The sequence below is a fragment of the Python bivittatus genome, unplaced genomic scaffold (assembly GCF_059951505.1).
Source record: "Python bivittatus isolate LINGU-HERP-01145 unplaced genomic scaffold, Pbiv_v1 ctg000850_np1212, whole genome shotgun sequence".
NCBI lineage: Eukaryota > Metazoa > Chordata > Lepidosauria > Squamata > Pythonidae > Python > Python bivittatus.
In genome coordinates this window covers 61485492-61557580 of record NW_028277112.1, presented here as the reverse complement: position 1 = coordinate 61557580, position 72089 = coordinate 61485492, and the positions used below count along the sequence as shown (strand labels likewise).

The window sequence follows — 72089 nt, the reverse complement described above, 5'->3', positions numbered from 1 at the left end:
CTGTTGCCATGAAAGCGATATTTCTATTTCTTTGTTGCTTTCAGGAAGCAAGAGCATCTTTATTTTGAACATTAAGATGTGGGTTCTTTCCATGACATTTCCATATATCTTGATCTGCTCTAATGGGTTCAGATAAAACAGACATTGGCAACCTGATGGCTTCCAGATTTTTTGGATTACAATTTCCATAGGTCCCAGTCCAAATGGCCATTAGTCAATGTGTAAGGGAATTACAGTCCAAAGCATCTAGGGCACCGAGTTGCTTAACCATGCATTGTGGCTTGCATCCACTGTGTATTAATACCTACATGCAGAAGAGTAAATGTAGTACAGAACCACAGTTACACAGGGGTTCAGTCCTCCTAGAAACTTTCCATAGTCATATCTATGCTTGTTATTCTACATTGCACCATAGATTGCCGATTCCTTGTGATCTCCCTCTTAAGGGTTCTGGAATGTTGAAACAGCCAAGGATACCACAACAGGTGACTTTCCCAAGGACTTAATATTTAGCTGAGAGCTGGATTGATGGCTAATTTAGTGGACAAACATAGCATTCATCCAGTTACAGTTTCTGACTATGCGCTGATAACAATATCATTGAGGGAAAACAGTTCAGGTAGCCGGTAGTGGTATTATAATCCTTCATTGTTAGATGACCCTCGGTTTGTCAATCAATCAAAATATATAAAGAGAGGTGAGTATATTTTTTCAAATAATAGAGAACTGACAGAAATGAAGATAAGGAATTTATTTGTGTCAAGGCAAGAGCTTGTCCATTTTTGAGGGAAAAAAATAGGGATTCACACTGTAAAAAATTAGAAAAGGAAGCAGAAGTTTTGAACACAAAAGCTAGGAATCATATTCTGGAAGGTTTTAATACTTCTAAATCAATTAAATTAGAACTTGATCAATTATATACTTTGAAAACTAATTCTTCATTAATGATACATTAGGACAGAGATTAAAAATGGTTTCTTGTTCATAGCAATTGAAACAAAATAAGATAGCAATTACAATAAGAAATCATTTGGGGATAATTCATAGTGATTAGACAGAAATTCTCTTTCTAGAACTTTAAAAACTTTATATTACAATTATTCATAAATATACATATGTATATGTATATATTGGTGTATGTATGTATGTATGTGTGTGTGTGTGTGTATGTATATGTATGTGTGTGTATGTATATATATATATATATATATATATATATATATATATATATCAAAAATGTAGAAATATCTAATGATTCAGATTTAAAATAAATCTTTCTGATATCTTGGCTTCCCAATCAATGGCTTTAGCTGTACCATTAACCATATAGAAAATATTTTTATACCCACTGGACTTTCCTTCTGGGTTCCACGTGAAAGAAATCTGTTTCTGGACCTACCGATCATGCTTCTCCATTAACTGGACCATACCTGAGATGTCTTCAAATCTGAACTTGCGGGATGCTACCCAGGATGCTGCCTTAGGCCACTGAAGGAAACTGGAAAGGTTTGTCATATGTAAGCATATAATATTGAGCCTGACCTCTGAAACACCGTTGGCTGGACCTGGGAAAAAAGAAAAAACTTTCTTGGAGGTCCCACCAAGCAACAGAGTTTATTCTCATCTCAGGATCCATCATCCTCTTTATTTTAAGACTTGCTTGCTTTCTTTCTCTATAAGCGTGTCATTGGCGTAACAGTTCTGAAGCCGTTAAATGCCTATTGCCCAATGACCTTCCAGAACTCTTGTCTGAGATTAAGTCATTCCTTTTGTACTCTTGCCTGTCTCTTCTCCTTTTCTGCCTTTTCTCTGGGTACTATTCCATTTTCCTCTGTCCTTCTTCAAGGCTCCCTTCTCTTACATCTAGCTGTTTACTGCAAATGGATTCACACAGCCCCACTCTTTCCCCTCACTACATGCTTCAGTTAGTTTCCCAGCTGAATTCTGGACCAACAGCTGATACTAGGTGCCAACAGTTTGCATCCCCTGTAAGTGCTACATCTAGCAGCCATTCCATCTTGTTTTCATTGTGATAAAACCCTCCGTGGCTTTGTAAATTCCAGTGCCAGCCAACAGCCTCCCAGATATTCTTGGAAGGAAGAGGCAATACAAATTAAAGGGAAAGGAAAAAACCACAGGGGTCTCAAAATGTTACTGAAAAATGTGGGAAATGCCATTAAAGCAATAAACTGCCAGTGTGTTTTGTTGAAAATATTTCACAAGAACATCATTGTTGACTTTATTTGTTTGATTTTGTGAGTCTGTGTGTGTATGAGAAATTTCAATGTTTATTTTAATTGTATTGAGGAGGAGGAGGAGGAGGAGGAGGAGGAGGAGGAGGAGGAGGAGGAGGAGGAGACTTTTATCGATACACGCATATATCATCTCTCACCCCTATGGGTGGTATGTGTCTTGGGTCTTCTACCAGAGGCCTGGGAGTCTGAGGGTTCCACAGTACCTTAGCTGTTCCTAGCACTGTGCTCTTCTGGACACAGAGCTCTGATGTTGTTCCTGGGATCTGCTGGAGCCACTCTTCCAGGACTCCAAGACTCCAAGACTCACAGCTCCAAGTGCTCGTACCATCACTGGGACCTCTTTGGCCTTGACTTTCCACATACACGCGCACACACACACACGCACACACCATCTGGTTATTCTTGGTGTTCTTACCTCAGTACAAAGTGCATGCTCTTTCACTAAAATAAACTAAAATAGTGTAATCTTTAGTATGAGGTGGAGAAATTCACCAGATTTTTGTTCTTAACCAACCTTATTTAAGCTGCTGAAAGAGAATTTGTTTTAGAAATTCTGTCAAAGAAGAGAGTTTTAGAGACACTCTAATGGGTGTGGTGTACTGTATGTTCTTGCATTGACTTAATAATGAGAGGTACAAGGGGATTGTTCAAAAGGTGAATGTCCATTACATAGTCATCTTTCCAGTGGCCCATGGTAGGGTACCCTTTGGGGTTTAGTTAAATGCCAGAAGAAGACTTCATGAGTGAAATCTTCATGATTTGGTTTGGTTTTTGTTTTTTTCAATAATAGTGCTACTAAAAGGGAGCCTACCCTTGAGAAAGCATTTGAGAACCTCTCCTTCCCTTAGGAAATGTTCAAGAAATCAACAAGCTAATTTCTCTGCCCATAGATTAGGTGGAGAATTCTTAAAGGCCTTCTGGGCCCTCCTCTATTAACTGCCACTTCAGGTGGCAGCTTAGCTGCAGATAGAATACTGGGAGTGCTTCTTGAAACAGGGTGCTCCTAGGAATGACATGACATAATGATCATTCTTCTAATTCTACCTGACTCTTGATTATAGATTTAATTCTAAAACAGGAGTCCTTTTATCTCACCTTCCTGCAATGCCAGGATATGCTGGGTTGAACATTTTCATCCCACCAGTGACATAATATACTAGTATTCACTGCTATAAGATGGACAGCCATATAAACTGCCCAAATAAATAAATTCCCCAATGTGAGTATCCTCCAGAAGTACAATATAATCTTCATCTAAGTTCCTTTATAGCCAAGAAAACAAACCAATGGATCATTGAACAAATCAACCCAGAATTTTCACTTGATGCACAAATGACCAGGCTCAAATTATCTTACTTTGGACACATCATGTGAAGACCCAGTTCTCTGGAAAAGGCTCTAATGCTGGGAAAGGTGGAAGGCAAGAGAAGAAGAGGACAACCAAGAGCAAGGTAGATGGACTCAGTTACAGTGGTGATAAGTGCACCATTGGGAGACTTGAAAGAACAGGTTAGGGATAGATCGTCATGGAGAAAATCTATCTATCTGGTTGCTAGGAGTAAAAAATGATTTGATGGCACATAATCAATCAATCAAGTCAAGTTCCTCTAGCTAGTATGGCCATTGCTGAGAATGCAAGCAATTGTAATCAACCTATTTGGGGGGCACTATGTTTGCAAAAGGCTGTAATATGGTATCTAACAATACATTCACCTAATATATGCAGGCTCATTGCTATTCCTAGCTTAGTGTCTTAAGCAGCCATGAACTGGGATGCTTAAAGCCACAACAGTGCATATTTGGGTAGGGTACACAGTACTGGTACAAAACTGAAGAGTAGAGATTCAAAAATATTGAGCTTTGAGCCAATATGCATGTTTCCACTGCCCTTCTTAGTCTTTTTAGCATCTTTACGGTATTCAAGAAAAAGTGGGGTGAACTGTTGGCTATTATTAAAGGAGTTATGGATGTCTCCATATTTTTCAGTGCCTTCACTGGGCACCACAAAGCAAGTTGCCCACTCTGGTTGCATTGCTATTTGAAAGTACATGAAAATACAGAAAGAGAATGGTGACTCTTGCATCCCAGTGTTTTCAGATTCTGGTGGAACACATCTTCCCTGTGTTCCCCAGGGATTCTTTATCCCCCCTAGACATCTAGAGGAGAAGGGGTTTTTCTCCTTCCATGTTTTGCAATATGCAGAAAAGAAAAGGGGTCTTCCACATCATGCTGGTTATTTAGCCGCTGCATTTCTTCAAGCCCTTCAAAATAGTTATGGGAAGAGTTCACTTCTGGAATTATGAGTGAATAGCTAATAGGGAAATTGGTTTCATGTGAGCCACATTACACTGATAGATTTAGCACATATTTGTACTGATGTGCAGAACTCCTTTAATAATGGATGCTCAAGTCCTCCTGCTTCTACTGTGTTGTGTTTTCCATATCGACCATCCACCCTTGTCCTCTGATATCAACTGGTCAGAAAACAGGTCTTAACTTCTTTGTTGCCACCACATCCTAACAACTCCGCTTATCCTTCTGAAATGACTGGAAGGACTGGTGTAACTTGGAGAACAAAGGAATAATGGTATTTACACATATGTTCTTGATTCTTTTGGAATTGACTTCTAAAGCCAAAATCTCATTTTGATTTTCTGCATGATGCATTTCTTCATCTTTCGTGTAAATATATGGTGTATGTCAAGTGATTGGATAACAAAATCTAAGGAAAGCACTCAAACTGTTGATGTGAGAGTAGATGGATGGGAAAGGCTTTCATGAAGATCACATTTTGATAAGAATGTAGAGCTTTTGTTCAAATGTGTACATTTACTATTAGGAAAAATGTGCAAATGCCACATAATAGATTCTTCATAAAGTTTGAAATCTCCCTCTAGCTGAACTCAATGCCTGCTGATAAAAAAAGATTTTTCATTGGCACCAATGTAGAAATGGTTTGCCATTACTTTTATGCAGTTTGCTTTTTAATTTCCTAAGCTAATCTATAACCCTGGAATTTTCTATTGGTCTCCCATCCAAATATTACCCAAGTTGGACTCTACTTAGGTTTGCTGAGATCACCCAGGTTTGGCTAGGTGGCTTGGTTTGTTTTGATTCACGAACTGATGAGAGAAACTTGAGATGTGTTAAACTACCCAGGAGAAACTGAAAGTTGAATACAAATACTTTAAATACAAATTTAAATAGATTATCAATTTAATGTGGATAAGTCATTTTTTCAGTTTTTACTCAATAGGAGATAGTTTTGTATTCAGTTCTCACAATATTCCACTTTCACAGCAAATTATTATATTTTAGGGAAAGCAAAAGTGTTTGTATCATCATCATCACCATCATCATCATCATCACTTCATTTGTTTCTCAGTCTGCTTGGAAAAAAAAAAAGAAAGTTTACTTAGACTTAGAGAGAGTTGGACCGCATCCTATATGTAGACAGAGATAAGTCTGGTTGTTCCTTTCTTTGTTTCTTAACTATGAAATCCATATATTAAGGCTTACATTACAATGTTCATCTATTTCCCATCTCAGAAGTTGGGAACTTTGTTACCAGTTTCTACCAGATGGGATTCTAAGAACTACACAAATAGACACTGTGGCTATGTGTTACTATGTGTATTCTACATGATAGAGCACATCAAGGATCATAACCATAGCCCAGGACTCAGAAACATGTATTGCTACAGTAGCAAACAAGACCTGGGATCTTCAAGATGGTTTTTGGACCATCTTAAGAGCAACTTCTGCCCAAGGTGTTTTTGGGCCAAACAAAGGAAGGACCTGAAGGAAGCACTGTGTTGCCATCTAAAGAAAGATCCTTTTTCACATCCACAGTGGCTCCCACACAGATCCTATCCTCCTCCTTACACAAATCCGTGAGGCAGTAGGATATTTCACCAAGCCCCATCAGAAAGCATGCTTCAGGAATAAAACATAGTTCCTTTAATTAAGAATTGATTCCCCCAGGGACTTGAGAATTAGAACACACTCCTTTCTTGCTAGTTTGTTCCATCCTTCAGTTCCCCTAAAATAGTGGTAGAAACTGGCTTCCTTCCATTCTGGTCCTGCTAGTTCAACATTGTTCCTGTTTCCCACAGTGAAATGATCAAAGTGTTGATTTTGGATTGCCATTCCATGCTCAACAATTCCGCTTCCCTGCCTGTTCTTAAATTCAACAACATATGCTTGGTTAGAATAATTGGTACTTCCTTTTCCCATTTCAAAATGACCAGTAATTCCAGAAGTAAAAAGGAGAATTATGCAAATTATATTTGTGTATCATGGCATGCTTTCCTTCCCCAGTCCAGAATACTACAACTAGTTAGGGGATAAAGTGAGCACTTGCAGCAAATATATCTTCAGAGGCCAAAAGGAACCAGGAGAAACTGAATTTTCAACAGAAATTTGGCACAATGCCTCTCTCTAGATCAAAGGAATGCTCCAGACCATGACCCATATCTACTGTTTTCTTTATGATAAGAGAAATACATGACTATTATGATGCATGGCTTGGATTTCATATCAGATGCTGGAGCAAAATGAGGAATGGCTGTTGTTCTTATGTCTTCCCCTGTGAGCTTTGCAGAGGCATTTGGCTGGACACGATTGGAAATAGCATGTGAGATGCTGAGAGAGCCCTGATCCTAGATTCTGAGGATGCAGCAGTTTTGGAGCTTTGTAATGTCAGTTGCTGCGTCCCAGTTATAAAACTAGACATTAAGGACAGAGTTTATCTGTCCAGAGGAGGCATGGCTTGGGACATGTCAGGAGGTCACTTTCTTGGATAAGACTGGGAGTCTCAGCCTTTCAAGTAAGAAAATGAGTAGAGCAATTCAAAATGGATGGATTAAAAAAAATCCATTGTGGCAAAGCTACCAGTTCTAAAACCATGCTATGCATATACCCGCCAGACAGGAGATAGGGGCTGTCTGAATAGAACATAAGTCTGCTAGCTTCAGGACTAATATACTTCCTTCCTGCCATATTCTGGGTGCATGTCAGAGACATGCACCTAGTACACCCTCAACATTCCTCCTTTTGGGTTCTGCCCCACCACATCCTCATCCATTTTCTCATTATTACTATGATACATCCACCTTCTTTTTATCATTACTAGTGTTGAAGTCCAGGTAGTTCTCATTTAGTGACCACAATTAGGACCAGCAACCCAGTCATTAAGCAAAGCTGTTGCTAAGTGAAACCACGACTGTGCTTTCAATCTTGCTTCAGCTCATCTTTGCTTTACAGACCTGCAAAGGCCATAAATGCGAGGATTGGTGGCCAAGTTACTTTTTCATCAGTGTTGTAACTGCGAATGGTCGCTAAACAAGGCATTCGTTAAACAAGAACTATTTGTACAGACGACAGAGCAGCAAACCAGAGGAGGATTCCATGGCTGCAACCTACAACCCTTCTTTCCAAGAAGAGTCAGCAGTCTGCTCTATTGTATGGTTACTGGCTCCACTTCCAAAGAATCATAATTTTGCTATCAAATGAACGCCCTAGATAAAAAATGTATGTATGTTACTTGAACCTACATGTATTGTGGATAAGGTGCAGGATGGAGGTTATTTGAATAAGAAAATATGAAAGAAACAGCTTCAGATTAGTTTGGAAACAGCTTTTGCATAGTCTTCTCTCATTCCATCATTTTTTTTAAAAAAGGAAGCCACAAGAATCAGTAATGTGGTTAAATAAATGTTTATTTCATGCTGCCTAAATAACTGAATGCAATACACTGAGCCATCTAATCAGAATTGGAGAGACACCCTCCAGAGCAGTGTACCTGCTTATAAGTCTTGAATGGAGTCTAAAGCCAAAGGTTTCATAAATGATTTGTATTAAAAAATACCAGGCAAGGACGTAAAGCACATAAAAGCTAAGGAGCTTAAACAGGCAACTGATCACTTAAGCAGACAGGAAACCAAAAGTAGTTTTTAACATTGATCATCTGGCGCTTCCAAAGCTTTCTCAAAGGTGAAATGTTAAAAAACTGCAGCAAAGCTTATGGCATCCCTGCGACAAGCTGCATTAATCGATTCATGCACTGAATGTCTTGGTGCTCACTGGATAAAAGATCCTTTCAAGCCCAAGAAATAATACCTGAAGAGTATACAAGCGGCATATTTTCCTCAAGGACTCTCAGGGCTCTTGGAAATGCCAGCTGTTTTGACTGAGTTGTGGCTGGCCAGCCTCATTTCCTCCAGTTGAGTAAAAGGAGTCAGGAAACATGGTAGGATCCAAAGGCATGGCAGTGTCAGCAGCCTCCAAAGGAATGAAGCTATCATGAGTTGCTGGAGGCAATGCAGTGGCTTGGGGTGCACTTGGCTGCCCTTTACTCTGAGCAGCAGGGTTTAACAGATTGTTATTGACATTGGGCAAGGCAACCCCTAGGTTGCCATCTACAGGGATTACATTGTTCCCTCTCCCTGAAGGGTTGGACCCTAGATTAGCTCCTCCTTGAACTTCAGGCTGTTCTGTGATGCCCAGCTGATCATCTTCAACTGTGTAATCTCCTGGTTGGCCTCTATTCAGTGGCATATTTCCAAATCTAGCATCCATGGGAAAGAGATGGGGGCCTGCTGCTCGATAGGCTGGTGCACCAAATCCCCCACCCTAGGGGAAAAAAAAGAACAAGAATTACAATACATGAATGACCATGATCTCTCTGAAGAACCAAATGACAATCATATGGGGAAAAGATGGCAATGTGAGTGCAAAGTGTTGGCTTTGTGCTTAGCATGCTATCCTAAATACAAACTTGGGGAATGAACATCTAAACTGTTTTTATACAGTGGGAAGTGTCCCAGAAAGTAAATATTGTGTTGGCACTGATGCCTTTAGAGGACAAATGACACATGACATAGCTAGGCTGAGATGGAATTTGAAATTGGACCATCAATCAGCTAAGGGTTGGTTTTGGGGGAAAACTGAGTAGTAGTAGCAGCAGCAGCAGGAGAAGAGTAGTAGATCATTGAGAATTTTGAGAATAAAAAAGAATTGTAGAGGTGGCAGAAGAGCAAAAAAGAAGAGCAGAAATCACTATCAGAATCAGGATGTGGCTTGGGGCTCAGCCAAGTCCCACCAAATCAGTTCCTGAGAAACAGTTGCATGAATGAAAGTAGCCCTGCTGTTTCTGTGAATAAGCAAACAAATACATTTATTTGTTATTATTTTTTAAAAATTCTGTCTCTGTGCTGTTCTTATTCCCACACTGGGTAACGTGCTATCAGGTTCAGTAAACTTTGGGTGTCTTTTTATCAGGTAAAAAAATATAGCAGCCAATATAATTAAAAAAAAAAATAACAAAGAGAGGGGAGAGGTCAAGCTCTTGGATGCTTACTTATGGAGTGCTCCAGTTTTATTTTATTCTTTTTTAAATATCATTAATAGTTTTATTTTATTGTTATTTTAATATCTATAAACTGCCTAAAGCCCATGAGGATTGAGGGGGTAGATAAATTGCACAAATAAATTAAAAAATTCAGGGTCTTTTTCATCTTGGCTGTGTTCATACCAGTTTTATTTATTATCGCTTCATTTGTAGGTGAATTGCAAATATTCCAAAGATAGCAAATCACTTTCTTATTCAACTCCAAAGCTTCTGGATGTTAATATCTTCCCTCCTCCCTCCCTCCCTTCCTTCCTTCCTACACAACAAGTACTTTGGGCCCCATCAATTTCAGTAGAAGAAATGAGCATGTGCTAAATTCTGCAGAAATCAATGGAATGTAATAATGTTTATCAGTACTTGATCTTACATATGCCAAGGAAAATTTTATTTTATGCAAGCCTTCTTATCAGTGCTGTCCATGGAAATGCACAGAATATTTCACATTTGTAATAGTGCAGCCCATTTTTTCCCCTAGAGAATCTTTTAAGGTTGAAGGGCAGAGTCCTTTCATCAAGTACATGTTGCATAAAGTCCCCACCCCTTTGGTGCAAAGGACAATCTATCTTTGCTTTTCAAAACTATTCCAATTAAATATGTATCTCTGGCCATAATAGCTTTGCCTCGCTCCACTCTGCTTTATGTTCCTCTTACTAGCTCTAAAAACCCTGAAGCAGAAGCCTGATCTGCACATCCACGGGTTTCTCAGCCTTGGATTGCACAATTTGGTGTCTTTAAAGAGAAGGTCAATTTTTATCCCTTCTTATCCGATATGTGAATGAGTATGATGTTCACAACTTACCTGCATTTCTTCAGAGCTTACTATTCCTAATCCGGTAGGAGCCTATGGAACATGTAAGCAAACCACATATCAGGAATGAAACATTCCAGTCTAATACAGACAAAGTCTTAATTTTTCAGGACCTATTGTTTCGTTACATGTAATCAATCAATCAGTCAAGTTTATTGCGGTCTTGGACCAGTACAAAGATGATGCTCTGCAAAAGTATACATAGTCTAAAAATGATACCAACCTAGGATAAAATAAAATTAAAAGTTAAAATTAAATTAAATTAAAATACATTTATAAAACTAACTAAACTTTATGGGTGCAATCTAAGATGCAGCCTGTACTAGGTGAAAATAGAGTCACTAAGATTATGTTAAATATCAAATGTAAAATGTAAGTATCTAAAATTACCACTATGTTAATATACATGTAATAAAGCATGCTTATGCATTACCGACAACAACCATCCTCCTCCTAAATGCATGTTTTCTTTTCCTTTGAAATATTATGTTTTGAAAAAAGCTCATGTATTTTGGTGAATTCAATTGTTCTCCATTTTTAAGGCTGTCATTTCTAAACTGAAAATCTGAAATGTGAGGCTTCCTGTAGCCACAGTAACTCTGATAAGTAATCATCATCTCTGGCATTTGAATAGCTGCATTCAAGCTTGTTTATATATTAATATGTGTATCGTGTATAACAGCTTTTCCCAACCTGAACAACTTCTAAATGTATGGATTAACTTCCAGAATTCTAAACAATGGCTATGTTAGCCAAAGAATTATGGGAGTTTAAACCCACATGCTGTCAGGTTCAGCCGGCGCTGCACGGCTAGGAACTTGCCCAGCCGCACTTTAGTCAATTTCACCGCTCGTGCGCTAGCGCAGAAAGAGGAAGTGCGAAACCGCAAACTAATGAATGGGCCACCTGGCGCCACTTTACTAATCTGGAGCCAATGCATTGTGTTAACGCCAGAGAGCCGCGGGCATTATAGACAAAGGAAAGAGCCCCGGAATTGAGGAAGAGATCAGTGCGCGAGGGGGAGCTCCCGGCTGTGCGCGCGACAGAAGCCCCAAGGAAGGCAAGGACCACGCCATAGGCAACAACAATCAAAGAAACAAGAGAACTGGGCTGAACCTGCCATTCTAGGAAGGGGGGGATTACAGGGGGCAATCGGTAATCTAATTTGTAATATGTAACCTAGCAACGGGGCCCGCGGGGGATTGAGACAACTATAAAGGAGCAATGTAAATGTGCCAAGCCAGTCCTGGCTTTGCTTGTAACTGTTATGTTATGCACGAGTAAACCTCTTTTGTGAACCACACGTGTCACGGGAGTTTCTCTTGTCGAACGGGGCAAATCTTACACATGCATCTTGGGTCAGTGCCTATCTTGAGAAAAGCTGATCTATGACTAAGTCACTTCTTTGATTCTATCTGTTTGTCACTTTTTAGTGTGACCTACAGAAGAATGGCTAAGTCTACGCAGATAGAAGCAGATTAATGGAGTTAGATGAGAAGGAAAAGTACACAGGTAGCCCAAGTGTAACATTTTGTCTTCTTTATTTTGTCATATAATTCCTTCCATCCATATATGGGATGTGGGAAAATGATAGGTCACACTTATGAACACTTTTTCAATGGGGATAAAATCTATCCCTTAGATCTAGTTCTGGGTGACCAAATTTCAGTTATGATAGTACTGGTTCCCACTATTCCCATGTGATGTTTTATGCAGAACATACAGAGATACATTGATTTACCCCAAACATGATAAGGTTGAAGATTTTCATTAAGTGTAAATTAATGTAAAGTACTTACTCCTTGGTTTGCTACATAAGACATATATTGCAAACTGGGATAAATCTAGACAAAAAGAAAAGAAAGAATTAAACTGGTTTTAAGATACTTGTTTTGTTGTGTGTGTGTGTATATAGGTAGGTGTGTGTGTATCTATCATCTATCTATCTATCTATCTATCTATCTATCTATCTATCTATCTATCGATCTATCTATCTATCAATAGAAGACAATATATGTAGCTTAGGGTTTCAGGGTTGAACTATGGAGTCCTTGGGGCTCTCTGAGCTTGGTTAACCAAGCTCAGAGAACTCCAAGGACTCTGTATGTTTGTGTGTGTGTGTGTGTGTGCATGTGTGTGTGTGTGTGTGTATGCATGCTAGCAGTCTGAGTGCTGCATTTTAGACTAATTGGTGCTTCCGGGCTATATCCCAGGGGACCAGGGGGATTTTGCAATGGCTTCCTTATTAATATTATCCCTTCCTGTTTTGTGTGCTTTTATAGTTATTTTTGCTTGTGATTATTTTTTAATGTATTTTTTTTAATTGTTCTATGCTGCCCAGAGTGACTTTTATGTGAGATGGGCGGCTATATAAATATGACAAATAAATAAATAAATAAATAGGAAAGAAAAATGCCTTTTTAGGCCAGAACAATGTCTCATCGTGTGTCCACATCCTGGGTTTAACAGGTATCATGTAAATATGTTTTAAGAGCTTCCTATATTATAGTGTATCATTATTAAGGTTATCCCATTTTTGCAGGAATCCATAAGAACTTTGAAACTATCAGGATTGTGCTGAAATGTCTTAATAATTTAATAAACTTATAGGTAAAGTTCTTTCTAGGGAAGAACGAAATTTGAGGAAAAATTTGTCTTGTTAAATATGTTTGTGTTTCAGACAACTGAAACACTTTAAACAAAAGCTCATTTGCAAATAAGTATGTTTACATTTGTCTCCACTTTTAAGAGAATTCAGTGATGGAAATTCAACTGCATTAACAATGGAATTTTAGTTGGAGAATGAACTTACATATCGTTGCTGTGGTTGTTGGGCTGTGTTTTGCTGGGTTCCAAATAAACCAGGGTAGATCTTTGCAAAAAGAAAAAAAAAAGTGGAATGGAGTATCCAGAAAAAGATAAGGCATTATGATATACACTGCTTACAGACATAATAAATATTCTAAAGAACTTGTCATGTGGCACACTCAAGTAGCTGTTTTTGTCAAGAACTTTATTTATCACTGTTATAATTTTCATAGTCAAAATATACTTATGGCCTGGCCATAATGTTCTTGAATGAATATTCTTGTATGGCGGGTAACTGTAGTTATTAAAAGAAAACACATGAAGAGCATAAAGAATGAACTAAGCAAAGCTTTCAATCTTAATATTTCATACTTTTATAAAATAATAAAATTTAAGTTTAAATTGTCCTGGAAGAGGCTTAAATTCTAGAAGAAATATTTCTTTGTTATCTCAGAGAGAAATTCAGAAACTGATATATAAATCAACCACATTTATTTAGGAGATTAAACTTTTAAACTAGGGAATATGTTCATACTATAGATCTGAAACAGTTGCAAGAGCACATTCCAAAGGATCTACACCAGTCAATTTACTTATTAGTAAATACTGTCTTCCAATATTTACTTTGCATTTGATTGCAGATGTATCTCATTTAATGCAATGCAGTTAACATTTCTTTTAAAAAGTTTTTTTAAGGAAAAGTCTGCTGGAAAATGCACATACTAATTAAAATAACAAAATGTATTATACTAAGAAAGACTGCTTGTAAAAAGATTTATATGTGGTAAAAAATGGCAGACAAAAGTGCATACTACCAGAGAAATATGCACCAAAATACATGCACCTTTTAGATTGATTCTTCCCCCCGCCCCTCACAAACTACGTAAAATGGAAAAATTGAGAGAAACTTGAATGGACTGATTCACTCAGCCTTAGTTAATGATGTGCCTCCATAGTCTTTATAATCTCCATGCCAAAGATTTGTGCTTCTTGGTTCTCTCACTGGAGTTGCAGACAATTCCCAGTCATATTAGGAGTATGTCAATTGCTTATAAAAACTGACCTGCTGAGTTTGTCTGTCCGATGGTGATGGCTGTTGCTGAACATCTGGTTGATTTCCTTCTGAGGGAGAAAACTGGTTTGGCTGAAATGCTGGCTGTACATCGTAATTTTGTATTTGCATTTGCCTTGTAGGAATGAAATGTGTGTAATGGTAATGAGGTTGCTCTTGTATCCCAGGTTGTTGAAGCAGAGTGGTTGTTTGAGATGGCAATGGAGGAGGGTGCACCGGCATTGAGTATTCATACTATGGAGTGATAAAAGGATGAATAACCAGAAGGGAAAGGTTGAAACCATTAATGGACCATTTTCAGGCACATTGAAAGACTGCATGAACAATGAATCTGATGAATAAACTTCTGGCTTTACAAAATTCCATACTGTAATACATTCATTTGTCTCTAAGTCCAGGATTCTCATTGCCCAGGGGCATCAAAATACCCTGCCATGCTCCATGCCCCACCTAATATAATTATTTAAAGATTCCTTTAATACAAACATTAATCAGGAAGCCACCATGCTGCAGAGAAAAATGTCAATAACTAGCATCTTATCAGTTCTGAAGGATGTTTCTAGTTGACTTCAAAGCTTTTCTTAGGCATTAAAGAAGTAGGCATTGTCTGAAGGTAAGCCACTAGCCCAGGATAAAGGTTAATATAAGCTGAAGTGCTAGAAAGCATTTGGAAGAGCTGAGTTAAAGGGGTAGATTCAATACTGCTTGGCATTCTAGTAAATGAGAGTTTTGTGATTGGCCATGCCATACAGCCATTCTGTGAGACTGGACAGAGACTGATGGTCATCATCTACATGTGAAAGATAAGGAGTCAAGTTGCTGAGAATCCAGGGAATTATAGCTGCCATAGAGGACCATAACAGCTGACACTGATGAAGAATTCTGAAAGGAAAGAGAGGACCAGGCTAGGGAGAAATTTCTAGAAAGCAAAAAGAATAGTCCTGCTTTAATAATATAGTGTTTCTAGAGCTCTAACAGCTTAAATTGCTTACCTGTTGAGTTTCATGTTGAGGTCTTTGCCTTATCAAGTAGAATGATGAATGGGATGGTAGGAAATTGTGCATCCACATTGAATGAAATGGATCAGCATAGCTATAAGGTTGGGCATACTAAAAATTGTATGAGTAAATACATTTATTCTGAAGCTATAATTCAGATGCTAGTTCTCAGTGTAGTTAGAACAAGAATTAAATTCAAGCCAATATTAGGAATCAGAATTAGTTCATAAATAATAGATGTTGTAGTAGGTTTCCCACTTGATTCCTTTATAAATATATACCAAATTCCTTTCTTTGATAATAGATCCATAAATTTAATTAGAGACAAAAGGGCAGAAGAGGAGGAAGAGGCACTACATATCTATTTACTAATCATTCTGTCTTTTGGCAACACACTGTTGCCAAATGTTGTTCAATGAGGAAACAAATGAAGTCAATGTGGAAACCCTTTCAATAAATAATATATAAAGTAAGTTTGATAGATACCCTAGAAGATCACTTTTTTTTCTATCGGTTCAATTGTGTCCAATTCTCAGAGACTGCCTGGACAAATCCCTGCAGTTTTCTTGGCAGGATTTTGAGTGTGGTTTATCCTTGCCTCTTTCCCAGGGCTGAGAGAGACTGACTGGCCCAAGGTTACCTAGCTGGCTTCGTGCCTAAGGTGGGACTAGAACTCTCGGTTTCCCAGTTTCTAGCCTGGTGCCCTCAACCACTGGCTCTCAGAAGATCACTACAGGATATTTAAAACAACAACAGCATAAGACTCCCAAGTGCCTTCAGGAATATAAATAAGTGACGGGTTTTAATATTCAGTGTGATAGAATTAGGTAATGATTAAAATTGCAATTCAGTGCACCATTGCTTGACAGTAAGAGTCACTTGAGTACTTGCTCTTGAACACAGTGCATTAAACTGGGATGCACATCTAAGAAAGCAATGGGATAATTCTGTCTTATCCACACTTGATGATGATGATGGTGGTGATGATGATGATGATGATGATGATGGTCGGTTGCGCAGTCAGCCAGATGTTTAGACTGGATTTGGCATTTTTATCCATAATTATTATTATTATTTTAAATTTATTGGCTGCCCAACTCCAGTGGAGACTTTCTTGGAAGTAAGTCATATGGAACATCATAGGATTTCTTGAGAATGCGGTCTCTTACTTGTTTACTAAGAAGCATGTCTCACTGAATCCAATTAAAATAACTGTGCATAGAAATGTAGTCTTTTCATGCTGCTCTATAAGCAAAATAAATATTTGATTTGATTGTAAGCTTGGTCAAAACTGAGTTTACTCATGGGTATAAGCTAGGGATGGGAAGCCTCTTGATTTTTGGATTTTGTGAGGTTTGGTCCTGATTCCCTAATCAGTTATCGTTTCAGTACAACTGATCGATTCCAATTCTCTCTAAAAGTCAAAGGTTCCTTACTTTGGGTGTAAGCCAATAAATAGAATAATGTAAAGTCTGGAATAGCATTATTAGCTTATTCTTGTGATTACACATCTCCATATACATACTTTTTGAAAAAAGAATATTTGGCATAGCTGTGATTACCTGAGGGAGTATACCTGGTCCACCAAGCTGTCTCACACCCTGTAAAGCAATTTTTAAAATCCTCAGTGTGAATATAATTGCCCCTGTTATATCAGCCCACCCCACTTGGTCCAGCAGAAGGGGCATGTTGCAGACCCCACCAGTCAAGGAATTTCGACTGGTGGGATCTAGGAAGAGGGCCTTTTCTGCCGTGGCCCCCACTCTGTGAAACAACCTACCACCCGAGGTGCAGTGTACCCCCACTCTCATGGCCTTCAGGAAGAGCGTGAAATCCTGGCTATGCCAGATGGCCTGGGGGCTGGATGGGGACTTGCACCAGTGGAAGTGGCTCATGGGGTCATTGATTTTACTCCCCCGTCATCTTGAATGTTTTATAGCTTGACTTTTTAATCAATTAATTAATTAATTTTAATTAATTAATGTGGGTATTTATTTTTTAATTGTTTGTGGGTTTTACTTTAATTGTGAGCTGCCCAGAGTCACCCTTTGGGGGAGATGGGCAGCATACAAATTTAATAAATACATAGATAAATTTTCTATTCTGCAATATTTGCACATCTTTTCATGGAGCTCACAAATAGATGAAAACAATAGCCTCCACTCACTGTCTGCCTAAAGCAGTGTGTATGCAGAATTGTACTACCTCTGAAACAGAGGGGCCTGAACACTCTCACATCTACACAAATTTCATTACACTCATCCAATTGCCTTTTGTTTTTTGCCGTCACCAGAGGTTAATTATGGACTGTGTGGAGAAGCACTTTCTTTTGTCTGTCCTGAATCTAATACCAACTAATTTATATGGACTTTACTTGTATAAAAGGGGAAGGAAAAATTATTTTAGCTGTTTGACAGGACTGACTCAAAAGGTTGGTGTTGAGGTAGCAGAGTTGTTCATATAGAGATGATGCTATCAATCCTTCTATGGGCAAATGATTTCCAAACCTTTTTACGTCAGAGAAAATAAGGGCTGATCTGCACAACCAAGTTGTCCTAGTGCACCTAAAGGCCACTAGGCATTTCTCAAGGGCAAGAATGCATGGCATTGTCCTCAACTGCCCCAACCAACCATGAAAGAAATCTCCACTTTTTGCTAGGCATCAAAAGTAGTGTTTTCCAACTTGTGTCAGCACAAGTGGTTCTGCCCAGTTTGCCTGCTGTGCTTCATTTCACTGTAGGCAAATGTCTCCACTCCAATTAGGTACTGGGCACCGTGGCCTCTTCCCCCTGGTCACTGGCTCCTGCCTGCCTGCCCACCTGCCTGCCCGCCTGCCTTCCTTCCTTCGACACAAAGAAAGGTAAAATAGTGTTTCTTTTTGAACTAGTCCACCATTGGGTGTAACAGATGATTGTGTCAAAGGTGAGAGGTCAACCAAGAGAAGCTATACAAAAAGGTCCACCAAGGTAAATCACATGTCCTCAAAGACCCACCCAATAGAAAAGAAAGCAATTGTTGCTTACTTTCTTTGCACTAGTAGGAGAAGTAAAGAAACAGAGAAATCCACCAATCAGGGGCCATGGTAAATGCTGGGAAAACAGATACCAGGCCATCTCCATGGCCAAGGAAGAGGAAAGGGTTCAAATCTGGAAAGGAATTTCTTAAGCTGGCTTCATTTCTAACTTGTTTGTTTGTTTGTTTGTTTGTTTATTCATTCATTCATTCATTCATTCATTCATTCATTCATTCATTCATTCAATTTATCCCTGCCCATCTCCCCCCAATGGGGGACTCTGGGCAGCTCACAACTCGTTAAAAACAATAAATAATCATACAATTAAAAACCTATACACACCATTACTAAAAAAGAAGGAAAGAGTCCAGGAGGCCAATGGTTCAGAGTTTATGCTCAGGAGTCAGGCAGCTTAAAGCTGCAGTGCAGAAAAGGCCTAAGTGTGCATACTCAGATGGGACAACTTCTGTCCTAAGTTATCACACATAAAACTGTGAAGTAATGTAGTTGCTTCAGAGGATGGATATTATTTGCACAACTAATTTGAAAGTGTTTATTTTCAAAATATACTGGAAGGGAAGAGGAATGGTAGTAGTATTTTTTTTTCTTTGTGCCTTTGAGTCAGTCTTGACTCCAGGCAACTGCCTGGACTACTCCCTGCAGTTTTCTTGGCAGAATTTTCAGAAGTCGTTTGCCCTGGCCTGCTTCCTAGGGCTGAGAGAAGGGGACTGGCCCACAGTCACACACCTGGCTTTGTGCCTAAGGAAGGACTAGAACTCCCACTCTTCTGGTGTCTAGACTGGAGGTTTAACCACTACACCACACTGGTTTTGCTAGAAATTTACATGTCTCCTTTTAGGAATTTTACTTCAAGCCAGCAGTTCAGTTAAGGGCAGACCACATGTACTCTTTTATCACATTATGCATCATTTTTATCTCCAGTCATAAAGCAATTGCAAGACATTCAAAATTTCTTGTTTTATTTTGTATTTTATCTTTTAAAAGATAAATTGCAAACTTAGCAGCCAAGTTTTTCTTATTCAAATCAGCGTTGACTCCTTACAACAGTCTGGACAAGTCCCTGTAGTTTTTGAAGCTGTTTGCCCTGGCCTGCTTCCCAGGGCTGAGAGAGAGGGACCTGCCCAAGGTCACCCAGCTGGCTTTGTGCCTAAGGTGGGACTAGAACTCACAGACTCCCGGTTTCTAGCCCGGTGCCTTAACCGCTAGATCAACTGGCTCTTATTCAATGGTAGAGAAACATTCTAAATAAACATCATAATTCACAAACCCATTTTGGTTATATATATATATCCAAAGATTTTCACACACGCTTATACGCACACATACATACATACCTCAAGGCTTATACTACCCATTCCAGGAATCCCAGCATGACGAGGCAGTATCTACGGATATACAAGATATATATTAAGAATAGTTTATGTGACCAGAGATGACACTGTTTTAAAGAATAACATTGCTGAGAGCTGCTGTAGTGGTGACATGATGACATCATTGAAGGGTTGGGGTATGAGGTTTAATATGATTCCTTCTTTGGTATCTCCTCTTCCTCCTCCTCAGTTATTGGAGGGAATCTATTTAAAGAAATGTTTTACTGGAAAAGGGGTATAGAATTGTACTAGTATTCTTTGGTGGATTGCTGTCATAATTCAGCAATCTAGAGTAATTTGTGGGGGCACAAAAAGGGAGGGTTGGCAATCCATTGGCTGAGTTTAAATTAGTAAACGTTTTCACTGATTTTCTGTGGATCTTTATATTATTGATTACTAAAGCCAAGATGAACTCTGGATTTTTAAAGTATAGGACTTGACTTTCCCATTACTGGGATCAAATCTTTCAGACTAGAGATTCTCCTGCCTTCTTAGTGGATCTTTAATTAAAATGGTTAGGAATGTATAACAGATTTAGAAAATGGGCACTTCCTTACATATTAAAAACAACTAATGGAAACTACTTGAAAGTGTTCCATAGTAGAATGGTTAATTTGAATACTGCAAAATGTTGGTTTCAAAGAAATGTCATATAATGGTTTCGTGGCCATGTTTTCAAAGTGTTTTTTGTCATAGGAAATACAAAAACCATAATTACTGCTAGGAATACAAAGGAGCAGGACGTTGCTGTAAAGTGCCTTTTAAAACTGTTCTGAGAACCATGCTAACATAATTTTGATATGAGAAAGAACCCAAAAAGGTACTAGCTAGGAATTTTGGAACTGTATCTGGAGGGTGCCAGACTAGACAAAACTAATGTATTTGATCTCCTAGAACAGTATTTCTCAACCTTGACAACTTTAAGATGTGCAGACTTCAACTCCCAGAATTCCCTAGCCAACATGCTGGCTGAGGAATTCTGGGAGTTGAAGTCCGCATATCTTAAATTTGTCAAGGTTGAGAAATACTGTCCTAGTACCAAATTAGGTGACCAAATAATATTCTTTATTGCTGTTTTTTAAAAAGACACCTATTCTCTTTAACTTTATTGGCCCTAAGTAATTTTTTGAGATGAAGTTGTAAGAATTACCGGCAAAGCAGAACATGATCCTAAAAGGCATAAGACAAATATCCATTGTTTCATAACTGGAATGTTGCCCATGAAAAAGGGGCTAGAAAGAACTGCAAAGGATGATGAAATCCTGGGGGGAGAAAAAAAAGACAATATGCAATGAAACAGTAAAATCACCAAAATACAAACATCACATTATTATTTGTCCCATTCTTACTGCTAGCTTGTTATAAGGATGGAAGATAAATTTGTTTGGTCCAAATTTACCTTTTCAAATGAACACACAAGCCAAAACTTAGATATCCTTTGACACACTTCTCCAGATTGTGCAGTGCAGTTTGCTGATTTTAAAAGTATATTTAAAAAGTATAACATTATATTAGGTAAAGGCAACAAAACTGTCTATAAGAAGAAGAAATATATTAAAATGCCTTAGAAGAATTGCCTTTGTAAATAATGTATATATTAGAAAACATCAGAAACAAAATTGCCTATGTTGGGAGAAATGGATGCTAAAATGTTTAACCTGTTAATATAATAATAAAAAATCTCAGGTTCACTGCATTGAATTCACAGATTTCCAAAAATCTAGCCCTAGCCCTAGCCGTAACTCTAACCCCATTGTAGCATCATAACTACAGAAGTCATAACATTTTTTTGTCACCAAGCTACCAGCCCAAAATTTTGTGTGATGATCTGGATACTCTCAGTGTAGTATCACCGGTTCCTTTAAGTTCACCAAATTTTAGGAGATCCTGGAGTTCTCACCCAGGGATGTCAGTCATATGAGAATCCAAAATCTCAAGAGAGTTGATGATCTTGCGTATTTTCTCCAATAACAATTATTTTAAAATTATAATGATTTTAATCTGGATATCTCCAGCAGCCCAATGATTAAATACATGACTGCTATTGAATGAAAGCTATGCAAGTAAGCCTCTTTTAAATAGAAAACTCTAGAATGTGAGCGTGTAGGGAAAAAAAGTTGTACTTGCATAGCTTCTCTAAGATCATCCTTCCTTGCAAACTACTAACAGCCAGGCCACAGCAGCTCTAAAGCTAAATGCATTGTACAGTTAAGAAGTGCAAGGCCTGTGTTCAAATCCTATTGAAGGGTGGAACATGGAACATCTAGCATGGAGGATACCTGAAGGACAAGGATGAAATTGGTTGTGTAGTGCCTCCTACTGGTCAGTAGCTAATATAACATCCAAATGCTGCTGAATAATGAATACTGGAGCCCTGAGGCCCAACACTGCCCGGCTGCTGAATAATTTTGTCCCATCAACTATTCTGCCACTTTAAAAATTGCATTAATAATTCTGTCACATTAAAAATTACGATCCAATGGCAAGTTGGGAGCAGTTCAGGTGGTGCTCTTCTGATGTCAATCAAAAACGTTTCAATTTTGGGGTTCACTTCCAGTATTTATCAGAGGGAAAGAGAAATATTCACAGCATGTCAGTTTCAGTATTCAGAGCACATCAGTTATATTAGCTCATCATCTTTACAACAACCTGAGAAGATGAGGCAGGATCATTATGTCCCATGGTGTTACTAGGGGACACTGGAGCTGAAAGAGTGGGTCTTGTTTCCCTCCCCCTCACCCCCAGCACAGGTTTACCCAACTGTGAAAACCTGATCTGGTTTTGTACCTTTTTTGTGTGTGTAGACTCATTCAAAGGGAGATTGACAATCAGCTGACATGGCTTTAGCGATATTTTGGGATAGTGCTATTCTGGAATAACACTAAATTTGCATTTAAAAGCAGCCCAACCCACAGCTGAAACAACTAGTCAGCTGCTGTTTAGGCTGTCTCAGATCTCAAGGCTCAGAAATAGCTCAGAGACCTGTGAGTAGTGGTGGGGAGAGTCTGGTTGAAAGAAATTGATGCTCCTACTGCCCAAAGTAGAATAACCCTGGAAACCAGTGCCCGGGGACTGATGGTGTCAGGACTGTACCAGCACCAGCCTAAAGTCCCATATATGTGATGGGTTAATCCTACCACCTAGGGAGTCACCTGACTGCATCATTGACAGAATCATTGGCGAAACATGATGGATTGTATCTGCAGCAAAACTTCCATTGGAATAAGGAGGAAAACGCTAGTTTAACAGCAGTACAGGATAACTTTAAGACGGTCTCAAGTATGGGTCTGGAATTCAATGAATGCAGGAGGATTTGGCATTAAAAGAGATTGCGTAGGCATGCTTGTGCCAGAGCTGGATGCAAGTAAGAAAAGGCTCTTTGAATGATAATGTGCATTACTTAACTTCAAAATGAGATGTGGCATCTCTATTCCACCTGGTGGTCTCTTTCCTGAATGGGGTCTTGGTCTTCTGCCATGAGTCTCAGTGACAGCAGAAGTCTTTCCTCACTGATGGCCACCTCCTTTCAGTTATTAGGAACAATGTTTTTTATCCCTTCCTTCCCCACCAACAGATAACTGTCTCAGCTTCTGATGACCCTATTGCCTCCCTACATTTCAGTTATGCTGTAAGAATAATTCTGATTAATTTTGCAGGCATTTTAGCAAAGGTAATTATCTTCAAGATAATGATATTTTTCATAAAACCAACTAATCATGCAATATTCATCCTGTGCCTAAGAATTTTTTTTCTGCCCTGTAGCAGTGCCTATCACATATTTATAATCTAATGGTGGAAAAAAAAAAGATTTGAGTCTCACAGGGTACAAATATAAGAAGCAATGATAAGGAATTAGGTCTACCATGTTTGGGTTGCAGTAATCCAGATGACTACTAGATGATAGCAATGTTTTTTGTATGAATGAATAAATCCAACCAAAGCGAAGTCCCAAGTGCAAAGTTGCCATGTTTGCCATCTTGGAGAGCTTCCAGACAAAGCCAAATGACCCCAGAATTAATTTACAGTAGAACCAAAGAATTTGGCAATTCCTAAGCATACAAAATATGTACTGATGGACCTCAGCCTTAATGCTAACAAGCTTTCTTATGGACCACATTTCAGTAATCATGATAATCTTTGCAGCAAAACAGCAAGAGTTATTTGGGACTCTTAAGGTTAACACACTAATTTAAGCTTTCTCATATTTCCTTGGGTTGTTTCTGTACATCTCTAACTTGTGGCAGAATAAAATTCTGGAAGTGCCATGTTTCCAATTACTGCGGGGATGAGAAGAAAGGAACTGCACTCCTTTCTCAGAGGTTTTAAAGAGGCAGAAGCCCATCTGAGATGTGATAGGATCATCTTAAAACCAAGGTTATCCAATGTGGAATATTGAAATAAATTTTACCTTCAAACTGTCTGGAAATTTCCTCCCAGTATTTGTTGAGCAATTCAAGAAATCTTCACTAAGTAAAGGTTTCGCAGCCACAAGAGAAAGTGAACTTCTTTCTCCCACTCTAGAATATAAACCTGATTAAAAAGGCTGGTTAGCCAATCAATATCAAGAAAGAGGGCAAGAGAATTACAGACTTCTCACTTGATCCCACCCATCCTTTCTGTGCTCACAAAACATGAAGCTGTAACATCTTATTATTTATAATTGGATTCTCAAGTCTGTATTTAGAGAAGCTGTTTTCTAGCAGATAAAAAATGAGCATCAGAATAGAATATGCAACAAAACAACAGGGTGATAGTCTATTTATGACACCATGTCTCAAGTTAGTCATCTTGGCCTGCTGACGGTGGTGGTGCATTTTTAATAGATCCCTAAAAGGCAAGAATTTAACATGTAGGTACCCTGCATCTCTGGAAGAATTAGCCAGTAAAATATCTGCTGGTCATGTCATGGTTTCAGAAATAGAGCTTGTGCCAGGAGAAATATGAGTAAGGACTGGTCCTGCTGGCTCTGAAGGAGGCAATGGTGTACCCCCTCCTCAAGAAACTATCATTGGTGGTAAGCCACCCAGTATCTTGCCTTAATGGGCAGCTGAGAATTGAACTTATAAACAAACAAAGTAGCTCTATCTGTAGAGGAATGATTGTAGAGGTTGTAGAGGAATATTCTAGTGGGAGTGGAAGATATGTCAATAGCTGTAGTTCATTCAAACACTTTTGGACCTCATATTGGGCTACCAGACAGACAGCCACTAGATAAGTAGCAAAGAGATATAGAAAATGCTATCCTTTGCGCCTATCCAGGGGTTGACTGGAACTTTTTAATCCCGGAACTGATAACCCCATCTAATATGTATTACTGTGTTTCTTTCTAAGCACACACACACACACAATTCCAGTTTGCTTTTCCAGCTGTACTAGTTCACACATAAGGATACAACAGCCTTGTTGAATAAGGTAATTGATTATGTGCCATCGGGTCAATGTTGTCTCTTAGTGACCACACAGATAGATTTTCTCTATAATGATCAGTTTCTAATCTGGTCTTTGAGGCCTTTTTTTCTTGGCAGTCCATAGTACTCTTAGGAGTCTTCTCCAACACCAAGATTCAAAGGTGCTGATACCCTTCCTATCCTACTTCTTCAAAGTCCAGAATACAGTAAAGGTCCATCTTAGTCCAATATTTTGTTTCTCAAAGTGGCTAAGCATATGTTTGTTGGTGTTCACAAGCAGAAATAGGAGACAGGGCCTTCTCCTGTTGCCATTCCATGGGCACTGGTGTTCAGAGACATGCAATTAATTAATTGAGTTGTAGCAAAAGCAAATTCAAGGCAAGCTACAGGCATTCCTTGTGGTCTTCATCCCAAGGATTCTGGAATGTCGAAACAGTCATATTCCAAGGATGCCATAATAGGTGGCTTTCTTGAGCATTTAATCTTTTGATGGCTAATTTAGTGGACAAACACTAAATTCCACAAGGTAATTTATAAACTTTCTGATTATGGGTTTTCTTTTCTTTCCCAAACTCCTTCCAATGTGCTTCAGTGGGTGAACGCTGGGCTTAGTATTTTGAGAGAGAAAGAGAGAAATTTCTCCCTGTTCACTTTCTTCATGTCATGTGTGATTTTATACAACTCAATCATGTCACCCAGCAGTCACCTTTTTGCTATGCTGAAGAGTCCCAAGCATTTTAGACTTTTCTGGTAAGGGAGATCATTGAATCTTCTGACTATTTGGGTTGTCTTCTGCATTTCTTCCAGCTGTATTATAATCGTTTACAAATGTGGCAGCCAGAACTGTACACAGTATTCCAGATGAGGATGAACCATGCCTTTGTATACACTTCCTGGTTGGTGGGATGCAAGCAAGAGTATGTTGGTTTGCGAGGTAGATTAAAGATCCTAGCTTGCATAGAATAGTGAGAGCATGCTTTGGTTGCCCTTGTGGCACACTGACCAAAATGTTCCCAAACTGACCAGTACCATTCTTTCTGTTAGCAGGAAATCCTGCATAAGTATAACACAGGCCGATAAGCTAGTTTTTACTTTCTCTATCTAAAAAGTATTACGTGAAAGCATTGATTGACAAAGCCATGGCAGATGGAGGAGATTGATGACCATATGACAATAGCATGGGGAAGATTTGAAATGTAAGTGAATGGCAAAGAGCTTGAATTAATAAATGAAATGAAATGAAATGAAATGAAATGAAATGAAATGAAAGAAAGTAGATATACTGTGTATCTGTGGCACTAAAAGAAAGGAAAAGGATGTAACAGATCTGAATGAAAGTGATCTAATGTTATAGAGAAAAGTTACATACAACAAGTGAAGATCTACGTTAATTATGAATGAAAAGGCTAACATATATATCAGAAAGTATGGATTTTATCATCTAGGTTGCTGTAGGTGCATTTGAAAGTAGGAATTCACTAGCTGTTGTTAATTTGAGTTTTTAAGAGTGGTTTTAGTATGGTTGTTTGTTATTTTATTTATATTTTTTATTCTTCCTGATGTTGTTTTTAACTGGTGTGAGTAGCCTAGAGTCACATATATGAGATGGGCAGCTATACAAATTGAATAAATAAACAAACAAACATATATATTGCCCTCTAGTGGTTGATGAAATGGAAGAACCAGATATTAGTTTTGGGGAAATTCGTACAACATTCTGAATCAATTCAGGCCATTCATTCAGCATCATGAATAGGTGATAAGAATGAATTGATAGGGGAGAGAAGGAAAATGGTGCCTGGTATGTATATATTTAGAAAAATAGTGTTGCTGTTTTTTCCAGATTGAGAGTTTAAATGTTAAATGTAAATTCATCTGTTCACATGGCAAAGGAATACATACTTCAGAAAGCATGATTGATTTGATTGTTTCTGAGGAAAGATTGAGAGATATCATGAAGGATACAAGAGTGATAGAGGTTCTGAATGTAAGACCAACCACTTTTGGGTAATGCTAACAGTGGAACTTGAGAAAAAAATGGACATGGAAGAAAAGGAAAGAAGTCAAAGGAAATAACATGAACGTAGAACAATAGTAGGAAGAGAAAGTATGAGTCCTGAATGAAAATATATTACAAGGCAGATTAATCTCAGAATGAATATAAAGTGAAGATAAGGAAAAGGGACATGGCAGCTGCTTGAACAGTGTTAAAATCATTATGCTACTGGGTGCCACAAATGTATGTGAAGTTACACTAACAAAAAATAAGAAAAAGGATGCTTGATGGAATGATGAAGTGAGGGAGACTGTAGATGAGAAAAATGTATATCAGAGAACGATTGTTACAAAAAACAGTGAGAAAAATATGCTGCATAATATTTCTAGGAAGAAAAGGATGGTTGCAAAGAAAGAAATGTAGTTCTTTAAACTACATTTGAAGAAAGCAGGAAATGACCAAGGTTGAAAGAGGAAGAGAAAATGCACCAAGATTTAGATGGAAATAAAAATTTGTTTGGGTGTGCATAAAGGGGGCTCCAGCAGAATGCAATGAACTAATACTATATTAGTTTCGAAGGAAAAATGGATGAAAGGGAAATTCCAAATCCTGTGAACATGTTCAAAAATCTTAAGATAGCAGGTTTAAAAGGTGTAATCCTGTAGCAGTGCCTGCCTGTGAAATGAGCTTCCCCCCAAAATTTGAACAGCCCCCATCCTACTGGTGTTTTGAATGAAGGGCCTTGGAGATCAGGCTTGTTGCCCAGGCCTTTGGCAAGGATGACTGAAGTCCCCTATAGATTGTGTGGGTTGTTTTTCTTTACCCCCATACAATTTTGTCATTCTTGCCATCTTTATTCTTTGTTTTTGTCTTTTCTAGTTCTTAATGTTTTAAACAGTTTGAAAACCACCCAGAGTCACTGGGAGTTGGGTGGACACATAAATTTAATATATTGTTGCTGTTGTTAAATGTGGATGGGGTTTGCTTATGAAATGGCTATTCAGTTTATTTAATGTGTGTGTCAAGACTGCATCTCTACCTGATAATTGAAAGAATGTTGTTCCTATTCTCTGTAAAAAGAAAGATATTAAAATCTGTATAGGGAGTAGCTTGTTAAGTGTTCCTGGGAAGTGTCTAGTAGCATTCCAATTGAAAGTGTACAAGAGATGATAAAGATTTTAGGAAATACAGTGCTTTTTAATACAGAGCAGGAGGTGTGCCTACCAGATTTTTGTTGTTCAGCAGGTTATTAAGAAATGTATGAAATAGAGAAAGTTTATTATATATTTGCTGATTTAGAAAAGGCATATGATAAAGGAAATAGGGTTGAATTATGGAATGTTTACACAAATATGACATTGAAGGTTAGATGCTGAATGTGAATGTGAAAGAGTGGTGTACAATGGAAGTAAAAAATGAGTGACAATAAATGAAATGTCTAGCAAATGGTTAAACACTGAGCAGGGTATAAGATTAAAAATATATGATATTCACTTGATTGTTTAATTTTTTTGGATAAATGTATAAGGAATAATTGTGGTGATATTAGAGGGGTGTTGACTGGGGATGTGAATATCTGTGTACTCTTGTGTGCGGGGAGTGTCCCATTGTTGGCTGTTTGCTGAATGATTTGCAGCAAATATTAGATGGGTTGTATAATGCAAAGAGAAATGTGGATCTGAACATTAAGATATCAAAGATCAAGGTAGATGTGAACAAATTACATTCAGTGACATAGAAGACCTGACTGTGATGATTAGCTATGATACTTTTTTCTCAACAGTGATTTGTCACCAGATGTAGCAATAAGCAGATGTTAAGTATGGTATGAAATAACCCCAGTATTATGACTATTGTTCCTAAAATCCTAAGATTTTTTCACTTATGTATGATAATTAATTCATTACTGCATTTATATCCTGCCTCTCCATTAAGAGGTCAAGATATTGGGGTCCCCTCTGATTTTTATCCTCACAACAACCCTATGATATGTATTGGGTTGAAAGAGAGTAGCTGGCCCCAAATTCCCTAATATATGCAATAATCCAACGTAAGGACTTGACCCGATCTCTCTCTATTCCCAGTCCAATTCGTTAGTCATTCCAATGTACTGACTCTAAAATCATTCTAATTCCTCCTACCCAAAGATAAGTTACAAAAAATATAGATATCATCTAGCTAAAACTCCCTTCGATACTTAACACTCACCAAAATATTTTTAAAGTCAAGATTTATCATGATAAGTCCTCAGTGTGTTTTAAATGGATGGGTATATACAAATTAATAATACTATCTTTTCCATTTCTGGAAAATAGCAGTCCAAATGAAAGAGGCATATTTCTGGCAAGTAAGTTTGAAAATACATGCAGAAAAACGAATAAACTGAAAAAAAACAACCCTGTCTTTCCATGTAAGCTATTGATGGCTTGAAATTTTAAAAGAAAATTTCTGTTTCAATAAATAAAGATCCTTTTGCATCTTGTGACAGCACTATTTTTGTTTCCTTGTACTTCATATCAGAAGATACTACCAAACAACCAGGTTTTTGCCCTCAATATGATTTGATTGGCTTTCGTATTTCATATTTAATTAAATATGAATTTAATTACTTTCTCTCATAGCCAGATTCTCACAGAACATCTCAAAAGTGCCAAATGAACTTGAAAACTGAAATCTAGAAGATCTGCGATAGTCAATCTCATAATCTTCAGATTTTCCTGTCAACTCAGCCATCATGGTGCTAGTAACATTGTGGTTCAACATTGTGAGAGTCACTTGTGTATCTGGGTAGCTTATAAATATTTATAGTAATAAAAACTATTAAGGCTCTAAGGAAGACACTTTAGAAAATTCTTAAGATGCCCTAAAAGGTCTGGGTGGAAAAAAAAAAAAGCTTTAAGATCATGGATGAATCAACCTTATCTTCCAAAGTGTCACAAGTATCTTTAGGGCCACCAGATCAGGAATTTGATTTATATCTTCCCAAACTGCATGAACTGAAATGTTCTCTCTCTCTCTGTCAAGTCCACGATGTCCAACTCTCAGTTCTGAAGCATTCTCACACAACCAGGCTTGGGTCAGATAAATACTTCTTTATTAAGAGGTACATGTAGCTTGTAAACAGAACATTGCTAAAACTAACGCCTTGGGTAAACCTCCCTCTATTTATCCCCCCTCCCCTTATTGCCTGGCGTCTTGACTCCTCTTCACCTGTTGTTGACCTCTCTCTTTCCTCCCGGAGGTTCTTCCTGGTTCTTTGAGCCCCAGCTGCCTGGCCGGCAATCAAGCCAGTCTAAATTGCCCATATATGGTTAAGCTGCTTCCCAACTCCCCTTACAACCATTAACAGCCACCCCCCTCCTTATTTACAAGTGGCAGAAACAAATCAATCCAACTCCCAACGAATGCAATACAATGGAAAACAACAACAGTTGGGTGATGCAGGTTCTGACACTCTCTCTCGACAAGTTTATCAAAAACAAACCAACAAACCTCTTTTTATTCCAGAAAGAGGCCAAATATCTATCATCTGGCATGGAAATCATGATAGCTTTGCGATCTGGTGAGGCAGAGAGGGCCAGTGATGGGTTGTTCCTCATAGTGGCTCACCCACCCTTGAGGGAACGTACCATAGCCATGCGTGGGTGAGCAAAGTAGCCATATTATGGCTCCAGCCATATCATTATTAGGGAGGGGAAGCAATGGCAGGGGAAGAACCTAGCAAGATCTGTTAAATTTGTTTTTAGTTAATCTTGAATGTAAAATGAGATATAAACAACGACTTGTCTTAAACTGTTTGATTGGGGAAGTGTCAACTCTACAGGAAGTCAACAACAAATCAGACAAGAGTGTCCTGGCCACAGGATAATTTCTGCTAATTGAGGTGAAGGAAGCCAGTCATCCACACTGGAAATGGACTAGGGTAGGCTTTGAGTTGTCTTTCTCTGATATGTGGACGGCTCTTATGTTCATTATGGACATTATAGAAACTGCTGAACCTGTATGCATCTGAATAGAACGGAGTGTCTGCTTGTCTTAATCTCTTGGTAACTTTTAGAAGGCTGCATTATATATAAACTGAAGTAGTGTCTCAGATCAGAATGATGAGGTAAGGATTTCTGCAGCTTTGGCAATATTTCATCCAACCAACTGTAATTAAAATGGGAGCAGACAGGGAGCACAAGGTGAAATTGCTTGTAATGGATGTTGCACAGCTTGCAGTTACAAACAAGGATGATCTATGGTGGTTAGAAAACTATCAGTTTGTCTATATAACATGGCAAGTCAGGCAAAGTACTGGCTAGACAATGGAAAATTCTGAATACCTTGTGGGTTTTGTGGCTGTCTGGCTTCAGGTACAAAATCCCTGGAAATAAGTGAGATGCTGGACATGAAATCATAATATATTCCAATATTTTTTAAAAGCCCCCACTTCATCCTCACTCAGTTTGGAATGAACTCTGTCACCACCAGCTAAGTTTTGATGGAAAGTGGCAACTGAAGAGATGGAAAGCCAATGCATGCCAATGCGTGCCTATTATGATCCTGGTTTACTTTGGTGGGGCTTCAGTTCAACGGAAAGCAGGAACGGAAGGTGACACTTGCCTTGCTAACATATAAACATACCATCTGAATCTTAGTTCTTATCTTTTTCTTTATATACCATTATAATTCAGGCAGATTCCTGGTGGTTTACAATGATATAAATCATTAAAACATCCACAGTAAATTATAATGAGTAATAAATCAATTTAAACATAACCATCTTCGATTCATTCATCATGTTCAATCTAGGTGGCATTGTCTCAGTCTATCAATGCTCTTCAGAAAAACTCAAGCTTAAGCATTTTCCTAAAATGTTTTTAAGTTCCTAAAAATGTGGCATATAACTTTGTACTATGTTACCAAATCACAGAAAAACAAAGGCCTTCCATATTTTAATTTTACCAGCCATCCCAAAGTCCCAAATACTCAAAATGTATTCTCTGGGTGACACCAATGTTGTATGATATGCAAAATCCCTGGAAATAAGTGAGATGCTGGACATGAAATCATAACATATTCCAATTGTTTTTTTTTTTAAAAGCTTCAGTCCCCACTTCATCCTCACTCAGTTTGGAATGAACTCTGTCACCACCACATGTTCCTCCATGTTTGACCAAATACCAGGATTTGGTACTGAACAATACATTTTGTTCAAATGTTCAAATATTTTGTAAAGCCTTTCCTGGAGGTCAGGCAAAGTAATGTCATGTCCAAAAAATTCATTCATTCAGATTCTCATTCGATCTTCCTCTTATTTGACAACCCAGCTTTTAAAGGACCTATGTTGGGTTTACAATAGACAAATAGATGGATCTTGGGGGGGAGGGAGGGAGGGAGAAGAAATAAATGAGCAAATTCTCTCATCTCTTTATGGAGGAAAGATTAGTCACAAACACTGGATGCCTTCTAAACCACCAACATTCAAAAACTATTTTACATTAGTTACTCCTCAGGATTGTCTTTTGTTGCTAATAATTTATTTTTCATGTAATTTATATTGATATTTTTAGTTGGAAACCCTCTGGGAAGAAAATTGAGAAAAAAAATATACTTGGTTGCAATAAGGAAGGGACCACAGACAAGCAGCAAGGACTAGAAATGGTTGGTCAATTTAGATGTCTGAAAAGAAAAAAGAAAAAAGATTGCTTGGTCAGCAAACAACCCAGTGTTCCCTGCATTAGACCAAATTGGACAGACTACAATGAAACTCTTACGAGATTAATATGAAAGAAACAACCCAAAATTAAATTGGTATCAACCTTAGAACATAAGAACATAAGCAGTACCCTTCTGGATTGGACCCCTGTCCCATCTAGTCCTGTAGTCTGTTCTCACAGTGGCCAACCAATTGCCATCAGGGCTAATAGCCACTGATCCCCATGACTTCTATTAATCAGTCCCATCCCTTTTTGAAGCCAGCCAAGCTGGTAGCCACCACCATATCTCACGGTAACGAGTTCCAAAATTTAATTATGTTAATTATTATTTTATATTGTGAAAAAAAAAAATCCTTTGTCCTGATTCTTCCAGTATTCAGTTTTATTGAATGACCTCTGGTTCTAGTATTCTGGGAAAGGGAAAATAGTATTTTCTTGTCCACTTTATCCATACCTTGCATAGCCTTGCATTTGCAAGCCTTAGTTAAAAACATGAGTGGGTCATCAGGCAATACTGGCTAGCAGTCGAAATGCCCATTGCTATGTAATAGGCCTCATTCTCCACCAATATAAGATTCATAGAAACATTCCTCTTGGTTTTGAAATGGAAATAATTTAACCACTAAAAGAGTTCATTTGCATATCCCTTGTAATTCTACATTCTAGACACAGCGTGTTAGCAAGTTCCTGAGGAGGAGCAATTTATTTTAAAAAATAAATAAAGATCACACTAGATTCGGCTGCACTTTGATTTTTCTAATCAATATTGATTAGCCAGGGGACACGGTTAAGCAAATATTAATTATAAACAGCAAAGATTCTAAAGATGAAGAGCTGCTATTAACAACTTAGAATATTAGCCCTTACCCAGGAGATATCTCATGGTACCCAACACATGTAAATGGTTCTCAGAAAGACCAGATGGGAGTGTTTGAGCAAATTGGAATTCATATTTAGCATTACAAAGACCTTAGAATCACTTGCATTTGAATTCCAGGAACCATTTCCAAGGCAGGCAGTTTATAAATCACCATAATCTGCCAGTATTTCATAGGTTCATCACATAAAATGAGTTTAGGAAAGAAGAATGAAAAGAATTAAAGGATCAGCCAGAAAGAAAGGGGGTAAACCTGACATTTGGGATCATTGGGGTGGTTTGGGAACTTTCTGCTTTCAAGACAAATACTCTGCTATTAAATTGTGCTATTCTCCTCCAGGTAAATGCCCTATTGTTTTTCCAGGGACATATGGTTGGAAACTGTATAATGTGAATCGCAGAATAAATGTGATGTTGGGGAAAATCAGTGAAGAATGAATGGGATGCAGGAGTAGACAGATGGTGGGGTGGCAGACAGGATGAATACAGCTCAGAATTGCCTGTGAGAAATCAGCATACAGTCAGGAGCTACCATCTCCTTCGTAATTATAACCAGATGGACTGAGGAATCCCTCCTCCCGCCTCACGAGGCTACCATTCCAGCTGCCTGTGAGGAAGAGAAGGAGAACCATGGGTTTTGGAAATGGTAGAATTGTCTAGACTTTCCAGGCAATCAATTTCTGCCACAAATCATTATAGGAAGGCTGAAGCTTACTTTCCTTTTCCTTCCTTTTTTCTTTCTGTGATATGTCTGTTTAGATTGTAAGCCTGAGGGCAAGAGCCATCTATACTTACTAGACATAAATACTGACTTGCAGAGGTGCGTAGTTACTCTCATAAGATTACGTTGACTTCTATTGGATGAATTATCCACATATTCAACCATCTTTATATTATACCCTGTTTATGACAGGAGGTAGATCATCCAGTCTATTCAATAAGTATATACCAGTGTGAAAGTATGGGAATGCTACCATTTCAAGAGACCCAGCGAGACATCTTTAATAAGACTTCTTGTGAGAATAATCCATTCCATTCCTAGGCTCTACAACTGAAAGCAGTTGGATGAGCAAGCAAACATGGAACAATGATCCTAGTCCAGCACTGACTTAATTTTCATGTTCTTTGTGCTTTAAATACCTAACTAACAAACTCCAGCAATGATGCCACCATATTTTTCTGAGTCCTGTAAATTAGTGACATCTTTCAAATTAAGTTAGTTAGTGCCCCTGAGCTGGAATCTGGACAAATGTTCTGCATAGTGCCCTTCCCTTAGTATTAATTCGTAACGATTTTAACTACATTCTACTTCATTCAGCCTTCAGAACCAACTACAAAATCCCCACCATCTCCAGTTCTGCTTCGGAAATAACACACTTGCATTCAGATATCCTCTCATATACATACATACGTTATCCTTTAACTTTTAAAAAGAAAGAAGATTGAAACACTCATCTCTTTTAAAACTCATAGGGATGATCTACTTTTTACATATGGCCTGGTGAGTACTAGGAGCACAGATCTAGATTATAATTTGGGGCACAGATTGGTGGGATTCAAAGTTGGGGTAGTGATGGAGTGGTCATTATTCTTTATATGGCCTGCATTCCTTGTGACCCCTCTATCCAATACTTCCACTTTGAAGAAAGTTTATGCTACAAAGTAGCTGCTTGTCTTCAATGAGAATATTATGATTACATATTAGCGTGGATAGCCTTTATACATGGCTGAATTGTGCCCTAGCAAAAACTTTATAGGGACTAGACCATGCACAAAATAAGATGCACTAGAAAACCAGCAAAGGCTTCAACATCGGGGGGAATGTAATCTTTAATTGGACAAGGCAATTGGCTATCTTCCTGAAGAAGCAGGCTTTTTGCTTTTGGGAAGGAAGAGAAGAAAACTATGGTGTAATAACAAATATTTAGAATATATAAATTCCACTTAGGCTCTAGAACCTGCTGAAGCCATAATTTGCAAACAACATTCAGCTGACTTTGCTGATTTTATTTGAAATTCAGAGTGGTTGTTCAAATGCTTCCTTAGGGCTTTTTCCAGATGAACTCATTCTTTGTGTGTTTAATGCTCAGACTGCATTATTTTAAAGGGAAATTCTCATTAAAACAATCCTCACATGATCGAGAAGCAGATGAACCTTCAGAGGGATTAATAACTTCAAGCCACTTCCCCCAAGAGCTTCTGGCAACAGCTTGTCCTGCCTGGACAACACATTAAAGAACTCCAGGGAAGGTAATTTTAAAAGACCCCTATTGGGATCCTCTGTTCCTAGAACAAGATCCAAGGGCTAAGTCTGATAAGCAGAACAGCTGCATTGTTGTTGCTATGATGGAAGCCTTCCACAATGCACAAGAGGATGACGCAAACCTAGCCACAGTCTTAATATTGGTGGAGAATGACTTGTCACCTTCCAATGCAGCCCAAGAGCTGTGGAACATCATTAAAGATGGCCTTCTATACAGAGAATACCTCCCAAAGGGAGGGAGGAAAGGATGTGAGCCTCATAGATAGCTAATAGTACCCACCCAATTTTGCTTGAGGAAGCTGAGTTTGGCTCATGACCACCCAAATGAAAATGTAGTACCAAAGGAAGACTGATTCAAAGCTTCTACTGAAAAGGATATAGGATGTAATTGCATATGTGAAATCCTGTGACCAATGCCAGCATATAGGGAATTACCACAATAAAATTAACATTGTTTTACAACCCCTACCAATAATAAAGGTCATCTTCTAGAGAACGGTGGAAGAAATTGTGGGCCAATCCATCTGAAATTACTTAGGCCAAGTGCTGTCTCGACCTCATTAGATTATGCCATCCTGTGGCCAGGATGTGGCCCACAGCCAGACTGTGTCCCAAGCCCAACAGATACATTTACTATGATAAGATGGTCAGTTGACATTCTTACAGAAGTTGGCACAAACTTCATGTTAGGAGTTACTGTGACCTGAGTGTCAGGTGTCTGTCCCTTACTATCATCAGATAAATGAGCAAACTCAGGGAGGCAGTGAAGGACAGGAAGGCCTGGCACAATATGGTACATGGGGTCACGAAGAGTCGGACGCGACTTAACGACTGAACAACAAGAAGTCTAACAATTAAAACCTTAAATTGGAATGACACAGGAAATTCAGAGACATTGGAATTGCATTGGAAAATATCTTTATTGATATGTATATAATGCATTATCAGCAAAAATGTAAATACGTAGCCTGGCACAATTAGATTCTCAAGGGAAAAAGGGAAAATTGATGGCATGGTGTGCCCCAGTCAGATCAAACCATGAAATGTAAGGAAGTGATTAAATTAACAACCTCTAATTATTTGATGTGCTTAATAGAATTCATTTCACAGGGCAGTCTTTTATTTATTTTTTATTTTTTGAAAAAGACAATAAGACATTATATAAAGTTTTGTTCCAGATTATCTCTCCAGATGGAAAAATATTTATAAATTATAGTGAACTAGATCAGGTAAACTATACTTAATCCATTTGAATTGTGGGGGAGGAGGAGTATATATAATCTCTTTCAGTGCCATTGAAATTGTCAAATTCCCTGCTTCGGAATTTGCCTGGGAGCAGGAGTGAAAGCTAATCTGATTTTAAAAAAAAGAGGCAGGAAGTAAAGCAGTAGTGAGAATACCCATGGAAGCAACATGTTGAAATCTTGAGCTGAACTCCAGTACTAGACATGATTTGGGAAGGGGTTGGGAAGTATGGGAGGATGGGCTATTTGCTATTCTTTTTTTTTTTTTTTTGGTATGTTTTAAATGATGCCACATCTTCATTCACACATCTCTGGAGCAGACACAGTTCTTCTGCCTTTGTGTATAGTGTGGTACTTAATGTTTTTAACAACCGTGCAGGCTTGGGCACTGTGGTCTTGGTATATTAGTATCCGAAGGATGCTAATCTGGAGAAGACTGGTTTATAGCAATGGGTATGTAGAATACTAAGCTGGCCAGATATGTTACTAAGGAATAAATGTGAAACTAGGAAACTCTTTCTCATGGAAGAAGAATTCCAGATTATTAAGATCTTGAACTGGAATTATATACTGCTGTAGTTGCTTTCCCTTTCTGAGCTGGGAATGCCCACATCTTTTGAAGAAATCATGATTTATTTCTTAAACAAAACAAAAAAAGGCTTCTTGCCACTCCTGGCCCAAACTGAAGAGCTGCTATCACGCATATGTCAGGGCACATTCAGAGGCTTACTGGCCACAGTGTTCACTAGTATGTGGCTGTCTCCTCTCACAAGTGGTTGAGAGAGATTGTGAGGACTCTGCATATTACCCATATCAAGCTTTACAAGAGAGGTGGGTGGTTCCCGAAGCTCACTTGGCTCCATACTGATGTCCACAGTTGGTTGTATAAACATGCCACTTGTCCCAACATCTGGCTGTCTGAAGCCAGAGGGAGTTGGGTACAACTCATCTGGAATTTCACTCAGTCCATCAGTGGTTGTGGGGAAGACCTTCTGGATGCCTGCTGCTGTGCCTTCAGGATTGGATCCAGCCTGGCCCGCTGGAAGAAGTTCTTCTCCACCTTCAGGAGGGGGCTCAGCTTGGCCTGAAGGCAACAAAGCTCCTTGCATGCCAGGGATGAGAAGCCCGGTGAAGAACTGTGAAGGTGACTGCCAAAGCAAGAAGAAAGTAAGAGAATGCTTGTCAGAAAGTTAAAAGATTTCATGGAGCACTTTGGACATTACAGAGAAAGAGGGAGGAGAAAAGGAGGGAAAGAGAGAGAATGTAGGGCGGTGCTTCCTGTTTTCAACTACCCCATAAAAAATGCAAGGAATTCAGCATCTCCCTCTTCCCCTGGTGAGATCTGAAAAGCCAAATTCTGGCCCATGGAACACTGGATTCCATAACCCATCCCAATTTTTAAATCCAAAGGATATCCTGAACCTTAACCCTACTTGTTAAAGGACAACAGTCCTATTGAAAACATCCTCCATTCAAAGGGCTTCCGAGTCTAAATGCAGATTTTCAAGATAGAGAACCATAAAAAGGCAAAACAGGACCCTGAAAGAAGTGGAGCAAGTCTAACTTATTTATGTATAGTATTTTTAAATGCCCAGACAAGGTTATAGCAATTGTTTCTAGATTAACACCCATGCATCTAAATTAGCTTCTGTAAAATTGTACACAGATACGTGCCATCTTTTGTCTTCTTGTTTTGTTCCTCCAAACTCTATTTACCTTATTGAAGTTCCTTCAAACTTTATTTACTCTAAAGCAGAGAAGGAAGGAAGGAAGGAAGGAAGGAAGGAAGGAAGGAAGGAAGGAAGGAAGGAAGGAAGGAAGGAAGGAAGGAAGGAAGGAAGGAAGGAAGGAAGGAATCCCCAGCCCTCTGATAATATAATACTAATACCCCAATGAAATATCCACCAACATGAATTGGTGAGGCTCTTGGTCCCCTAAAGGTAGTTTGGCTGACACTGTGGAGAAGTTGCGAATCTATCACAAAGTCTGGATGGGTTGGAATAAAGCTGGTGATGATTCTGGTCACCCTAATCCCATGAAGATATAAATACTGTATATCAATAAATTATTTACCATTTCCTCAGAGCTGAGCACTGCACCCTAGAACACCAATCAGAGAAAATGCGGGTTTGAGGGGGCAGAATGGAATAAATAAACATTAAAAGCATGGAACAGTGATTTCGAAAAAGTTTACAAAATAGTGATATTAAATAGACATGATGATCATGGTGCATGGTCTTATTAGGGTAGGTACATGGGTGTCCACAGGTGGGTCAAAATCTGCAGGATGGTGGGCATGAAATAGTGATCAAAGCTCCATGCCTTTCATAAGGAAGCCATGCCCACCACCCTGCAGATCTTGATTCCCCCCAACCCCCATCCCTACCCCTACCCCCACCTCCAATCAGCCCTTTGTGGTAGGCCAGGTCAGGAAACAGACACCACAAGAAATACTAGAACTCAACTTTCTTATTATAGGGAATATTAACAGAATATTGAAAGCCTGACAGTTTCTCTCTCCCCACTCTTAAACTAAACATAATCAAGGCAAGGCAATCTTGATTTTTTTTCCCTCATTGCTTCCTATCCATTCATCGCTCCATAAGCTCATGTTTTTGTAATGCTGTGGCATTCCTTCTTCAAGGCCAACTCTGCACTTTTTTACATCCCCTTCCATGGATGTTGTTGGGGGGGGGGGGGGAGAGCGGTCTGCAGTTGCACACAACCCTCCTGCATTCTTTCATACCCCAGAGTAGGTAGGCTAAGATTTTTGGTGCTTTTGTTGGATTTTGGCTTATTTTGATTTTTCTAAAGAAGCAGATGTTGTGCCTTAAAAGCAGATCTTCCCAAGCACTCCTTTCTATTAGACCCCTTAAACTCCTACCACCCACGGGGTGAGTATTTGCATTTCTCCCAATTGAAGAACCCTCTGAGAGTGCTCTGTGGCCCTTAAGAGTCCAAATACCTTTCTTAAAAGAACCTAAATCCTCTTATTTTTATAAAAATAATAATTGGCTTGGATAATACTTGTAGTTGTCACCATTGCTGTTTCATGAGACTAGTCAGAAGAGCACGAACATACTAACTTACTAATTCAATGCTGCTTTGAAGTGAATTAGTAAAGGATAGGTAAATCCATTTCCCGTGGAGTCAAAATCTGAAGTGGACTTCTCGGTTTCCACTTCAGTCAAGCCTGTTAGCCACACTAATAAAGTTGCCCCAGTTCCTCATCTTTTAATACAGCCCTGGCCCTCCTAGTATTCATTTGCTGTCAGGGAAGAAGACACCCTGCCAGATCTGATGCTGAAGAAATGAAGCCCACTGCATTGCCTTCCCAGGGGTGTTTCACACATGGTAGGAACGTAGGAGAGTTGTTTTATATCAAGCCAGGCTGCTGCTCCATTTCATTCAGTCCCATTAAGATCAAATAGCCATGTTGCTCCAGGTGTTTCAGAGAGGTCCTATTTGCAGATGCTAAGGATTGTGACCTTGGGCATGGAAAGCAAATAATGGAGTGGCAAGGATGTCTGGATAGCCAGCGATCAGGACCATGGTTGGACTGCTTTTCCTGCCTTGGAAAAGGGTTGAGCCAAATGATCTTTGAGGGATCCGAATTTCACGATTTATACACACCCATTACAGGCAATGGAGATCTCCAATAAATGGCTGAATAAGCACTGCTGAAGCAAGGCAGACATCCACTTAAAAAAGCAGAACTACTCATTATGCCAAAAAGCTCAAACAGACTTTCTGTCTCACTTCTTACCTGTGGCCCCATCTGTGCAACTATAATTGGAAGCATCTGCAAGACAAGGAGTGATAATTGCATGTACGTTATGCCTTTGGTTAACTACAGATAAGACTGAAGAGGGGATTGGCTTTTGTGCTAGTCTGAGGGTTCATTGTCTCTTTTAGCTATTCAGTGCTGGTAAAACTGCTTCTACTGTGACCTTGTAATCCTGTGGGTGATTAAGCTTTCTTTAGATACAATTTAAGTTACACTTTCCATGAACATATTTAAGTTGACAAAATCAATGTAGCCAGCATGACAACACTGCTTGGACTTGCTTCCCATAAGGCTGGTGTAATGCCCATTCTCTTGTACCTCAACTTTAACTTCGTGTGAAGCCGCTGGCACTATCCTCCACTAGCTATGCCAGGCTGAAGCTTTCTCCAACCAGGTGCCCTCCAGATTGTTTGACCAACTCCCATCATCTCTAGCCACCACTGAGGAAAACTGAGCATAGGAAATCAATTTGCAACCAAGGCTACCCAGAGGCAACTCTCTCAATATTTAGAGGCAGTAAATTACTATTCCCAACATCACATTGATCATACTGGCTGGAGCAGATGGGAACTGGACTTCAAAATTGTTTTGGAAGATCACAGATTGTCTATTTTCTTCCTTTCATTTCTCTCTCCTACCTCCATTATTTGCCTTCTGCCAAGTTTTAAATTGTTAGCTCTCTGGAACAACATACTGTATTTAATATTAAACTGCTACGTGCAGTCATAGTGTGTGTATATACACCACACATACACATAGACCACCACAGAAGTTGATTCAAAGGAATTAAGAAGTTATATATGTTTACTATCCAATGTCTAAATCTCGAAGTATATTTGCTTCCTGTAGATGTTGACTTGGTTGGGTTCCAAAATGGAGAAAGATGAACGGTGGAAACAGATGTGGATTTTAGCCAGCCTGGATTGTTAGATACGTTATAAAATACTTACTGGTTGCCCTGGCAGTAGCTGCTGTGGTATAGTCATTCCCCCACCAGCTGCAGGCAATGCCTGCATTGTGGATAATATTCCTAAGAGAGTAGTAAGCTGTATGAAAAGTAGATTAGGACATGATTAGAAAGAAATACAGAAAGAAAGAAAGCAAATTCCTTGGCATTGGGTGTCATGACTGATTAAAATCTCTAATGAAAATAAGATCTTTTTCTTTCCAGTGTCAAATATAGCACATGAGAAGGACATCAGTTTTACCACCATGATCTTGAGCAAGCTGAGTAGTGCTTCTTGCTCAGTTATGTCACTGATATTTCATTTGTCAGGCAAAGCTCCGGGATTTTGGCATGAACAGTTAAGGATTACAGCCCTTGGGCCATTCTGCAACACCTGAAGACCTGCATATTCTACCAACCTCAGCTTTGTGGACAAAACAGGGCAAGGATGCTGTGCTCCTCCAGATGTTACTAGATTCCCATTCCAATCATCCCTGACAATAGATCATGCTGGTTGGAGGTGGGGGCTGTTGGGGTACTAAAGATCCCTCCGGTTACAGCTGAGAAAGGTTGCTGCTTGCACGAATGTGCTCTTTAAGAGTCAACCGCAGTTGGGTTCTAAATGGGAAACTAGGGCAGTCCCCACTCTGGATTCATTAGTATTCTCTGGATTGGCTGACTCATTGTAAAATGTTCATCTTTTGTACTGGCAAGGGAATTATTTTAACCCACCTAGATCTTGTGAATCGTTCCAGTTGTATATTCTAATATCATGGCTGCTCTTTTAAGTACTTTTTCCAACTCCTGTGGAAATACATTACTTCCAGTGCTCAGTTTGTATCCTTGTTATTGCCGTTCTTATATCAGAATTCCCCTCTATGTTTACAGGATTTATTTATTGATTTCTCCCTTATTAGTGTTCATTGATTGACTGTGTGCCATCAAGTCAATGTTGACTCTTAGCAACCACATCAATAGATTTTCTCCAGGAGGATCTGTCCCTACCTGGTTCTTCAACCTTTTATGGGCATTATGAAGATTATTAAGAAACAAAACAAAACCAGATCTGGCAGATTATAAAGCAATAGAACAGGAAGTGTCATGCAGAAAAATTCATCATAGGTGCCATCTGAGGATGCAGTTTTACAAATAGGGGCACAATCACAAGGCATCCTTTTGTATTCTTACCAACTTCACCTTCAATCAGCCTCAGTCACAATTGCTAGCTAAGTACTTCTCAGAGCATCCACTGTTAGATATTGCTAAAGACTCTTCTCTGCTTGTGGTGTTCATTTTCTCTCCAAGAGCTTATCCTGCCCTGATTTTCTTGCCAAGAGGGTTTTAGTTCTTTCATTTGTAGAAGCAGTAGGAAAATAGCAGCATCTTGCAATGTGCCAAAATTAATTTTTCTAGTAGGTGGATTCATGAAGCTGGGTGAATTTAGGACCAGCGATCTCATACAAGTTGGGAGAATTTTGCTACTATTCAAAAGGTGGAAAAACACTCTGATTTTTTTTAAAAAACTAAAAACCAAGTGCTCAAGGATCTTTCTTTCTTTCTTTCTTTCTTTCTTTCTTTCTTTCTTTCTTTCTTTCTTTCTTTCTTTCTTTCTTTCTTTCTTTCTCTTTCCTTCCTTCCTTCCTTCCTTCCTTCCTTCCTTCCTTCCTTCCTTCCTTCCTTCCTTCCTTCCTTCCTTCCTTCCTTTCCGAGGACTGGACACATTACAGCATAGCAAATCTGTTGGAGAAGGTGTAGCATACACCTTCTCCAACAACAGGCTATTGCTCTGGGTCAACTTCATCCATCTAGGACTTGCAAGTAGCTGTTGCCACATAAATACATCTTTAATACTCAGTCCTTTATACTCAGTCTTTTAATACTCAATTCAAACAAAAGTCTCAAAGTCTATAAAGTAGTGTACAATCTTTGCCTCCTTCCAAAAGTTCTTATACAAGTTGCATTGAGGTGCTGCTTCAGTGTGGTTGTTCCTCTGCTAGTTGCTACCGAGCTCCCGGCAAAGCTCCAAGCAGGACTCCCACCAGGATATGCTGCTCACCGTATAGCTTGTGGTCCTGGCAGCTGACTGATTGTCCTTTTGCCTGCTTGTAATAGTGGCTAATCTCCAGATGTTGCCTCTGCTTCCCCATCTGCATGCCATTTGCTTATCTCCTTTTCTCCTACACACCTCCCCAATCTGTCTTAGCATTTGCTTTTGTAATCTAAAGGCCTGGGTGGGGTGCGGCTGCCTCTGGACGTTGGCATGTCCTTGAAAACACCAGGGTGTGGCTCAATTATTACAGGCAGCTGGAACACCGGCTTGGATGCTTGTGAGTAAGGTTGTGAGTGAATGTATGAATGCATGAGGGAAATGGGATGAGAAGTGTTTCTGCCTGGCTGCAGCTACTCTTCCCAAACATAGACAGCAATCCCAACTTCGGTCCCTCCCTGACCAAAACAGGGGGGAAAACACTCACCACTTGAACAGAAAGGCCATGAAACAAGTCTATATCATGAGGAAGTAACATTCTCAGATGCAATCTGGAGAAATGAAAATGGCTGACCCATTGCCGAGAAAGACTCTATGTAAGGCTATCAGATTTGGGCTGCAAAAATCCATATGACCATTAGATGGTAGCAGAAAGTCAACTTTTGCTGCCATCCAGTTGTTGTGGGGATGTTTGCAGCCCAGATCTACCAGCCATCCAATATATGAAACCAAGCACATACAATAGTGCACTTGTTTGAATGCAGAAAATAACTTACATAATTCCAGTCTATTGGGTACATCTGATTCTGTGGTATGCTGAAGACAGGAAAGTTCTGTAATACAAAGAATAGATGAGTTTTTCAAACTGATTCTTGCAAGAGTTTTAGTACAATTCTATACATGGCTATTCAGTTCAATGGGAATTGCTTCCAGCAGCCTGAGCCTAAGGCCTGCAGCCTGAAGGCATAACATAATAATTGCTAGACCAGGCTTTAGCATAACAGTTCTTTGTACTTTGCACTTTAATGTTCAGAAACAGAGAGCAGCATAAGGAATGTGTGGGTCTTGAGATGTCTAGGACTAAAATAGAAATGCTAAAAGTGAAACATTTTTGTAAGGGTTGGGAGAAACTCTGCAGATTCTTAAGGTACCTATTTTGCCCTTTAAACTCCTAAGGTTTTCCCCCAAATAGGCTTCTCCAACCAACTTTTGCTTGGTGGCTCTTAACAAGTTAAGCAACTTTCTCAAAAGGCATAAGTTTTAATAGGGTCCTCTGGAGTCAGATGATACCTGATAGACGTTACATTTGCAGTCAACAGAAGAATCTCCACCTTATTATGGTTTGATAGGTGTCGGTCATAAAAATAACAGCTATGTCCATTTTGAGATATTTAGTCTGGCTCTTGGTGATCATTCTCATTTTTTAAAGTTATTATTAAGTAGTTCCTAATTTTTGTTTCATGACTGTGCAAAACACAATACACTTCAGTTTTATTAACATTGGAAAAGATTACACAAAATCCTTGTTACTGAAAGATGAAGAATTTGAGAAGGACTATTTGTTAAAATTATAAATCTCCATTTCACAACTGAGAAACAGGACATTTCTGTACTGTCTTTAGGATAGCAGAAATGAGTCTCTAAAACACTTCATAGTAGTTGAAGAAGCATTCTTACTTGAAGATTTGGACCTCCCACCTCTGCTAATTGGGAAATAACTGGGAAATTTGTGAATGGCCATTCAAATGGGGTAACCTGTCAAAGGTGACAAAGAATCATATTGATCAACATTTTCTTTAAAAATAAACTGTGTTAGCAATATGGATAATCTAACTCAAATGGAAAATTATTGATCAGAAGGGATGCAAAATGAATGTCTTTCCCCTCTTCTTAATTGAAAAAAGAGCCACAATTAACTAGACTTTACCTGTAATCCTGAATACAGTATTTGAGAAGAAAATCCAACTGTAATAAGTGAGCTTATTTTCAAATAAGAGAGTTTAGCATGAAGGCATTTTGATCTGAAAATATAAGACCCTGCTCTATTTCCAGTTCTGAATCAGGTTGACCCCCACAGCTTCGGTGATGGCTAGAAAAATGTGAGGAATTGCCACGGATCGTTATGTTACATTCTTAAATTCAGCCCCTCCATGTACAGGTAGTCCCCAATTTAAGAACAAGTTCCGTTCCCAAGATCTGTCCTTAAGTCAAATTTATATGTAAGTCAGAACAGTATTATTGTATAATACTATATAAGTAGTATTGTATAATGAACTTGAACCATTGTGTATTTAACTCAAATCACTGAGTATTTAACTCAAAGTTTGCTTCAATTGGCTCTGTTCTTAACTATAGGTCGTCTGTAAACTGGGCATTCTTAACCTGGGGACTACCATTATAGCACAGAGGGAGAGAACTGGTACACTTGGTCAGTTGTTTTAATATTTTTAGTCCAGTTTCTTTTTCTGCTCCCAGTTTAACAGAACTGATAACAGGCAGGGTAAGAAGAAAGGTATCTTTAACTGTTGCACTCAGGTTCCTTCTCTGATGTAGGCAGCAGGAGCCTCTCTTTGTGTGCATTCAAACATAACAGTAGCAGAAAGCCAGCCCTCTATAGTTCTGCTTGCTACAACTTTTTTCATTTTATTCTGTTTCAAGCTGAACATCAATAGAGTTCTGAATTCCTACCTTTCAGCCCACTTGTACTGTCTTAATAGATTAAGAAGACAATTTTAGCTGGGTGGAGCCAAGAGAGCAGCGGATTGGTGATGAGGTTTGATTTTCTCTTTCAGTGCTATTCAAAAGATCGTGGCAATGAACACTGTGATGGCGTATTAATTATTTGTAGCTTACCCCATTTGGAAGCTGATTTTCTGGTAGGTTCATATCTGGAACCAGCTTTGCTGGAGGCAGCCCAGGGACAACTCTGGGCCGGGGCTACAATTTAGAAAGGAATATAATGAAGAGTTTTATTTGTTAGGTCTATATTTTGCCTTTAGAACCCAAAGCAACATTCATTGCACTTCCTGTTCCAGTTTTACCCCCTCAACAATAACCTTGTCAAGAAAGTTGGGCTCAGAGACAGTGACAGGCCCAAAGTCACCCATGGAAATTCTATGGCTGGAAGTGGACTAGAACTTCCATCTTCCTGAACGTAATCCGACGTCTTAACTACCATACCACGTTCAGTTAGATACTGAAATTTAATTTAAATGAATTGAAATGATCAGGCTAATATTTTGAGATTATTTATTTTCTAGAAGAAAACAGTCCTTTCAGAGTACAAAAAGCATACTTCCATCCCAAAGTCCTGATCCTCCCCCATTTTCTAATTCTTATTAGTATTATACATCATAGCAATTGCCTTTGCTAATATGATTTCAAGGAGTATTGTTCATTCTCTCCCTCTTGGTATAAGACCTTTAATATCCTTGTATTCAGTATTACTTTCAGTATTCAATAAGGCTTTCAGTTGTAAGAGTCTCCAGGAATGAAGCAAGTTAGAAAGAATATTAGCAAAAATGCTAGAAATGGTATCAGGGGTTCAGTTTCTGTGAAGGAAAAGAGAGCATCTCATTGACTATACAATCCTATAGGAAGAGATTTGTAAGTCAGACTGGGGATTGGGGTAAAGTCCAAGGAAAAGAAAAAGGTCAGGTAATGAGAAGCTCAGATCTATGAAAATTGAAAAAAGTACACATGAGCAGTAGTTGCTGCAGCCTAAAGCAAGGATTAAGCCCCAAGAATCCTCCTGTTTAAATTATAATTAGGGACCACTCTCTTATTCATCTCATAAACCCTCTGGATGCCCAAGCCCAAAGAGGGGAGAGTATATTCCACGAATATTCTCAAGAAAGTTTGCAGATTGAGACTGCATAACTCTATCCTCTCTACTCCCAGTTCATTTCTCTCTTGGGCACAACAGAAAAAGCCTGGGTCACCCAGCCGTCATTTGCAACTGGGGAGTCATTTGCCTTATATGTCACAGTGGAGGTGGGAGAGGTTGAAAGAGGTTCTGGCAAATATAAAAAGGGACTAAATTGTATGAAATGAGGAACTGGCCCTGTCAGGCTCCTCTTCCTCCAACTCTTATTCTATCCCTCATTGTTTGAATGGGATGCATTCTCTGCATCATCTAGTTATTCCTTAATGGTTTAATCTGATTAAAAAAAAAACAAATTAAATTTATTTTTTAAAAAAATATTTATTTTTTTAAAAGTGTCCCTTAATTACCCCTTCAGTACAGCTGATATTCAATAGTAAATTTAGTTATCAAAACCAGCAAGCAGGAATGAAGAAATGAATTAATTCCTTTTTAGTTCTTCTTTTCTCCCTTTTCATTTTTATATAAACTCCATAATCCAAGCTCTAGAAAATTTTGAATGCCATTCACCCAAACTGACTAATAAACCTATCTCAGGTTCTCCTTTACGCAGATGATGCAGTTATCCTCTCTGCAACCCAACTGGGCTTAAGGTTGGTCTTCAAGCATTATATTATGGAGGAGAGAAACGTGTCATCAATTTCTCTTAAAACAAAGATAATGGTCTTCACCAAAAAGCTTGTCAGTCATGCTCATTGTTGGGAGATAAACAATATAGTACCAGTATCAGACAAACCAAAGAAGACCTTTAACTATCTAGGAATACCTCTGTGGTTGGAAGGGAGGAATCAAAAGCTGTCTTTGAACAGGCCCATAAGTCTGTTAACGGAATCTCTGTTTTGCAGGCAGTAGAAATGGGAACTGGGTACCCACAGCTGTTAATATTTTACGGCTAAAGTGTTTTGTTCTCTACTGTATGGCTCTTAGTTGCGCCTCTGGAAAGGTCTCAGATCCATTGAAGCCCTTCAATTATAAATGCTAAGGTATTTTTCCTGAGTGCCCCAGAACGTACCTGACTCTTTGTTACATTTGGAATCAGGCCTTGCTTCTGTGGGTGCTCATAAGACCTTTTGCCATCTTAGATTCTAGGCTAAATCGATTTTCATAGAGGGCTGTTTGGCTGCCCTGACTTTCCTAGATAGCATTTGTTGACCTTGGGAAATAGAACTGAGCTCAGCCTTAGACAGCATGGCTCTCAATTCAGTAGGGAACCAATCTAGAATTAAAATCCCATGCTTTCAGTATTAACCTTCATAGTGGCTGGAATGCTGTTCCCTCCTGTCATGGGGTAGGAGAGTGGTTGGAAGATCTTTACTCCAACAAATTAAACTTTCCAAGTAAGTCACATCAAAGAGGTTTCTTTTTGAGGAGATGAAATGCCCTGTCTTCCATGCTATTTGGAGGGAGATGCAATCCCAGTTTGACTGTGTCCTTGCAGATTAGGGGATATTGAATCTATTGTCCATGTTTTATTGCTAAAGTGCCAAATTGTTCTGGCTAGTCTGGGGAAGAGAAAACTTACCACATTTTAGCTACTGTACTCTCTGAAACACACAGGAAAGTAATCAAGTTCTGTGCAACTGCTGTTGTCATTACATTTTTTGTTGTTTTTAACTATTACAACTAATAAGTTTATTTTCTTCAAGCCAGCAATAAGATTAATCAGTAGCTAATTGCCTATTTTATCTCATTTTTATTTTTGGTATTGTTTTTATCATTTTTTCTGTTTCACTTTGCTTATGTAGTATTTATTTCCTTATTATTTTATTTATTCGGAATGTATAACTTGATGCATTACTTGGCTTGAGATCATAAATAGAATTGTTGTTATTTTACAGCACTATGTATCAGAACAATTGTAGTGCAAGACAGTTAAAATGTGACCTTTTCTTTACCAACTCATATTTCCATCAAGAGAAAAAAAATGACAATACCTGTGTTTGCTGTGGAGTATTACCCGTGGCTCGATACCTTTGCAACAGCCGTAATATCTGGCAAATGAATCATAGATAGTTTTTCACACTCTACACAACGTAATTTAAATCCTTCATCATAATCACAGTGATGTAAGTTACTTGCCTGCTAAGATATATAATTATTTGCAGATTTTCTTGTGCTAGAGCTGTTCATTATGCACACATACACTTAAGCTTGGAAGACGGCTCCTTTTGATGGAAAATCATCTGTACTGTTCACAGAATAGTAGTGGGGGAAAAAATACATTTCTGACTATTTGGCTTTAGGAAATACCTCCACTGAACTATAAATACTGCCAGCAAAAAGAAAAAAGAAATCTTCCTAGCATTTTTCCCACACGTGCAGGGTCCACTTTTTTCAGATCAACCGAATGTTGAATGTTGATCCATTGGTTGACTGACCAGCTTGTCACCCGAGCCTGACGTCATGGGCTGAAAGAGAGTGACTGGCCCAAAGTCACCCAGCCAGCTTTCATGCCTAACGTGGGACTAGAACTCACATTCTCCTGGTTTCTAGCCTGGAGCCTTAACCACTAGACCAAACCGGCTCTCAACAAAAATAATACAAATGGCATGATTAAAAAAAATCTTAAAGGACAATAGTTTGATCAGTACCTTTGATTATACAGAAATTTCATCAGCAATTATATCAAATAAACTAAACATATTTTTCCTGGAAATGCCTGAAGCTCTGCATATGCTTATTCTGGCTGCAGTTTTGCTCACCAGCTGCTTACATTCCAGGAATAGCTATGGGATTAATGCTGCAAGTCTAAAATTACTCCATTGAACATATAGAGATTTACTTTTGAGTAAACATGCCAAAGACAGCACCGTACATCAGTCTTTCCCAATGTGACATGTTCCACCTGTGTGGGCCTCCAATTCCAAACCTCCCCTCCAGAATGCTCATGCAATATTGATTTGACTGCATGTTTGGAAAGTTGCCGTCCACAACATCTGGAGACTGCCATCTTGGAGAAGGCTGATTTACAAGATTGCATTCCCAATTATTTCTTTTTAAACCTTTCTTTCTCTTGTCCTTCCATGAATAGAAAAGAGGATCTCTAAGAAAGGGAAGGGTGGAAAGAATGGAAAATAATGTTATATCTGGAGCCAGCTCTGATAAATTGAAGGTAAAGGTACCTCTGATAAAGGTAAACTGAACTAGTGAGCAGTGACATAACTTCATAGGAATTGGTGGAGAAGAAGAGTGGGAGAGGGGAAGATCTGGTCCATGGGGCACTTACTGTACATGAGTTTGACATAAGTCCCATTGAAATAAGGGTCTTGTTACACAGACACATACACCCTTCTAGTGTACTTCAAGATTACCTTGAACTTCTGAATGGATAACATCTTTTCATAATTTTTGAGAAAGCTGATAAAGATTCCATGGAGATATTCAGCCTGAGGCACCTAATTGTCCTGGACTAGCTTTGGCCTTTTGGTGGCTATTCTGCCTTCCCCCTGGCAGCAGTACTGCCTCCATTCCTGATTCACCCATTTCAGATGGTGTGCTGTAAAGACCAAGGGGAAGCAGGGATCCCCATAGGAGCGGTGACAGAAATCTTGGGCAGAATTTTACCAACCCAGCTCCTGGCATTGGGGCATTCTCCTGGTTCCTCCAGAGCACTGATTTAGTGCTCAGCTTTGATTTGGGAGAAAGGGTGCCAGGGCTGATGAGGGTCTCCCTTGCTCTTTTGTTTGGTCGAAAACAACATATGAGGTGCACTGGAGCAGGGAAGGTGGCTAAGGAAAGTAGCAGCTCAGACTGAAGTAGAGGAACCTAGGTAAGTCCTCATATTAGTGTGTCAACATTTTCTAGCTAATTAAACAACTCAGAACATGCTATGGATGAACATGCACACACACATTGTTTTTCTAACAAACAGGGCTGCAACCTTCCCACCCCACCCCCCATCCCCATGTTATTTACTTCTCTGCTGTTGCTTGTAGCCAGAATCCTAGCAGCTTGGTTGACCTGAGGAGGGAGAACATAAATCCTAAATGCAGCACACCAGTGTAGGTCTTAATTTTATACAATTTATTCTCAACCTAAGTCATTATTCAAGCCAAGATTTGCTGCAGCAGCTTCTTACAAAGAATCCTACTAACAGATGTGACACTACAGCATGGTCTGTATGACCTATGAGGAACAATCGTACACCATCCTCACAAACAGATATGTCCAAGACTAGGGAGCTAGAAAAATTTACATTACTTACATTAACCAGCCCCAATGAAATCAAGCAGAGAAATCAAACCTCGCTAGCATTCCTTGAGTGCAAAAATTATGATATACGTCATTTACCAGGCACTTCCTTATACATATAAATAGCCTGGTGAGTTATTTGCACACTCCCAGCTATATTAAGGTTGCATTGGTTGCAAGGGAAAAAATAACATACTATATAATTCATTTCTCAAGTGGGTGTCCACTCCTTTTCTGGTGGTTCTTCCCATGTTCTTTAAAAGCATGGTGGTAAAACACAGAATCATAGAATCTTAAATAGTTACAGCCTTCCTCAACTCTTAAACTACCAGGATATGGCCAAAACATTTTAATATAGTACTGAGAAATTCTCCTGGGATTTCCTGCACTAAGACAATCACCAGTTTGAAAGACACCAGAAATTCATGGCCAAAGAGGCCCTTTGGTCCCACCCATTTCCAGATTACTTACCCACAATGCCTCCCAGGCAAGATACTAGGATGTATTGCTGTGAGAGGTAAGGTTATCTCCTACATTCAGTGTCCCTTCCCTGGCAATTGTTTCCTATTTTCCATTCATCTATCTGCTTCTGTTCCATCTGATCACAGGAGCTGCTAAAACCAACTCTGCTCCTCACTGCATTGCTTTATGTAGCCACAGAGATGGGAGGCATCTTGGAAGGCAGATTATATTGACCCTACAAAGCTTTTCAATTTTTTTTCTTTGAGAAAACAAAATTGTGTGGGGTGGGGGACTGATGTAGCCCTATCAATATACAGAATAAAGAAAGTCAAGTCACCTGGGAGTCGAGCCCAGCTCCTGGTGACTTACATGGACTCACACGTCTGCAATGTTTTCTTCGCACAATATGGACGTTGTCTGCTACTGCTTTCTTTTAACACTAACCATTTTCTCCCTTCTCTCTGTAGATCTCTGCTTTTCCTTCTTTTCCTACCCCATCTTCCTCTCCTACTTCTCTTGCTTGACCTTCTTTCTCCTTCTCTCCATCCTCCCTTTCCTTGTTAATAGTTCAGTTTAATGTTACGTATTTCATATCTGTTCTAGTTCATACCTCTTCACTGTGCACTTGTAGTAGGGTCAATTTTCAATAAACGTTTAGGTCACATCCTTTAAAAAAAAGTTGTTTCCTAACCCAGCCCTTCAAGGATTTTATTTTATTTTTTTTAATTTCCCAGTTTAGGCACACACTAGGAGGAAAGTAGGGAGGGCCAGGTTGTTCTGATTCAGCCTCTCTGCTTTTACTTCTTTTTCCTTCTCTCACTTTTTTTTTTTTACCTTTTTCTGTTTTTCCCTAACTTTATCGCTACATAATACACTAAAAGTGCAGGAAGGAAGTGTGGTCCTAGAACACTGAAATCATTTTTTAAAAATGTGTTCGATTATTTTTGTTCTTGTTTTCAATTAAGCACGCAGAATTTCTCTCCCCAGAGATATAGACCCAAATTACTTTCAGTCTCTGAACATGTACTTAAGCACATGCGCACTCATGCACAAATAGTGGACTATTATTATCCTTCAGATATTTCCCAGTGCGCCAGCCCTCTCACATGTGAAATCTAAAGGATCTGGTGACTACAAGAATCTGATTTCCACATCTCTCTTTCAAAAGGGATGGCGGGGGGTGATTTTATGCATCTTTAACCTAGGTGATTAAGATTTTTCCAGGCTGCTCAGAAGGCATAGTATGTTGCCTGCAGACAAGCTATCTGAAAAACTGCTAAAAGGGAGATAATTGCAAACTTGCGCCCGCAAATGTCACTGATTAAGAAACCATGAAATCTTGAAAAAGCTTAACTTGAAAAGTCTTGCCCACTACGACCATGTAAAATAAAGATATTTGTAGCTCTCTCCCTAGGATGTGTGAAGAAGAGAAATATCCCCAAATAGCCTTCGGTAAGCTAAAATTTGATTTAGAAATGTCTGTAATTGGACATTTTTACACCTATCAATCCATGAGATTTTGCTGCCTAACAAGAATAAGTAATATCAGTTAAAGAAACAAATTATTTTACACAAATGACATACTTTCGAAAGGCGGGAAAGAATGTGGTGCTTCCAAGCTTAGATTTACAGAGAAAGGGTGTGTTTGGTCTCAGTGTGAAACCTGGCACTATGCTATATGAAGTAGTTAATATACTTCAGCTTGCTAAGAGTGTACATCACCAAAGCAAACATGTGAAAAAATTACAGGCAACTTACTGGTTTGGAGAATGCCAGTCCCAAAAGACAAAGAAGTAAAATTACAATCTTCATATTTTAAAGTGGTACCTGTATGAAAGAAGGAATCAGAAATCTGTTTTTTTTCTCCAGTACCTTATAAGTAGCATTATTCACAATTGTCAGCCTTGGCATTATAAGCATCTCTTACCCCACGACTCTCTTGCCGATGTAGACAGAATAACAGTTGTTGCCTAAAGTTTCATTGAAGTTCTTCCCTCAGTAGCTGTAAACTTTCTGAGTGGTATCTGTCCCTTTGCCTGAATTTAAACTCCTTTTCAGGTGGGTCGTCATCAGAGCAGAACCCACAGGTGGTCATTTGTGTATCACGCGGTACCCAACATCTTATTAGCAGTATGTATCATTATGTCGCAGAATGTCTGTGGTCATGGAGGGATTTTTTTTTTCCCCTTTCTGAGATGGAATGGCATAAGACACTGAATGGACTAAACAAAATTAGGCCCATTTATTTATTTATCATATTTATATTTATATTTTCAGGGTCAGAGTAGATGAACAATAGTATGATTGGCTATTCCAGAAGTATCTTGTAGGTACCAGGATCTCAGACTAGATCAGACAGGAACAGAAGGCAACAATTTAAAGATGGCCATTCTATCACCTTTTAGATCCCCCAAAGTCTGATTTCCCCACCTGTACTGCATTTGTAAAAAATCATTTACACAACTACTCTTTTTGAGCATCTAGTTTGGCCTCCAGAAGGGACCTTCTTGGGATGTTCTTCACATCCCTCTAACTGCACCAGAAACATGCTCCGCTAACCATTTTTAAATGAGAGATCCTCATGATGTTGGCTTTGCTTCATTCCCAGTCCACAGCTGGATCAGCTTGAAATTGTCTTTAGCTGTTCCAGTTTTAAAATAGTGTTTTCCCTCTTCTCCTGACACGATTTTTGCTGTGGACATTAGGACCCTTCATCAACCATGTGACTGATGATGAGGTCAGAGGCTGTACTCTGCCTACCTCCTATCAGCAATTTTAGGTTGTAGCAGGCATGCCCTCTCCTATCCAGTCACTGGAAATTGTTCTCCATGGCTCTTTGACTCAGGCTGCAGGACAGAACTGACACCCTGCTGTCCACAGAAGCAGTTGCCCACAGAATGCTTGACCGGTTCCTCTAATGTGGTTGTCAGGTCTTTGTGATCTTTTGAAAGAGTGCTAGATCTGTTTTAAAACATGGATTCGGCATTCTTTTGAAAGAATGCTCACCCTGTGCTGCACAGAAGGTCAATTTAAACTGGGAAAGAGAGTTGGGGAAGCTTCCTTCCTCCTTTGTCCCCTGCCCCTTCTTCACATTTACAACTGGCCCAATTGTTTTATTATTTGCTGGAGCAGAGGCTGCATATAACAACTATATGTCTACGTCCATATACTTCTACTCATGTGCACACACACACGTGCACAACAGAATCATAAACATTACAGTCATCCACTTCTTTCATTCCTCACCTTCTCCCAGCAAACTTAGACAGAATGGATGGATGGGTGGGTGGGTGGGTAGGGGGACAAAAGCAAGGAATCTTCCCCTCCAATAACTTGTTTGCAGATTCCTAGTTTCCCACTGTGGAGGACCAACAGTTTTAAGCACAACCTCTGGAAAGAATAGAAAATGTCACCTCACTCACTTGAAGCTTGCCTCACTTTGGCTCAGGGTTGCTACTTTCTTTTGCTAATGAGTTGAGCAAGTTGAGGGTAGGTGGGTAGATATAGGCAGGGAAGAGACATCAGCTTCTGAAGTTTTTTCCTTCCATTTATAGAAAGCAATGATCTTTTGCCCCTCTTATCAGTCGGCTGGTGGTTCCATAGGCCACACTTTTTCTGACTGAAAACAACATATGATGGGCACCCCAGGGACTGTAATTGTCAAGATGGACCAAGTAGTAGCAGCTAAGCAGTCCAACATGTATATTCTGGTTGAATATTGTGTCTCAGCCAGGTTATTTGCTTTTTCTCCTTCTTACCTTCTCACCCTTACCTCTATGTCTTTCTTTGTCTTAATGAACCCTCCCCACCCACTGCCAAAAGGACTGTTTTAAATAATTTTAACAAGTTCTTTCTTGCATCAATCCCACACCTAATCCAATAATTGGGTAAGTGGCCATCCCATTAAAATTAATGGTTATGCAGGGCTAAATTGTCTTTGAGACTATAAAACAAAATTGTAATAGAGTTGAATGCAGCATCAGCAATGTAGAAAGCGTGGTTAATTTGTTTGTGATAACAGAGTGGAAAATGACAGCTCCAACTAATGGTGTATAATTTGACTTCTCCGCCTATTCTGTAGAGTGCAAAGAAACAAGTATTTCCCTTCTAGGTTAAGAACTGCATGTAATAAATGAATTATTCTGTAGATTTGTACAGTAAGCAAAAGCACGATACATAACAGACTTAGCATAACTATATATGATGGCAGAAACCAATCAGCACATCTGATTCACAAGGTACTCCTAATCCCCAACTGATCTCTGAAAATAGTTTTGGGTGTGTTTTGCCAGTTAAGGGCTTCCTTTCCTGTATGTCTAATGACTAGAAAAACAGCTCCAAATCTATCTTGACGTAGGACCCTGTCATCAAAATCAGAAGACTCCTGCTGCACTGGTGAGAACAGACCATTTATTGAAAAAAAAAGGTGTCACCCTCCCCAACAGAAAGGAAAAACTTGTTTAGAAACTATTTGGATCTATAGCAGTCTCATCCTCCTCTTGCCATGTTGCCCCACAAGAGTGACATAATGTAGCCCTAATGTCTATCCATAGTTTTTCCAATTCACTTCACCCTCTCTTCTACATGAGCTGGCCCTCCTGTCTAACAGGATTACGGATTTAGAAGTGTAGTTTCTTGATAAAGAGTCTGTTCAGTCTCACAGTAGATTAGGCTACTACACACAATGTATGGTGGGGAAGTGAGACAGAATTTTCCTTTAGCTTATGCATCACCTTTAAAGCTTTGTGTTTTGTGTGTTAGTGCTCCTCTGTGTGCTCTGCTGCATAACCGAGGAACAACTGCGTAGAAATAAACACCACTAACATGAAAAGCCCACTGTGTGCAAAAACCCTCCATCTGTAGGCACCATTCAAGTGATTCCCTGTTGTGAAAAAGGGGATTCCATATCCCATCTATGTAGAGCAAGAATAAGCAGTCCATAGTCTAACCTCAAGCAGTGGTTGTGGCCTCTAGATCTCTTCATTTTCCACCAAATTTTCCACCAGAATTCAGTGGCAAGAAACTGATTAATGAAAAAAAAAATCAGCTAAGATGATTTGTGTCTAAGAATTATGAATAAACTTATAAATATGACCTTCAGAAATATTTTGAATCAGTTTCCCTTTTAAATTTTGCCTTCTTCTTTTGAAATAGATTCAAAATGTGTTCAGTGTGTGTATATGTACATGTATGTGCGTATACACATGTGTATATGTATATGTATGTACATATATGTGTCCGTGTTTATGAACATGGTATATGGTTTGGAACAGTTTTATTTTAGATTTCAAAAATGGATGGTGCCAAATTATATATAATATTGTATGTTTTCCTGTCTACTAAGCCTTTTATGGTTTTCTTCTGGATCTCTAGGAAGTATCTAGATGACCACTGCCAAAAGCAGAATATTCACTTATTCATGCATTGATTAAATATAAATTATATCTTGTTCTTTTTGCTCTGACCTCATCCATTTTCTTTCATCTATCTCACCTATTTTGCTCGCCCCCCCCCCCATCTTTGAATGCCAACCTTACCAAGCAAGAGAGAAGGTACTGCTGTAGATGCTATTTCAGGAAATAGGCTTATGACATGTGGCTTAGTTTATGTGAGCCATTGGCCATTCTAGCACATGGAACTTAGGAAGGAGTGTTTTTTAGACATCAGGAGCTGAAGATGTATTATATATTTTAAGACAGATATGTTTGTGCAGAGGCAATGCATCTCTCTCTCTCCAAACATGTCTTGCTAGAAAATGTAATGTTCCAAGCTATACATACTCACAAAAGTTGATAATGTGCCACTTTTAACTGCATTCCAAACCATTATCCATCCTCAGGCCAAGTCTTCCAAAGTGGACAAGTTATTGTTTAAGTGACATGGACTGCATGCAACAGTATTTGGACTGAGATTTGGAGGTGCTTAGGATCTGCCTGATTATCATGTTTTATTTCAGGAAACAATGTCCCCTGCATGAGATGGATTGGTGACTCAGAGCAGAGGAAGTGTGTGTTTCTTTCTGCAAAATATGGTTGATGTGAGCATCCCACAGCTTAGTTCTAATGGGATCAAACCTTGGCAAGAGTTTGAATCAAATGGTTGGAAGGTCTGAGGGCTCTCTGAGCATTTGGAATACATTGTTCAAGATTATAAGAACTCTGATACTTCCATTATGACCTCCCAAAGGCAGGAAAGCATACGTGGAGGCAGGGGAAGGTAGTGGCAGAAGTTGGAGTCCTAGGCTATGATGAGACATCAGTCACTGTTAGGAACTGGAAGCTCTTGCCATCAGTGACATTGTCTCACCCATCACCTTCCTCTTCTTGCTCATCATAACAAGCGTTTGAGCACAGTTGCTCACAGATGTCAGCATTTCTCATCAAATACTTGTTATGTTGCCCCAATACAGTAGAAGTGTGTATCTTTGCTTGTGCATGTAGCTTCTAAGGAAATAATGCCATGTAAGTACCTTTGTCCTCTACATATGTCCTCTCCTTGTTACACATAGCTGGCTTAGCCAAGTGAGTTCCTTGATTTACTTGCCTGTTTCCCGTTATTTAATATTTGTTAGTTAGAGCACTATATCTCCCTTGACTATTTAGAAGTTGGCATAATGTTTGAGATGGATGTTCAGGACAAATTCATGTTTCAGGTTTGAATACAAATTTGACACACACACACACACACACACTTTGTGTGTACACACACCCAAAACTGCATTTCAGAAGCAGTTCATTTCAAAACATATTGCAGATTATATATATATTAACTACCCTGAAAATTCAAATATAGGAATGCAAATTGGTGTGAACTTTCAGGGCACAGGTCTAACATTTCAGGTCTGAGCCTCAGTTTGGTTCCTATTAATTATTTTATGAAGTTGCCAGTCTGTTTACTCCTTCAGTTTATTAGCCACTCAGTAGCTGCTGCTGCTGCTCTCAGGGCATAATGCAATAAAAATATCATTTAAATTTCCAGCACCCGTTGCAGAAAGAAGATGTGAGAACACCATTCATGTCCAGCTCTTTGCAAGACTAGGATGCTAAATCTACCCAGGTAAAACCTCATTACCTAGAAGAGATTGGATTGTTTACAAGGGTTAGGGATGGATGGCACTGTTTTGCAGTGGTTCCACTCCTTCCTCAGGGGGTGGTTTCAGTCTGTGGTTGGGATGAGAGATCATCCTGGTGGTCTCTGCAGTGGGAGAGGTCAACTGACAGTTTGGGTTGTGGTATCATCAGTAGGCTAATGATGCCAACTTTATATCACCACCCTAAGATGTCAACATCTGGATAAGAGAGAACAAGCTGACGTTGAACCCAAGCAAGACAGAGTTTCTGTTTGTACATTGGGATTCTCTGTCAACAATAGTGTTATCTGGGAGTTCTTCTGGACTCACAGCTCCTGCTTGAACAACAGGTGGAGGCCAGAGCTAGAGGGGCCTTTACCCGGGTTCAGTTTTTTGTACCATGACCTTACCTGCTGCAGGAGGCTACTAGATACTAGCTACCACCCAGTTGGACTATGTCAACATACTTTACATAGTGTTACCCTTAAAGACTGTTTGGAAACTGCAGTTAGTCTAGAATGAAGCAGCCTGTGTACTCACTGGCTCTCGGCACCATAAGCAGATAACACTGATTCTGCAGGACCTGAATTTGATTGATTTATGGGTATAATTTAAGGTGCTGATATTGACCAAAAAGCTCTTCATGGCTTGGCACATGGGTACCTGCAGGACCAGCTGCTCCAACCATAATCAACCTAACCTACCAGATTATTTAGGGCAAAACTACATTTGGTTCCACATTTCCAAAAGGTGAGGGAAGAGGGCAAAATGAGAAGACCCTGCTTTTTTAGGAGCACCAATGCTTTGGAATAGCCTCCCAGTGGAGATCAGGCTGGCCCCCTCATTGCCAAACTTCACAAAGACATTGAAAATGGAGTTATTTCAGAGGGATTTTTGCTTGTTTAATTTTTCTTCTCTGGTTTTTAAAATTTATTGCTATTGCTTTTAATTCCAGGGTTTTATGATGTTGTGCTTTACTCATATCATGCCTGCCTGCCTGCCTGCCTGCCTGCCTGCCTGCCTGCCTGCCTGCCTGCCTGCCTTCTCCTTCCTTGTTATATTAAATGCTATGAAAGCTGCCAAGACTCATTAGACTGTAGTGAGCTATAAGTCTCATACATACATATGTAACTCACTCATTCATTTTGATATAGAAATGTCACTGAAACCTGGCGTCTGCATTTATGAAATAATTCTGTGTTGAATTTTGAAATTAATTCAGTCCCCATATTTTCAAGATAAAATAGGGCTACCAAACCCAGCCTGCAAAAATGTGGAGATTTGAAATCCAGATTTGGTAGCCCTAAGTTAAGGAAGAAGAGAGACAGACAGACAGAGAGAACATGAATATACACTATAGATATATACACACACAAACATACATAGTGAGGCTGCTTAAAACCATATCTTGCTAATAAACTTGTTATTAGCATTATGATTTGGTACAAAAGATTATATAATACATTTCTCTTTGGTGAGCCTGAATTTTGTGGTTAACTCAATATACAAACACAAGCTAAAAATGTAACTGTTTCTAGTTTCATTATAGATCAAACTATGTTTGTGTTTCTTATATTTGTTTTTAAGAGCTTTTCCTGATTTCACATCATAGCCTTACATTTATTACGGTCAGAAGAATTCTGTTGACATGTCACAAAAACTATGATTTTTTTTTAAATAAAAGGAAGACGAGTAAGTTTAATAAAAAAGATTTCCACTAAGATCATTCAGTGGCTTGTGTTTTTCCTCCCTCCAATGGCAAAGTTAGGAAGTGCAATTCCTATAATTATTGTGAAAGTCCTGCTCAGTATAGTTTAGTTTATAATGTGGCTTTTACCCAGTATCCTTCAGAATCTTCTGTCTGTCAGTTATAGCAATGTTTCTCCAACTTTGTTACTATAAAAATGAAATTATATATAAAAAAATTCTATCTTATAGCTGTATACTAGCATGGGGAGGAGGAGGAGGAGGATTTCTATCCTACCTTTTCACTGAAGGATGAACAAATTATGAACTAATTAGAGTCTGCCCCCCAAATTTGAGGACACAGAGGATGCTTTTCTCTTAACTTTAACCACCTTCCCTGTCTGGGCCAAATGGAGTGTGCAAAAGCAGATCTCCTGTGCTGCTGCATTTGCAGAACCCTCATGGAGGCGTTGAGTTCACATTCTACACAGCATTAAAAGTAAATGATAATAATGACTGGATTCACTTGGCACACAGATGTGAGAATCTACAAGTATCCTGGGTGGAATGCTTCTAAGCAGACTAAGACAATTGTGATCCCACTGATTCTGCATGGCACCACCATTGCCTCCCTATTTTCCTTGCCCCAAGTCCTTGAGGACTTTCTCTGTACGCACACAGCATCGCTGTCATACCAGGGACGTGAAGAAATAGAGTCCCCAACTAGCCCACAATGGGAAAGTGCTAAAAGTGGTACCTGAAAGCACTTCTGCTCCACCCGCTTACCCCTGCCCTGAAGTCAGTTCCTGGAAAGGAGATGTTGGCAGTGGGTGCTCTTTTTATCACAATGCTGTTAAGTCTTTCATGAAAGTACCCTTTGAAATGCCACAAAAGCTCACCCTCTGTTCCAGCAAGAAGAAGAAAATGTTTGAGTGCTAAATCCAGAGGATTAAAAACCCTCCCAACACTTTCAGCTGTTGGCTGTGGGCAGGGTGCAAACACTGGACCAACAGAACAGAAGGCAAAGTTGCTGAGAAAAGGTTTTGAGGGAGCAAAACTTCAAGAAATAGTTTATCAAATTGCTAATTTTATCCACGACAAGAAGATTTGAGCTTGAAATGTGTTGAAATAGTTTGCCCCACGGCTCACCCTTTTCTGGACTTAGTGTTGAACTGTAAAATTAATTTCTACATGAGTTTTAATTTTCTAGATTTTCCAACAAATTTCTACTCAAGTTTTAATTCTCTAGAACAGTGTTTCTCAATCTTGGCAGCTTTAAGATGTGTGGACTTCAACTCCCAGAGTTCCCCAGCCAGCTGGGGAACTCTGGAAGTTGAAGTCCACACATCTTAAAGTTGCCGAGGTTGAGAAACCCTGCTCTAGAACTTCCAATTCAGTTCCTTTGTGGCTGGAAGATGGAGGAAGGACTAAAACTTGGTGGGCAACCTGTGATTCTAGAGCTCCCTTTTGGTGGCCTTTGAAACCCCCAAAACTGACTGCAGTTCCTGAAAACCGACAGCATAGTTTCTCTCTATTTTCAGGTAGGAAACATATAAAACTTGGTAGTGCACAACCTAAAATAGGCGTATCAAGTTGTTCAGAAAGCAAAAGCATGTCTCCAATTCTCCAAGGTACCCTCCCACCTCCTTTGCAGCCCTCAGTCTCTCCAAATTTTGAAATACAGCACATGATTCCAAAGGCTGCCCTTTTCTGTGCCAAGAATATCCTGAAGGAAGTACTGGTTACCAAATGAGATGTTTATATTTTACTTGGTGGCCATCATGGATCCAAAGGTGGGAAGATGGGAAAATGGGGTTATAGTGGAGACTGCAAATAAATGAATACTCTCACACATGTTCTGATTAAGGTTGACACTTAAAGACTTAGAGGTAATACAAAGGTTTTTCTCATGATCCACACATATTAAACCTGGCCTAGCTTTTAAAGAGAAGAGAAATTTCAAAGTTTTTGTTTGTTTGTTTTTCAAAGTCATTTTAATTTTAACATTTATGTACTCCCAGTGATTACATAAGGGGTTTATCCTATGCAGGAAGAAAATAACCATTGAAAGAACCTAAATGATTTAGTGAAGGGTGGCAGAAAGAAAACAGAGAAGCAAGTGCAACATCAGCATTTATTCTTTTCCATAAAGCAGATCATTAGAGAAACAATGAATAACCACAGTTTTACATGAATTCCAATTCAACTTCAGATTTGCATAATTTCTTTGGATTTCCTGAATTACCTTTTAAGTGTTTGCAATATCAGAGATGAGGTGGAGTGTGGTTAAACAGAACAAAGAGCTGAAGATCTAGACCAGAGGGATTAACCCTCAACTCCCATATAATTTTCATGGTCTGAATCAACCCTCCCCATATCATTCTTGTATGTTTAAATCTAAAGATATTTAATAGCACCTGGAGAATTGATTTGAAAATATAAGGATGACAACAACCCTTGCCCAGCACCATGGCCCCAATCTAAATCCTCCCCCAGCTGTTTTCCCTCTTTACGGAGGTCCAACGGGGATTTCTGCCCCCAGTCCTTTCTAACTGGCTGTAAATAGTTCCCTTCATGAATCACTAATTCCTAGTCCTTCTTAATATCATCCTTCTAATCTTTCTTCCCGGCTTAATATCTGCTGGTGGCCCACCACCACTTCCTTCATCTACAGGTGGTGTAACAATCGCTGGAGCCTTTGTAACCTGAGGGGTGGCTGGAACTTGTGCACCTGGTCCAGGTTTCTTTGGTTTATAGTATGGAACATAATAATACGCATAGTAATATGGCTGTGTTTGAACTCTTGGGGGTTTCCGGTTGGAATATAAGTATTTTAGCCAGTTCAGCTGTGCAGCTGTGTAATACTGATTGTTCTGATATGCACCTTGAGGATAATACCGTGTATTATAGTACTGTGAAAATAGAAAAAAAAATAGTATTTTTCACTGCATCATTTCCTCCCCACATAGATGACAGATTAAAATACCTACGGTATCTGAATCAGCCAAGGTTATATCACATATCATGTAGAACTGATTTTGAAGATGCTACTTTAGAATCTTTAGGATTGTTTTGACCATTGATACCACCGCATTTTCCATCCGTACTTTCAAGGTTTCTGAGTTGCCCGATCATGCTAAAAATAATATGTTTGTATTTGGTATATAAATGTGCCATTGCCAGATAAAGTTTAGCAGACTAGGGTAAGTCTTTACAATCAGATTTCTGTATTTGTATTTGTAATTGTATTTCTGATTTGATTTCAAAAAATGATAGAAATTCACCAGATTGGATCTAGGGATGGTCATAGTTGTTGTCCAAACTTTCAAAGATGATAATATCTTTCTGTTTAATATTTTAAGAGCCTGCTATACTTACAATAATGCCAGATTTTCAAAGAGGAAAGCCTATTTTTAAATGCTTCTTAGAATGACCATGTGATGATGCAATGTTGTATGGTCATATGCAGTTCCAAGGAGCACCTAGAAATCTCTATTTATCAAAGAGCCTAGCATTGCAATGAGCAGGTCAGGCTTTTTCAGTGTTAAGGGGAAAAAAGGGACATCTCAGTCACCTTGAAATATTTAACAAGGGCAACCCCTTTCCAACAAGATACTGGGGACAGATGGATAGTTCTGCCTGAGATGTGTTGGAAATGAAACACCCAAGGTTATGCCCCGTCAAGATTTTGAATGAGGTTTTAATTCCTGCTTGCCACAACTGCTGGCATTGATCAGCTCTTCCAACATTCCTTCTAATCTATCAAATGTCATTCATACTTGTAGAAGTCATTGGCAAAAAACTTGATGTAGGGTGGAATACAAGCATCAAACTGGTTTTCTGTTTTGTAGCCTCATAGTACAGCCTCCCTTGATGCAACTTCTTGTGAACCAGTACTTTTGCAGGAAACATTCAAGCATTTAGATCAAACCAATTAAATTAGTTTGTGAAAATGGCACAGGCATTATACTCACAGGGTAATAAGCATTTTCACCCACAATGAAAAATGAAGATAACAGCAATGGAACAATGAGTCTCATCTTCTAATGATATGTCTGACAGGGATAAAAAAAGAAAGAAAGAAAGAAAGAAAGAAATAAGGTCAATGACAAAATGGAAGTGCCAATTGCATCCCATGATAGTAAAATTATCTCAGCCGCATAAAAGGATAAGATACAAATTAGCTGGCACCTGCAGTTTGTGGAACATTGTGAATTGGCCTCAAGTACTGAACAGGATGCCAAGCTGTATTCTGTAAAATGGAAAAGAGTAATACAATATTTACCTGTAATTTAGGAAATGCTTAAAAAAACCCCACACACACAGGCTCCTTCAGGCAGCATTCCTGGCTGAACAGCTGTTTCAATCTGAGAAAGATTAAGAATTTTTGTTCTCTAGGACAAGGAGCTAAATATTTTCTATTATTTGTCAATCAGAAATAGAGTGGGATAATTGGCCTCATTAGGAGAAAGACAATAGAGATGAGAGAATAAATACAATCTCAGGTCCTGATTGAACAATGAGTCTTAGCTATCAAAATCAGGAAGTAGGTGCCTGTGTTTTCAAATATCTTTTCCTCTTCTCTTTCTTAATCACTTTCTCTTCTTAGTCCTTTCTCTTCAAGGTTTCACATATAGTGTCTCAGTAACCTTTGCAATACCCCTATAACAAAAATGGTCATTATTCAGGAGTTCAAACATGGACAACTTCCTGTATGTAACTCTGTGTGTGTGTGTCTGTGTATATGTATACACAGACACACACACACACACACACACACACACACAAAGCTTCAAAGAAAGCACCCACCTCTGAAACCTTCTTGATTTCCAAGAATGCTTCTGGGAATAGATATTCTTTGAAAATAACCCAAGGTTTTGCTCAGAAGTGTATCCACCTACCCTGAAAAAGAACAAAAGTAAGCCAGGGAAGGAAGAAACCTTATGGGGATCTACAGGAGGTTCTGTGATTGATCATACAACCATAATTCTCATTCTGTGAGGACTCTCCCAACACATTCTTCAACTTTCGAAGTGTACACAGATCCAGAAAGGTTATCTATCTGTGCCCCAGCTGCTTATGTGAACAGCAGAGCAAGGCGAACAGCAGCTGAGTCGCTACCTAGAACAGTTTCTGGCCTTGTAAGCCGCATACAGACTGAATTACTGCAGGGTGCTCTAGGTGAGGTGGCTCCTGAGATTGGCTTGGAAGCGGTAGCTAGTACAAAATACAAGAGGAGCTTGGTTGCCAGAGGCAGCCCACTGTGAGCCTGGTTTATCCATTCACAAAGCACTGCACTGCTCCCCAGTTGCTACTGAGCCAAATTCAAGAACTTTTGGATGTCTGGCAAAGTGTTTGCACCACTATGGACCTGCCTATCCACTAAAAACCAGTGGGGATACTTTCCGGGTAGTCCAATATCTGCCAGCATTTTATTTTGTGGTGAGCCAAAAGATATAAGCAATTCAGTTGTGAAAATCTTTCCCTGTTCAATTATGGTTGGTGTTGTGTCTTAGAAGCTTCTGATACTAGTTTTGGACGTGTGTCTTTAACTAAGATTTGGGTTAATTAGAAATGTTGTGTGATTCAATCTGATTCATATTGTTATCCTGCCTTCATAGAGTTTAAGGAAGTTTTGGTTTTAAACACATTTTTAGACTTTTTTTTAGCAATTCATTTTTAATTGTAACCGTTTTCACATTCTTAATTGGTTTGTAACCCCAGACAACAATCCCAATTTGGGATTGCTTTGTTTTTGTTTTTAAAAAGCCATGAAAATGTGGGATATAAACTTTATAAATCAACCAATCTGTTTATTCCTCAAAAGCCCAAAATTCTAATTTACCTTTAGAAGAAAAACAGCGAAACATATATAGATTTTGTACAATATTAGATAGAACAAGCAGAAATAGGAAGCCAGTTTGACTGGGAAAAAGGGACATACCTGGTTATGGATTGATCCCTCTTTCTAAAGCAGTCCTAGAAAATCTGAATGAGAGCCCTGGTTTCACTGCCCCATTCCAGTCTTCATTACCTCTATCTCATGTCCTTTATTATCAGTTTGTCCAGAGTTGTGTGAGCCACTGCAAGAAGGGCAGAACTGCCTTCGGGGCACTGTTGCTACGTTTTTATAAGCCTCAATCTGCAAGTCTGATTTACACAAAGAGGCCTATTCAGTTAAGGTCATGGAGCTGTGACCAACCAGGTAAGCCATAAATCTTGAAGGTCCAGGAACTAAAGGTTTAATTCTTTGTTAAGCTGAGTATGTGGTCTGGCTTATCTTGAAAAATGAGTGAATGTTGTATATAAGGCTTGGGCTTGGCTTATGTCTTTAGAGAATCAGGCTGTTTTTCTGGGTTGTTCAGCATTCTTGTGGTAATGAATTCCCCCTATTCACTTGCCTTGTCCTGGGAAAAATTCAGCCTCTGAGTCATCTAAGTTTCAGCATCCTCACTGGGATCCACAACTGACCAAGGTTTTTGACATTGCATGATTTCCCTGACTTCTTCTTAGGGTGAGCTCTCCTTTAGAATTCAATTTTTTGTCGCATGTCTATCCCACTTTTCCTCTGACAGCTCTAGGTCACTTACGTGGGATTTTCTTCTCATTTTGTCCCACAACAACATTGTGAGGGAAGCTGGGCTGAGCGTGAGTAACTGGCCCAAATTCAATCTGTGAGCTCTGTAGTCGAGTGGGGATTTGGGTCTCTCCAGTCCTAGTCCAACATTTCAATATTTTCAATTAAATCTCATCACCAGAATGCTCATGGCCTTGATATAATATATATACAGTATTACCACTGAGTTATGGGATCTAGATTTAATCAGGTTTGTCATAAGGTTAGAACCATAGCCATCACCTTCCACAAATTAGCTTGTATCTGGTAGTTCATTAGAAGATTTTAGGACGTATGTTAAGGGTTAGAGTAAGAGGAGGGACGGGGAACCGGTTGTAAGTACTGACCATGCTAGTTGGAGGTGATGGAAACTGGAATCAAACAACATCTGAGGAACCACACATTCCCTGAATTAAGGGCAAGAACCATTACTTTCTTCATAATAACTTTCTTCCTGTGGGACTTTGGTAGTAAAAGTCATCTATAGATCAGAAAAAACTACTGTAGAATTTTATCTTTTGTCATCACAATGAGTCCCTTAAACTCAATTTTTGGAGAGATCACCTTAGGCACAAGGGTTTCCCTTGCTTCTTCTACATATCTGTGTTCTTTAAAAGTGAGCATTCAAACTCCTCCGTCTTGATTAAGGACTCTTAGCACAGAGGCATTGGCACATCCCCACCCCTCCTCCACAACCCCTGGGCTTTTATTCTCTTTAGAGTCAGGCGGTATATGTGATGATGATGATGATGATGATGATGATGATGATGATGATGATGATGATGTAATATATGCTCATATCCATGCCTATTCCCAGCCTATTTGAACAATCAAGAACATTTTCACTATCTGGCTTTCGGGATGATTTATCTTGCATGGGATACTCTTCAGCTCTTGCTGGCTTTTCACCAAAGTCCAGTTTAAGTGGCTCTGCCAGCTGTTTGATGGTAAGCCCCAGCAGTTTCCTTCCATTCCAATTCGGTGGAACTGATTCCGTTCATAAGGCCAGGTTTATCTTAAACTCTTGCCCACTGTCTAACTAATCCTCCTTATTCCACTAGCTCATCCGTACATGCAAAGTCCTCAGCTTCACTGTCTACCTGGGCATGAACAAAGTAGTAGTTCAGAGAAAATTATCTTTGAAGTCCTCACTTTCAGCCTTAGACTTCACCTTCTAAATTGCACTTTCAGGACCTCATAATTACATTTCCTGCCATTTTTTACCAGGCTGTCTAGAAAACCTGAAACATTCAGGAACTGGGCATCAGGCAGACAGATCTTCATGTGATTCATACACCTATCCAGATTCAGCTATCTGTATCTGATGAAATCATCTCATACACAAGAGTCCCTACCCAAAGAATACATACCTGGTACAAGAAGATGGTTTTGTATCCCACACTGCCCCAGTGGTACCTTATGAGGAATAATTTCCATCTTCAGAATGAAACACGCCTTTCCTGAAAACGGGTTTTTTCTGTGTTAGCAAGGGAGCCGTAACTATGGTGGGGTGGGTGGGTGGGTGCCTTAATCATATTTCTAAAGACCTCAAAAGACATCTGATGCCACCATAACTTTGAATTCAGAATAAGCAGAATGTGATCAAACAGAAACATACAGGAATGAGTTTAGTCTCCAAGTCAGTTCAGTAACTTATGGCCTTCCATATATTCTTGGCTAGCATCCAGTAACATCTATAATAGGAAGTGGGATTTGTAGCTGTCCAGCAACTAGAATATCATAGGTTTCTCACCCCTAATCTACCATATTTGAGATGTCTCTTTACTTTTTGTTGTTGTCCACAGCAGATAATATTGTCCTCAAGCAAGGGACAGATTTACGCATACACCATTTTCAGCCTTCAGTGTTTCTCCCAGCTAGATATGCACTTATACATAATGCCTATTTGCATACAGTATTTGTCATGTTTGGAGACTTTGGGGGGTGGTGGTGGAGGGAATAGGAGGATCTTGATCAGTTGGAACAATGAGCAAGAACTGCAAGATGAATTTCAATGGAGACAAATGTAAAGTTCTACATAGAATATTGTGTCCAATTCCAGTGCCACCTTTTACAAAGGACATTCATAAACTGAAGTGTGTTCAGAGGAAAGCAACCAAGATAATAAGGTGCAGGAAGGAAAATGATGGGGAATATTTTTTAATATAAATTTTATTAAAAGTTTTAAAGAGAACATAAAAACTAACACCAACTAATACAGAATAAAAAGAACGAGAGAGAAAGAAGAAAGAAAAAACAGAAGTGCAGAAAAAAAGGATAAGAAAATAGAAAGAAGAAGCTTCTGATTTTCTTTGCAGCAAATACAATTGCAAAGTTATCTCTTACTCTATGATTACAAAAAAGGCTCACTTTTTCTATGATACTTTTTTTTTTTCCCTAATCACAGAAACCGCAAGTCATAAGTGCATTTTTTTCTGTTTCATACAAAAAGTCTATGAGGGGTTTCCATTCAGCCATAAATTTAAATATTGTCTTTTCTTTAATCAAAGAAGTTAATTTAGCCATCTCTACAAGTTCCATCATCTTCAGAAAATTATGAGGAATAATTGAGGCATTAGTATGTCTAGCCTGTAGAACAGAAAGTTGCAGGGAGACATGCAAATTGTCTTCAAGTACTTGAAGGGCTGTCATGTAGAAGACAGGGCAGAATTGTTCAGAGCAGTTCTGGAACACAGGACAAGAAACAATGGGTTTGAACAACAAGGAAGTATATTTATTTATTAAGATTATTTATTAGTTTCGTACACCACCCTAATCCTGAAGCACTCTTGACAGTTGACAACAAGCATAAAGCATCCACGACAAACAAAAATATACAATATAACAATAATAAAACAAGTGGAAGACTCAAACAAATAACCCTGACAGAATCCCACCCACCCCCCATTACTTTCTGAAGGTGCTCCAAAAAAGCTCCATTTAACCAATTTCCAGAATGCCATTAGGGTGGCAGCTGATCTTCTGAAAAGAGGCAGAGACAATCATAACAACAACAACAAGAACAACTCTGTTTCTGTGTACTCCCTTCTTCATAAAGGTAGGGAATCACTAAGAGTTTCTTCCAGGATGCATATGGCAGACAGATTGATTCTGGTTGGAGAAAGTCGTCTTGAAGCCAACCATGTAGGTGGGCTAAAACCAGCTCATTGAATGGCATCTGGAAACCTCTTGGAAGCCAATGTTTGATCTTTAGCACCACATGGCTATGGTATCTCTAACCTGCCAACAAACAAAGCACTGCATTTTGTATCATCTGCAGTTTCCAATGAGTCTTCAAAGGCAGCCCCATGTAGAGTGCATTGCAGTAATCCAGATGCATGGTGATAAGGGCATGAGTTACTCTTGCTAGGTCCTCCAACTTTCCAGTTGGACATCTGGAAAAATGTCCTAGCTCTGGAACAGACTTCCTTGATTTTACCTTCACTGAAGACATTTAAACAGAGGCTGGATAGCCCTCTCTAGGAGATGCTGACGTAGTGGATTCCTGAACTGGGCAAGGGTTGGATTAATTGATCTCCAGGATCCACTCCAATCCTTATATTCTATAATTCTATGACTGAACCTCAAAATTTTTCCCTCCATGTCCATGTTGGGCTTTGGTATTATCTCTGATGTTACTGGAACTAGTCTAGAGAAAAATTGGTTTGAGCCACAGTGAAATGAAATGTTGCCGAGGAGATCATCACCTTTCTTAGATATTCCTTTTGGGTGGAGAAGTGACACCAAATGCACTTTGTAAGATATCATTGTCTCAGAAGTTTTGTAACCCATGGAGAATTAGGAAGATTATACTCCTTAATCCAGCGTTTGGTCTCATTCACCCTCTTCCTTTTTGTACTTGCTAAGAGAATGGTGCCTTCTTGAATTAAGACAACAAAACTGTGACAAACAAGAGAGTTTCTACACTTGTTTTTTTAAGACTTAATACTAGATTTTGCCAAACCCTGAATATTAAGCAAATGTGGTTTGTTTCAGATCTGCAGCTGTGTGAGGCAAAGAAGAATCCCTAAAAAGGAAGCAGACTGAACCAGGAAGGTTTTACAAGTGTTGTGATGCTTCATAATGTTGCAGAAATGGAGGGTATTAAAAAGGGGTCTATTTTTCTTCATAAAATACCTGTATGGGGAGTGGGTGGGAGGGAGAAGAGTTGAGCCAAGTGACTGACAGATTTACTATCTAATCACAGGAACAATTC

At 39.1% G+C, this 72089-nt stretch overlaps 2 protein-coding genes across 2 annotated transcripts; both read right to left on the bottom strand.

The window, feature by feature from the left end:
* Positions 1-8414: 8414 nt before the first annotated feature.
* On the bottom strand, positions 8415-20978 carry AMBN (ameloblastin). The gene is made up of 10 exons (XM_088130084.1): positions 20907-20978; positions 19721-19771; positions 16915-16953; positions 15347-15463; positions 14346-14588; positions 13539-13577; positions 13287-13346; positions 12274-12318; positions 10466-10507; positions 8415-8888 (listed from the first exon to the last, which is right to left on the bottom strand). Exons 1-10 carry the CDS (start codon positions 20976-20978, stop codon positions 8415-8417), a joined length of 1182 nt encoding a protein of 393 aa, XP_087986210.1.
* A 16945-nt stretch (positions 20979-37923) lies between these two features.
* Positions 37924-54314, bottom strand: AMTN (amelotin). The gene is made up of 10 exons (XM_015887682.2): positions 54261-54314; positions 51765-51809; positions 49784-49840; positions 46820-46903; positions 45644-45721; positions 44743-44799; positions 41984-42079; positions 41013-41048; positions 39320-39346; positions 37924-38394 (listed from the first exon to the last, which is right to left on the bottom strand). Exons 1-10 carry the CDS (start codon positions 54312-54314, stop codon positions 37954-37956), a joined length of 975 nt encoding a protein of 324 aa, XP_015743168.1. The 3' UTR covers positions 37924-37953.
* Between the last annotated feature and the right edge of the window lie 17775 nt (positions 54315-72089).

Excerpts from the sequence above, each read along its gene's own strand:
- AMBN (XM_088130084.1), bottom strand. The coding sequence starts at position 20,978 with ATGGGCAACATTCCAGTTATGAAACAATGGATATTTGTCTTATGCCTT. Across the intron at positions 16,954-19,720 it reads TGGGTAGTATAAGCCTTGAG|GGTGTGAGACAGCTTGGTGG; the intron begins GTATGTATGTAT and ends ATTGCTTTACAG. Across the intron at positions 12,319-13,286 it reads AACAACCACAGCAACGATAT|ATTTATCCCAGTTTGCAATA; the intron begins GTAAGTTCATTC and ends CTTTTTGTCTAG.
- AMTN (XM_015887682.2), bottom strand. The coding sequence starts at position 54,314 with ATGAAGATTGTAATTTTACTTCTTTGTCTTTTGGGACTGGCATTCTCC. Across the intron at positions 41,049-41,983 it reads AGCTACTGCCAGGGCAACCA|ATGCTTCCAATTATAGTTGC; the intron begins GTAAGTATTTTA and ends CTTGTCTTGCAG. Across the intron at positions 39,347-41,012 it reads TTGCACAGATGGGGCCACAG|GGTGCAGTGCTCAGCTCTGA; the intron begins GTAAGAAGTGAG and ends TTGGTGTTCTAG.